The sequence below is a fragment of the Podarcis melisellensis genome (assembly GCF_964234715.1).
Source record: "Podarcis melisellensis genome assembly, chromosome: 8".
Taxonomy (NCBI): Eukaryota; Metazoa; Chordata; class Lepidosauria; order Squamata; family Lacertidae; genus Podarcis; species Podarcis melisellensis.
In genome coordinates this window covers 12,860,784-12,931,489 of record NC_138540.1, presented here as the reverse complement: position 1 = coordinate 12,931,489, position 70,706 = coordinate 12,860,784, and the positions used below count along the sequence as shown (strand labels likewise).

Here is a 70,706-nt window from a genome sequence, read left to right as displayed (position 1 = left end):
GGAGAATCATTCCTGGTTCTGAATCCTCAGATCCCTGCATATCATCAACCTAGTCTAGTCTTGCAGCCAGAAATCAAGGGCTTTAAAAATTGGTTGGGGTGGCAGCGTTTAGGGGAGCAAGGAAATCAGGGATCAGTGGGAGATCAGGTTAGGACAAAGCAGGAAGGTTTTCAGATGGTCTTTTTCTGAGTCAGCACTCCACCCAGCTCAGTGTTGTTGGCCCTGACCGGCAGTTTCAAGCAAGACACTTGCTCTCCTCTCTATTTAAATCTCCCTTTGTGTAGAGATTTTCAAAAGGGATACATGACAAATCTGAAGAATCATGAATTGTGCAGGCTGTTTATGTTAGCCAGATTTAATATGTTGATAGTGAGAGGAAGATATTTAGCTCTCCCCGAATCAGAGCGTCTTTGCAAATGTAGCAAACAGGAACCTGATAATTTGGAGCATATTTTCTTTTCTTGTGATTTTGGCATTATGCCAGAAGACAATTATTAGAGGCCTTACAACTCAATGGGCTCATTTCTATGCTACCAATGGTTCAGGATCTGCTCTCGGACAGGAATGATCAAATTACTTTTAATAGTGGCTGAATTTTTGAGTGTTGTCCATGTAGAAAGACTGGGCCATTATAAAGAGATTTAGTGGTTCTTAATTGATCAGTGATGTGGTAGTGTTGTATTGTATTATTTATGCAAATTGATTTTCTCTGGAGTTAAAGATCTGATTGGGACAAACCTTGTTATGCTGAGCTTGTATTTTGCACAATTTGTATATGGTGTCTGTTTGATAATGTGTGGTTTGCTGTGCCTAATAAAGGATATTTGGTTAAAACAAAACAAAACAAGGCAAGGATTTTGTACGATTCACAGCCACTGCTGGTTCTATGATGGCTTTTGGTGGCTGGTGGCTGCTAGCTGTGCCTGCCCGCTTGGGCTAGATAAGGCAAGGGAAAGCTGGAGACAGTAAAACGCAGGCAGAGGGAAAGCTTTATGAGCGTTTAAAAACAGAAAGGTGAGAGAGAAGGTGGACTCTGGTGAACTTTGGTAGCTGCCAGTGTCCTCAGACTGTGTGTAAAATAGATCAGGGTATCCTGTCTGAGAAGACAATAATTTAGATCAGGGTTTGGGAACCTTTGGTCTTCTGGGTGATGTGGTACTGCAATTCCCAACCAACCCCGCAAACATGACCAATGAATGATGTGAGTTGTAGCTCTGCAATATCCACAGGGCTGAAGGTTCCCCACGTCTCACTTAGATCATCTTGGGAAAAATTTACCAATGTTCCCTCACCCTATTATCCCAGACACTGGGATTTTCTGTTGTTGTTCCTCTAATGGAACACCCTCCCCTCTTCCAGACACGAAGTGCTATTGATCTGTGACATCTGATATCTTGCAAAGGCTTGTCTTTTTGCCCAGGGTTTCCCTGACCCCTAAGATTGGACCATGTTATCATTGAATTCTTATATATAAAGAATATATTGAATGCTTTTGATGACATCAATCTAATTATACCGTTATATAGTTTTTCTTGTGAAAGCGAAGATCTCCCTTTCTATGGCAGAACTGCTATCTCATAATCACCAACCCCAATAAGTGGACTTCTGTTTAGACGTATAGGCTGCCTGTATTAATGAATGCATATAAGTGTGTTAGGGCTGAGGGAATGGTTTTATTGTTTAATGTCAGCTGATGATGCTTTGCCAATTAAAAAAAGTAAATTTCTGAAAAGGAGAAAGGATCGGACACCCACCCTCCTTTTTGTTCTGAACAGAGGAGAGGGGGAATGAGCTTCTCTCTGTGAACAAATGTAGCAGTGACTGACGAAGGGACCTTTGCCTCACTAGTAGAAAGGATCCCCCCGTCATTTTGTGGTCATTTTATTTTCCACCTCATGGCAGCCATTTTGTGTTAGGCTACACCACTGCCTTGGCAGCCATTTTGTGACTGGCGTCCGCGACTTGTCCTCAGAATTCTGAATGTGCTCCTTAGCCCAAAAGAAGTATGGTGATCCTTACTTTAACACAAGTTTTACCTCATACTTTATTTATCTATTTTTTTTTGGTCGGGAAATGTTTTGCAAGTCTCAGAGGCATGTGTATTTCAAAGCTTGTGGTCACATGCATATGGGTTCAGGGTGTGCAAATTATGTAGGCTCATGAATGCAAATTGTGAAATTTCTCCGCTATCGCTACACCACAATGAAAACACTCAATTTCTATAAAACGTTTATTCAGATTTTGCAGCACCAAAGCCCCCGTTCCAGTAGGCTGAAAGACGGTCTCAGTGGCACACCACTAAGCTTCAAATGTAGCAGGAGCCCATACAATATGAATACACAGGGTTTTATATTGTATAGGAAGGGGTATGATTCTTGAGAGGGACTGTGTGCAGAGAGCTCTCAAACAGATTTAACAGTCTATATAAACTTTATGGCCTTTGTTTTCCAAACTTTTGGGGCAGCCGACAAAGAGGTCCTCTTCTGATTTCAACTTCTGGATTTCCTCCAAGAACCTAAAAACAAAAAGTGAAAGACCTTTTGAGTTAAGGGTTCCCTTTCTGCTTAAAAGGAGCAGTATTACTCATGAGGACTAGCTGCTTTCCAAGCTCATTCCTCTCTATCGGGGTTCGTTCTGACAAAGGAGCGTGATATAAGGACAGCTCTGCTGGATCATATGAAATGCTCAGGGATGGGGAACCTTGTGGCCCTCCAGGATTCTTGGTCTGGCCCTTGGGAGGTTACACAGGCCACACCCCTTCTCCACAGGCCACACCCCCTAACCAACCCTACCTTGCACCCTCCTTGAGTGGTTTTGCCTGCCTGAAAAGGCATCCTTAAACTCTGAAAATTGCCTATTGCTTGCCTGGACAGAACACAGAGTAGATTGTTTTGGTTTGACCCAGAAGGTTGCCTGCACTGTTTTCAGCTGCTAATTCTAATATTTCTCGCAAGCGAGTTTTGTTAAATAAATATATTCCACATGCCCACCCAACCCAGCAACGAGATTCCTTTGAAAGAGACCTACGGGCTCTGTAGACATTGCACCCAAGGCCTGTCTGGGTCCCGATCCGCTCAAGCCTGGTCCCGAAACATCCGGAGAAATATCTCCTCCGCTTTGGGGAAGCCAGGAATTTCACCCAGTGGTCCTCCATTTCTGCAGGGTGAAGAGAAGTCTGAAGTCTGAGCTGGCTGGAAGAGAGGGTTTCTGCGTCTACAAGGTCCATCATGTCAGAGCCGTCCTCTGCCTCGTCAGACCTCGAGATGGGAGCTTCCAATTCCCCTTCTGGAAATTTTTCCTTCAGGCGCTCCAGGAGGTCCTAAAATCAGAGGGGATGGAAACAGAATATCTGTTTAGAATATTGATTGGAAAAGTGGCATTATACCGACAAAAATAGTGTGGCTTGCCAAATTACTGGAGTACTACAATATATCCAAAACAATGGGAGAAATTGGAAGGATCTCAAAAGAGAAAATAGACAGGGACTGGAAGGTGTTTAAAGGATACTTGCAAAACCATATCGAAAAATCAGAACTCCTATTAGAATAAACAAGTTCCGTTTTAAATACTGAAATACTTAATAAGATGGATAACAATGTGTAATAGAAAAAGAAGCATGAAATTAGGTTAAAGGTGTGTGAAAGAAAATTACAGAAGTGGAAAGAAATTGCAGTTGAGTCGATTGGAAGTCTAACACAAAGGTGGGGTGAGGGGGGGTGGTGGGAAAAAGAATTATCTGTGGGATTGAGAGTACGTATGTTTGAACATTTTTAAGGATTGAATGAAATGTATGCTTGTATGCTTGTATATTTGCAATATGTGTGTATTAATGCTGAATTATTTCAACAATAAGAACTTTAAAAAAAAGAATATCAAGAAACAAACTCAGTTCAGAACGCGAGGACCTAGTAACCTTTCTCCTACTGAGTCAGACAATTGAGTCCGGATAGCTGTGTATTACCAGCACTGGCTGGCAGCAGCACGGTTTCAGGCAGGGGACACCCCCAGTCCTCCCTGGAGATCCCATTGGGGTTTGAACCTGGGACCTTCTGCATGCCAAGCAGTTGCTCTGCCACTGAGAATCATAGCAATCAATATTATATCAAAGCAGTTGCTGCTTTCTTTCTTACACACTCACACAGAAAATTTACAATCTGGTCCAGTTTTAGCACATGGCTTTGACTTTTCTTTGAATTGCCACCTTTTAAAATTTGAATGTGAGGTCTTTTTTTTAAAGATCTTAATTATTTTTAATGGATTCTCAGGGCACGGTGTTAAATATTAGTGTGCTAAATGCCGTCTTTTTACACCTGCATTTTCCTCTCTCCAAAACATCAACTGAACAGTGTCTTCTGCTGGGGAAACTGGTGGGAAGAAAGAGATTTTGAACCAGAAGGATCTAGATTTTGAATTTGCGGAAGAATATCTGGAGCTGGGAATCTTGGCTTGAGAGTCCTCACTCCACCTCAGCCTTCAAACAGAAGTTTCCTCTTGACTCCTTTAGGATATACAGTGGTAGCTTGGTTCTCAAACGCCTTGGTTCTCAAACGCCGAAAACCTGGAAGTAAGTGTTCCGGTTTTTGGACATTTTTCAGAAGCCGAATGTCCAATGCGACTGTCAGCTATTGTTTCCTGCACCAATCAGAAGCTGTGCCTTGGTTTTCGATCATTTTGGAAATCAAACGGACTTCCAGAGTGAATTAAGTTTGGCGCTTTTATTTTTGCTATTTATTTTGTGTTTTTCTTTTTGAGGCTTTTTCAGTTAATTTGTTTCTCTGACTGTGTGGAACCAAGTTCAGCTACTGATTGATTGTGTGACTGCAAAAATGGATAAAAGCCCTTCATCCAAACAATGACTATCATCAGTGCAGGTAAGAAAAATATATATATATATATATTATAATCTACAATACTGTCTTATTTATTTTATAGTACAGTACTTTGATTATTGCTTTCATTTTATGGATCAATGGTCTCGTTAGATAGTAAAATTCATGTTAAATGGCTGTTTTAGGGGTTGTTTTTAAAATTCTGAAATGGATTAATCCGTTCTGCATTACTTTCTATGGGAAACCGTGCCTTGGTTTTGGAACGCTTTGGTTTTGGAACGGACTTCCGGAACAGATTAAGTTTGAGAACCAAGGTACCAATGTAAAAAAAAATGTAAAAATAAAAATTGGGGGTGCCAGTTCCCTTCTCTTCTCTCCAAAATTTTAAACCCCCACTATATGTAATGTTTTGATTCCTGCAATGCACATTGATTGAGCTGCAAAGACCTTTTTCTGCTCACAAGCAGCTAACAAGTTCAAATTATCATTCTCTTTGGTTGCATCCAATGCTAGTCCTACTCAGAGCAGACCCATTGAAGGCAATGGAGAAGACTGACATAGGTCCATTAATTCCAGTGGGTTTCCTCTGAGTAGGAATCTTAGAATTGTGCTGTTGCAAGGGACCATAGGGATGCGGGTGGCGCTGTGGGTTAAACCACAGAACCTAGGACTTGCTGATCAGAAGGTTGGCGGTTCAAATCCCCGCGACGGGGTGAGCTCCCATAGCTCAGTACCTGCTCCTGCCAACCTAGCAGTTCGAAAGCAAATCAAAGTGCAAGTAGATAAATAGGTACCACTCTGGCGGGAAGGTAAACGGCATTTCCGTGCGCTGCTCTGGTTCGCCAGAAGCGGCTTAGTCATGCTGGCCACATGACCCGGAAGCTGTACACCGGCTCCCTCGGCCAATAAAGCGAGATGAGAGCCACAACCCCAGAGTCGGCCACGACTGGACCTAATGGTCAGGGGTCCCTTTACCCTTTAACTTTACTAAGGAACCATAAGGGTCATTTAGCTCAGCCCCTTACAATGCAGGAAACGCAGCTAAAGGGACTGAGTTCGATAGAATCCATCAATCACCATTCTTTGCTAGCACTCCCCCCCCCATGTAAAACATTTCATTTCATTTATTTATTACATTTATAATCCATCTTTATTCTCCAATGATCTCAAAGTGGTGTACGTGGTTCTCCTCCCTGCCCCCATTTTACCTTCACAACAACCCTGTGAAGTAGGTCAGACTAAAAGATGATGACTGGCCCAAGGTCATGGAGCAGTGGGGATTCGAACTCGGCGCTTACATTATTTTCACCATGATGAGCATTTTGGAGCTCGTTTGAGAAGCTTGTTGCAAAATTCGGAAGAGTACAAAAAAACAACTTTTGGGAGGGGCTGGAAGGTTAATGGTTTGTCTTGTTTTCATTATGCTTTCTGCGTTTTTAACCTTGCATTTGAATGCTGCTCTGAGATCTACAAATATAACCAAATAACGATTACATTTTGAAGGATAGTTGCATTTCAATTTGCCTTTGGGTGAGTTCTAAGTTTGATCAATTGGATAAATTTCTGCAAGTGTGAATTAGGTACTTCCTAATCAAACTTAACCAACATGATTTTTACCAAACTGCGGGAGGCAGTGGAAGACAGGAGTGCCTGGCGTGCTCTGGTCCATGGCGTCACGAAGAGTCGGACACGACTAAACAACTAAACAACAACAAGCACCAAACTGCACCGAGTTAGAAACAATAGAGGAATGTAAATGGGTAAAATTGATGGTAATTGCAGCCAGACAGGTTATAGCGAGTAATTGGAAAAATGCAGAAGAGCTAGGGGTGAACCAATGGAGGGAAAAATGGAAAAATATTATAATCTTAGAATATCTAACTGTGAAGATACATAAAATGAAAGGGTTTAACGTCAGTGAGAAGGAGGAGGATTGGTCTGAGAAGATATTGAATGATTTGGGTAGGTTTGAACAATTTGAACAATGTTAAAAGTTAAACAAACCTTGTGGAGGGAGGAGTGTTAAGGTATATAGAATTGTACATATAGTTGATTTGAATATGTTATTATTGATTATGTAAACCCAATGTATCAGCCGCCTGGGGGTTTTCACTGTTTGTTTTCACTGTGTTTTGGTTGTTGGTAAAATTAAAAACAACAACAACCAAACTGACTTCCCAACACACACACACACACCACCTCTGACCTGCCCCCTCCTTCCTCACCTGAAAGGACCGCAGTTCTTCGCTGGAAGGACTCCAGGCCACAGGATGACTCGAACCCAGGCCTGCTTGGGCAAACAGCAAGAGCACAGAGGACCAGCCACACCAGGCCACAGCATCCATGATCCCTGCTTCTCTTCGGGCCTCTGAGGTCTCGTAGCTTTGCCTGGGGATGCGAAACACTTCTTTGCAGACCCAGGGAGCCTTTCTTTATAAGCCCCTTAGGAGGATGGCTCCTTGCTGCTTCCAGCCGGCCTGGACCCCAGCGAGCTGAGCCACTTGGCTCTGATAAGGGAACTGGTTCCAGCCAGCGGTGCTGAGTCTTTCGGAAATGACACATTCTGCCCCCACCCTGCTTTTAACAGAGCAATTATAGACGCTTTCTTGAGCCGCCAAACCGTTCACGGCCGCGAACCTGCAGAAATGTCTTTTCTTCTTTATTAGAGGCAAATGCAGGGCCACGACTTATGCTACGGGCGAGTCCCCAAATTAGGCAATTCCGTGACGATAGGGAAACGGGGGTTAATAGCTGGCTGTACTTTGCCCACAAATCATCCGATTTTACAACTTGGATATCTTAAAGGAACTGGGGCAGGGGATGAACGTAACAGCTCTATAACTGCTACCAGAATTATTATTTGTCCAAATTGGAGGGTGCAATGAGATAACACCCTCCATGAGATGAATAAAGTCTAGGACATGGTATGCATGGCTAAGCTTATATATAAATATGGTTTGAAGCTCAATATCAAAAAAATGAAGATCATGGCCCCTGGTCCCATCACCTCCTGGCAAATAGAAGGGGAAGAAATGGAGGCAGTGAGAGATTTTACTTTCTTGGGCTCCATGATCTCTGCAGATGGTGACAGCAGCCATGAAATTAAAAGACGCCTGCTTCTTGGGAGAAAAGCAATGACAAACCTAGACAGCATCTTAAAAAGCAGAGACATCACCTTGCCAACAAAGGTCCGTATAGTTAAAGCCATGGTTTTTCCAGTAGTGATGTATGGAAGTGAGAGCTGGACCATAAAGAAGGCTGATTGCCAAAGAATTGATGCTTTTGAATTGCTCTTGAGAGTCCCATAGACTGCAAGAAGATCAAACCTCTCCATTCTGAAGGAAATCAGCCCTGAGTGCTCACTGGAAGGACAGATCGTGAAGCTGAAGCTCCAAGACTTTGGCCACCTCATGAGAAGCGAAGACTCCCTGGAAAAGACCCTGATGTTGGGAAAGATGGAGGGCACAAGGAGAAGGGGACGACAGAGGACGAGATGGTTGGACAGTGTTCTCGAAGCTTCCAGCATGAGTTTGACCAAACTGCGGGAGACAGTGGAAGACAGGAGTGCCTGGCGTGCTCTGATCCAGGGGGTCACGAAGAGTCGGACACGACTAAACGACTAAACAACAACATGGTAAGAACCAGGGAAGGCATACAACAAGATAAGGCCTTTATTGAGAAATGGAGCAATAAGTTGGAGGGTAATGTAAACCAGTACGTTTCCTAGCACAATTCAAAGTGTTGGTGCTGACCTTTAAAGCCCTAAATTGCCTCGGTCCTGTATACCTGAAGGAGTGTCTCCACCCCCATCATTCAGCCTGGACACTGAGATCCAGAGTCAAGGGCCTTCTGGCGGTTCCCTCATTGCGAGAAGTGAGGTTACAGGGAACCAGACAGAGGGCCTTCTCGGTAGTGGCACCCGCCCTGTGGCAATCCCTCCCATCAGATGTCAAGGAAATAAACAACTGGAGGGGGGGGGCTTGGATAGAGAGATCTTGTATCATTGCAATAAATAAAATTATTTATTAAGAGGGCTGGGAATATCACCTGACCTTGGAGAGAACTGCCCCAGCAGTGTCGGATTTACGTATAAGCTAAACAAGTTATAGCTTAGGGCCCCACTCTCTTGCCCCCCCCAAAAAAAAATTAAAGGAAAAAAAACCTGGATGTACGCTTCCAAAATATAGGATAAAAAATGAATAAAATAAAACTTACATACAGCAACAGTGTTTTGTGTTGTGTAGGCTCCTGTGATGTAAATAATGGGCCCCTCCTGCTAGCCTGCTCCCTAAAATATCACTGGTTTGCTCATTTCTATATATAGGGTGTCTACATTCTGGTTGCATGGCAACATGTACAAATGGCTTTAGATACCCATTAGGTCCATAAATTACCATAAAGCATATATTCAACACAAAAACAGTGACAATTTGTTGTTGACAAAGGACAGCTGGACATATCAAGGGCCCCATTACCTTCAGTAGCTTAGGGCCTCACCAAACCTAAATCTGGCCCTGGCTGCCAACCAGTGTTGGCAGTGCTGAACTAGATGGACCCAATGCACATTGCCTCGAGTTGTAGACATGAGATAAATACATAAATAGAGTGGTTTAGCTATTTTAGAATGCTTTGATTAAGGCCTGGGTACCTGCTGGGATCAGAACCCTCTCCTGCAACGTTATCTCTGTGCACTTTTAATTTTGCATATTTTGCAAAAGCCTGGCCTGGCCATGCTGTGAAAATGCCTTTTGCAAATCTGCTTGGCGCCGGTTGGGAAACTAGGGTTTACAGCTCAGCTCATAGACCAGTGCACCTCTGCTTTCCTCCAGCTGCTCCCATCTGGGGGGGAAACAGCCCCCCACCCCTCTTGGTGATGGAAGACCCTTCATCTCCCACGCTGGGCTCACTTCAAAGGGCGGCTGTTATCATTTATATGCTAATCGGAACAAACATGTTTGCCAGCGAAGGGAATGGGCAGGCTTGATTAATTAGCTGTGGCCTTTTATGCGAGAAAAAAATAGGTTCCCTCGCTGTCCCCCCCATTTAGAATCCCCCCTCTATAATTTTTATTAAATTTTACTGTTTTACATTTTAGAATATGACCGGTATATCATTTCCCAACTCCACAATTCTATGATCTAGTATCTATGATGTGGGCAAGGTCAAGGAAGCTGCAGCTCTCCACAAGATGTTGGGTTCCTCTCCCAGCCGACGGTCAGGGATGATGGGACTAGGAGTGCAGCAAGATCCGAAGGACCACAAGTTCTCCGCCCCCTTAGAAACAACAATTTCTAAAAACCATATGGCATGTTGCTAGTCCTCAGCCTCTACTTACCACCTGTAAAATGGGCATAATTTAGGGTTAAAGGTAAAGGGACCCCTGACCATTAGGTCCAGTCGTGGCCGGCTCTGGGGTTGCGGCGCTCATCTCGCTTTATTGGAGCTGGTGTACAGCTTCCTGATCATGTGGCCAGCATGACTAAGCTGCTTCTGCCGAACCAGAGAAGTGCACAGAAACACCGTTTACCTTCCCGCCGGAGCAGTACCTATTTATCTACTTGCACTTTGACGTGCTTTCGAACTGCTAGGTTGGCAGGAGCAGGGACCAAGCAACGGGAGCTCACCCCATTGCGGGGATTTGAACCGCCAACCTTCTGATTGGCAAGTCCTAGGCTCTGTGGTTTAACCCACAGCACCACCCATGCTCCTAATTTAGGGTTGCCATATTTCAAAAAGTAAAAACCAGGACACCCCAAAAGTTGAGTTTTACAAAAACACCAAAAAAGTCCCAAAAAACAACCCTGCAATTTTTCTATTGACTTGCCTAAGATCCAGGACAAAGCGCCACATTTCAGAAATCACCCCCCCCCCAATCATTTCTGCCTTTGAAATCCCAATAACGTCTGGGGAAATCCAGACATATGGCAACCCTAACATAATTGTATCTGTCTGTTCATTCTTTCTACCCCTTCTTTTGTATCCTTCCCTTTCTCTCGCTGGGGTTTCTAGAACCCTTAGGCAAACTGCTAGACCTCAGCCTCTACTTGCCACTTGTAAAATGGGCATAATTTTCTCTGTCTGTTCACTCTTTCTCCTGGTTTGCATCCTGCCCTTTCTCTTGCAAAGAGTCCAAGGCCGGCTTGAGAAAACTTTGGGATTCTTGTGAGCTTGGAGACAAATCCTGGCTGCTCATGAAAAAATATCTCATTTTATGCTTGCGCTGACACAGAGACCCAATGCTGCAGGACTCGCCCCTGGCTATATTCCCTTCCTCGTCATTTCTTTGGCAGCAGGAACACTCTGCTCTTTTCCCTTGCCTGCCCAAATCATTAAGCATTCTGCATTAATGCGAGTGTCAAAATCTTCTTGTGCCTCTGTGTGTTGTTGAAAGCCCATACCGGCAGTTTTCATTTTAGCTGAGCTGAGGGCCTCTACACGACAGTTCCTTCGCTGTGCAAACACCCCCGTGCGTTGATTTGAGCACCAGGAGACAACATCCACACCTACGCAGGAGATCTGCCCCTGTCATATTTCTTTTTGCAAAACCAAAGGCCCCCTTGCAAACATTGACATTCTCCTGCCTTCTCATAACTCTGGACCCTGTGTGGTTAAGGTCAAGTTTAATTGCCCAGCGATTGGATTCACCAGTTTACCTGCTTGTGGGGCTTCCCATTGAAGTATCCGGTGAGAGGAGGATGCTGGCCTGATCCAGATTTAGCTAAGTTTGTTTGTATGATTGGTTGATATCCCACCTTTTTCTCCCCCCTCCCATTCAGTCCTCACAACAACCCTGGGAGGTAGGTTAAGCTGAAAGACAGTGTCTGGCCCAAGGTGTCCCTGTAAGCTTCATGCCTGAGTGGGGATTTGAACTCTGGTCTCCCAAGCCCTAGTCGGACAATCTTAACCACTCCAACATCCTGGCTTTCTCAAGATGAGGAAGACTAGTGCAGGATCCAACCCTCCCCCTAATTTCCCCCCAAACAGGGGCACTCTGCAGTCTATTTTCAGAGTCTTTTCCAAGTCTGAGAGCCATATTCTAAACGAGAATTGGAAGAAATAAATTGTGTTCTTTTTTACACACACACACACACACACACACACACACACACACACACAGCATATTGGAAATGAATCGGACCAATTATGAAAACCAGTTTATTTCGACAACTGTCCGCATGCAGAATTTTGCACATGAACGAAACACGGAACGAAAGCTAGATAGGATTTATTGTAGATACACACCTTTGCCACGAACGAGAGAGCGCTGACTGGATGTGTGGGTGTGAGGACTGTGATCTGATTTCTCTGGTTCCCTCAGTGCCCGAAGGCTCTGGATGGATGAACTAATGTTTAATGGGAGAAAGCTGAGCCTCAGATGTTCTGCGAGTTTTTTCTGGGTTGACTCCCTCACACCTGCCCGCCACTGAGAAGAACTGCCTATGCTGGGCCGGCCCAAAGTACCAGCTAGCCAGGCCTCCTGTTTTCCACCTGTGGGAATGCTAAACTCCTTTTTTTAAGGGAAGGCCACACTCAAGGAAAGACGATGGTCAACCCACTTAGGTGGCTTTCAGAGAGGATTAGGCAAATTGGAAGATGGAGCAAGCTTGTTTTCTGCTGCTCTGGAGGGTAGGACTCGAACCCATGTCTTCGAGTTACAAGAAAGGAGATTCTGACCAAACGTCAGGAATAACTTTCTGGCAGTAAGAGCTGTTTTGACAGCGGAGCGGACTCCCTCAGGAGGTAATGGACTCTCCTTCCTTGGAGGTTTTTAAGCAGAGGCTGAATGGCCATCTGTCAGGGATTCTTGGGCCGTGATTCCTGCATTGCAGGAGGTTGGACTAGATGTCCTTTAGGCCCCCCTCCAACTATGAAATTCATGGAGGAGAAGGGTAAAGGTAAAGGTAAAGGGACCCCTGACCATAGCTGTAAACTTTTCCCTTTTCTTGCAAGAACTCCTATTTGGAATAAGGGAATTTCCCTTAAAAAAGGGAAACGTTGACAGCTATGCCCCTGACCATTAGGTCCAGTCACGGATGACTCTGGGGTTGCGGCGCTCATCTCGCTTTACTGGCCGAGGGAGCCAGCGTACAGCTTCTGGGTCATGTGGCCAGCATGACTAAGCTATTTCTGGCAAACCAGAGCAGCGCACAGAAACGCCGTTTACCTTCCCGCCGGAGTGGTACCTATTTATCTACTTGCACTGGCATGCTTTCGAACTGCTAGGTTGGCAGGAGCAGGGACTGAGCAACGGGAGCTCACCCCGTCACGGGGATTCGAACCGCCGACCTTCCAATCAGGAAGCCCTAGGCTCTGTGGTTTAACCCACAGTGCCACCCGCGTCCCAGGAGAAGGGTATCAATGGCTAATGGTTAGATGTTCTACCTCCCCTGTCAGAATCACAAGTGGGAATCCCAAACTGCGTCCATGTCCTGCTCCCGTAAGCATCTGATTGGCCACTGAGAAAATAGGATGCTGAACTAGATTGGCCTGCTAGCAGGATGCTTCTCATGTAGCCTCCCTTCAGCTGTTGTTGCCCCTCTAGGGTTTGGTATTCAGGGTACACTGCTGCTGTCCATGGAGTCTCTGTTTTGCTATCGTAGTTAACGGGCGCTGCCCCCATCTTCCCTGAATCTGGCTAACTCTTAAAGAAGAAAGTTAACTGCTTCTGGTCACGAAGGCAGCAGTTTAAACATGACTGTATGCGGGGGAAGAAAGCAGCTTTGAGTGCGTGGGGGAATGAGTCCGGACAGATCGAATCACACTAGGGAGGTAGGCAGAGGCAGGAGGTGTGAAGGTTTTTGCTTGAAGGTGGGGATGCCTTGGCGATGAATGAGGGTGTTGGTTGTCTCTCTGGGAGGCGATGGGTCCTGCCGGCGATGGGTCCTGCCGAGGGAGAAGAAAGGGAAACGAAAACACATCATGTTCTGAAACAGACTCTCTGGAACAGCCTTGCGAGAGAGGACGCTCAACGCGTCTGTCATGCTTAGCTGCCTTCCTTGGCAAGGTTAATTGGCTGAAAACCTTTTCCTGCAAGTGGAAGAGAAGGCGCCCCGATTTAATTTGACTGGTCGATTCCCTCCCCCAAGGAATATTATTTTTAATGTAAGAAATGCAGATCGCAAACTCTGCCTAAAGAGCTGGGTGTGTATTAGGGCAGAGGTTGCCCATGAGGTCCCTGCGGGGAAGCGTCAAAGCTCAGTGGCAGAACACCTGCTTTGCATGCAGAAGGTCTTGGGTTCGATTCTCAATGGCATCTCCAGGTAAAGCTGGAGACATCCCTTGCCTGAAACCCAGGAGTTCCGCTGCCAGTCAGGGTTGGCAATACTGAGTTGGATGGACCAAAGCTCAGTAGAAGGCAGCTTCCTACGTTTCCATTTAAATCACACAGAACCATGAGGACTAGCATCTTTTATAGCATCCTCTGTTCTTTGATGCTTTTGAATTATGGTGCTGGAGGAGACTCTTGAGAGTCCCATGGACTGCAAGAAGAACAAACCGGTCCATTCTTAAGGAAATCAGCCCTGAGTGCTCACTGGAAGGACAGATCCTGAAGCTGAGACTCCAATACTTTGGCCTCCTCATGAGAAGAGAAGACTCCCTGGAAAAGACCCTGATGTTGGGAAAGATGGAGGGCACAAGGAGAAGGGGACGACAGAGGTCGAGATGGTTGGACCGTGTTCTCGAAGCTACCAGCATGAGTTTGACCAAACTGCGGGAGGCAGTGGAAGACAGGAGTGCCTGGTGTGTTCTGGTCCATGGGGTCACGAAGAGTCGGACACGACTAAACGACTAAACAACAATAACTGTTCTTTTAGGAGCCTTCCTTGGTGCTCACAGAATCCCCCTTCCTGAGTCCCGGATTCAGGGGAGGGACATTATGCTGTAGCCAAAAAAGTTGGTTGCGTTCTGGTGCCCAGAACCATTTCTCAGTATTGGAACCAGGCTACAAGTAAGGTTGGCAGACCTTGTGTAAGGGAGAATGTCTAAGGCTCTGATGGTCTACCATCCCTGAGAGATGGCTGCCCAGCCTCTATGAACCCCATGAAACTCTTGCCTGAAATATATATATATATATATTTCATAAAACCTATACACCACTTGATTGTAAAACAAAAACCTCAAAGAGGTTTACAAAAAAAGGTAATAAGATTATCAGTAAGAAAGATCAACCACTTTCGAAAAGCTAAAAAAGAAGAAGATTAGAAACAGATCAAAACTCACACCGACTTTTTAAAAATCCGGCCGGGCTTATCGGTTTTTGGCAGACACCAAAAAGAGTTCAGTGAAGGCAGCTGTCAATAGGCAGGGAGTTCCAAAGGTGCTGCTGCCACAGTGAAGGATGGACTTCTTATAAATGCAGAACAGGGATTCTGTGACACCTTTGGTAGTGCCAGTTCCGCCGATCAAAGCAATCGAGTGGGCATATTTGGGGGGGGGGGTGAGGTGTTCTCACAGGTAAACTGGTCAAGCTGTTAAGGGCTTTATATACTAATAGTAACACCTTGAACTTGGCCCGGTAGCAGATCCCTGAGCACAGCTATTGTATGCAATTGTGCTGCAGAATTCTGCACGGACTGCGGCTTCCGGTTCACGTGCAAAGGAAGCCCCACGTGGAGCGCATTGCAACCATCCGGTCTTGACGCAACCAGGCCAGAATCTTCCAGTTGTGGACACTTACCTGCCGGTCTGCCTTTCAGCACCCCAGCCCACTCAGAGCCCCGATCCGGTCCAGCTTGACCCCGAAGCATCCTCTCGAAAGGCCCTTTTTGCTCCTTCCCCGATACCTCCGGGAAGAGCCCAGGAGGTCATTGAAGAGCCTCTGGAAATTGCTTTCTGAGAGGGGTACCCCTTCCTGGGATCTCCTGGCCCATGGCAGCACAGCACCCTGTTGTTCCAAGGCTCCTCCGGTTAGGAGGGTCTCATCTTGGTCCTGCTCTGTTTCCTCAGACCCTGCTGGCTGTTCGAGGTCCTCCTCTAACCACTTAGACAGGGTCTGAAAAATACAGGAGGGTGTGGGGAGAAGGAAGAGAAACAAAATAGGTAAAGGTAATGGGACCCCTGACCATTAGGTCCAGTTGTGACCGACTCTGGGGTTGTGGCACTCATCTCGCTTTACTGGCCGAGGGAGCCGGCGTACAGCTTCCGGGTCATGTGGCCAGCATGACTAAGCCTCTTCTGGCAAACCAGAGCGGAGCACAAACGCTGTTTACCTTCCCACCGGAGCGGTACCTATTTATCTACTTGCACTTCGACGTGCCTTTGAACTGCTAGGTTGGCAGGAGCTGGGAGCAGGAGCAACGGGGTGAAACAAAATAAGCACCAGCAAAGCCAAGACCCCCCCTCCTCTCACCCTCTCTGCTTCTCCCCTTCCCTGCAAGCTGATGCCTATAAAATTTGACTTGCTTCTAACTATTGGGGTGGCTCCCTCCCTTTTTGCATCACCTCCAACTTTGGTCCAGGTGAGTCTTTATACCCCCAAAGAACCTCTTCCCTTCATTCCACTGGAAAACCCCACCTGGCTTTTTTCTGGGGGCTGTTCCTTCTCTTACCTAAAGATGGGACAGATCTGTCGCTTTCAATTTCTTATTCCTCCCATCTAAAGTTCGGCTCTCAACATTAGTTTGCAATGAATAAAACAACAACTAAAACTAAAAAGGAATTACACTTGAAAACTTAGCACAAAGGTCTCCTAATAATTTTTAATTATTTGCTGCATTTTTATCCCACCATTCTTCTGAGGGGTGGCATCCATGGGTCCCATAGCTGTCAACTTTTCCCTTTTCTTGTGAGGAATCCTATTCGGAATAAGGGAATTTCCCTTAAAAAAAGAGAAACGTTGGCAGCTCTGGTGGGTCCCCTCCTCCCCATTTTATCCTCACAGCATCCCTGTGAGGTAGGGCAGGCTGAGATGCAGCAACCCGCCCAGATCACACCCAGTGAACTTCGTGGCTGAGTGGGGGGATTCGAACCCTGGTCTCCCAGGGTCAAAGTCCGACACTCTAACCACTGCTCCCAAACCAGCCCCTAACCATAATCTCCTCTGCAATGAAATATTTGCCATAAAATAAAACCTTTGCAATTTTGCCTAATGTGCACATTTTTTTTTTTTTTTTGCAATCTCTCTCTCTCTCTAAAAAGAAATCTATGCATTTCTGTGTGCGTGCTTTACCCTAGCACGAACATTTATTGATGCCCATTACCCAGCTGGAGAACTTGCATTGCAAAATTCAGAGCAGTCGGTGCAAGTTTCAAAGGCTGCTTTTCGGTTCACGAATTGCTTTGGGAAGTGTGGCTCTGGTTTGGATCGCTTTGAAATGCAGCCAGATCCTTCGGACCCCATCCATCACCCCCTCCACTTACCTGGACGTTGGTCACTGGTTTGGCTCTTCCTTGTTGGTGAGCAAAAAGCAGCAGCAGCAAGACCCAGCGGGAGTACATAACTTTGGGGTTCATCCTCTGCGTGGCTGCCTTGCCTCCACTCCTAGCTGGATCCCCTGAGCCTTTCCCCTGCGGCAAGGTGAGCCAGCTGGTTCTCTGCCTGGCTTTTATATCTCCCTTGACCCCTCCCCAGGTCCACCGCTGAGCTCCTGGAAGATGCCCAAGGATTGGCTTGAGTGCATCTCATCCCTTGTCAGGGAGGAGGGGAGTTTGCAAAGCATCTTTGCTAAAGCACTCTCTTTCTCTCTTTCCCTCGGCAGGTATCAGCCGGTAACAAAAAGAGGAATTTTGCTTGCGATCTTGAGCTAGAAATCTTCTCTGCTTTTTCGCCTCCGGACACCTCCACCTGTCAGTTTTGTTCAATTCTCTGCCGGTTGGCAGCAGCAAAATTACTACCGCTGTTAGGATACTCCGGTAGAACATGTAATATATAGAAAGCCTGCGGAGAAATAGCCCCAAAGGAAAACAGGAAGTTGACTTATGCTGACTTATACACTGGTCCATCTTAGCTCAGTATTGTCTACACAAACTGGCAGCAGCCGTCCTTCAGGGTTTCAGGCAGAGGACATTCCCCTACCCTCCAACATTTCTCTGATTTCTCTGATCAGGAAGCTTCTCCTGTTCTTGATCTCGCCGCACACATGAACCTCATATACACATCTAGTTCGGTTACCGTGAGCAATTACATCCTCTCCACCTAGCCTACCTCACAGGGTTGTTGTAAAGAAAAAAAACGTGTAAGGGAAAGGATTGTGTGCAACACCTTCCACAGATAAATGGAGTTAAATAATTTTTTAGCTGCAAACTGCTTGGAGTCCCTGTTAGGGGACTCTAGGTGGGATATACAGTGGTACCTTGGGTTAAGTACTTAATTCGTTCTGGAGGTCCGTTCTTAACCTGAAACTGTTCATAGGGTTATAAAGGCCAGGCCTAGCCACCTGAAAAACAGTTTCTACGCTAATGCAATTCTGGTTCTAAACGCAGCATAAGGGGTCTCTGTAGTATAGTGTATTTTAAAATGGGGTTTTAGAGTTTTTAGGGGGTTTTGAATGTTTTATGTAGTTTTTATGTAGTTTTATGTAGTTTTTATGTAGTTTTATGTAGTTTCGTGGTAGTTTTATGTAGTTTTTATGTAGTTTTATGTAGTTTTTCAATTTCATTGTTCCGCAAGGGACAATGACAATAAAGATATCGTATTGTATCGTATCGTATCGTTCTTAACCTGAAGCACCACTTTAGCTTATGGGGCCTCCCGCTGCCGCCGTGCCACCAGAGCACGATTTCTATTGTCATCCTGAAACAAAGTTCTTAACCTGAGGTACTATTTCTGGGTTAGCGGAGTCTGTAACCTGAAGCGTATGTAACCTGAAGCGTATGTAACCTGAGGTACCACTGTAATAACAACAACAATAATAATAATGGAACTGTGAGAAGGATCAGGAACCTACCAGAAAGTAAATCCTATTAAACTTTCTGAGTAAAAATGCTTAGGATTGCAGTCCAGTCTTTACGCAGTCACCTGGGAGTAAGCTCCATTGAAGACAGTGGGGCTTACTTCTGAGTAGGCAGTGCAAGGCTCCATGTACAATAATAAAGGAACAAACATTCTCCCACATTCCCTAAGAAATATCTGGCTGCTAAAGCATTGCAAGGAAAGAACCCGAAGTCGCTTGCTGACCTTTTCCTTCGGAATTATAGGAAGGGCTTTGTACGCCAGCTTCACTGTTTCTTTCATTCGGTGCGGGGATTTTGTTTTCAGGATAAACAGGACTCTTGCAATTCACCTACACACACAACTTTTAATTGTTCTCTCAGACATGGAGGAGAGGGAGAAGGGAAAACGGGACATTCCGGGATCAAATCAGAAATTGGGACGGCTTCTGTAATTCCGGGACTGTCCCTGGAAGATTGGGACACTTGGAGAAGATGCATTCAGCTGTACCTGGAGATTGGGGACTGAATTTGGGACCTTCTGCACGCCAAGCAGGTATACCTCCACTGAGCAGCAGGTGCTCTGCCTGTCCTTGTGCAGAATGCTGAGCTGGAAGGGCCTGACTCTGTGTCAGGCTTCCTGGCTTCCGAAGGGAGATCTGAAACACCTTTCGATAAGGGAAGCTCAGAGCCCGTTATTATAACTTCTAAAGAAAGGAGGGAAGGAAGTCAACAGGGTTCTCAGCTGAACGATTCCTGTCTGTTCACAAAGAGAAATAACGACCGCTGCTTTATTTATTGTTCCTATCAGCCAGTTTGGGTTCTTTACAGAGTAACGTCATCTTCAAACGGGAGGTCTCTGCCCCCAAGAAGCTTACAGTCAAGGAAAAGGAACCCTGCAAGATCTCCCCAGGCAGGGCTGGGCAAGTCCCTTCCCAGAAACTGCCGAGAGCAGCTGCCAATCAGTGTAGGCAATACTGAGCTGGAGAGAACGACGTTCTTACTTGGTACGAGGAAACTGCATCTTAAGGAATGGACCTTCGTTCAGTGGCAGAGCATCTGGTAGGCATGCAGAAGGTCCTGGGTTCAATTTCTGACAGGATCTCCAGGTAGAGCGCCAGGTAGAGGCCCCAGGGGTGATGGGAGCTGTCGTTCAGCAACACCCAAAGACAAGAGGTTCTCCATGCCTGCTTCCAGCCATCCTCAGTCAAGCCAGTCTTCTCTCAGTCTAACCTCAACCTTCAAGGTACCATTGCTGGCATTATAAATCCCTAAGGGGCTTGGGCCCCAAATATCTCCATGCTCTTCTCCCCCATTAACAACCATCTTGAGACCTATGATCCGCGGTGAGGTCACTGAGTGATACCTGTTTGGCGCTGGCCCACGACGGGGCCTTCTTGATGGTGGCTCCCTCTTTGTAGATTGCGCTCCCTGGCAGAAGTGCACCTGCCCTCCCTCATTGCTGACTCCCTGGAGGAATTTAAAGACATTCTTATCCAGCTCAGCATTGAAGGCTGGATGATCCTGTCCCTGGCAACCTTGAAATTATTAGCTGTGACCATATGCGGCTATTTCACATGTCTTATTATTATTTTTTTACCGTTTGTATTTTCCAGCCGTGTCTTTGCAGCCGAAGGACTAGCAGCTTGACTTTGTGTGTTTAAAGGAAAGCTGAGGTCCTTGGGGCTTTCTGCCATCCCGTATGAAAGTCTGCCCCCCCCCCCCACTCAGCTCCTGCAGAAGAACGGTGACATTATTCCACACAGCCCCGATCATCATTCGGCGCACTCCAGGACACCGGTGGGCCTAGCAGGAAACGGACAGCGCGCTGCTTAATTGAGCCTCAAATTAGCATCAGAAGCCTTAGATTAATTTTTCACAACTGCTTACTGCAGGGGGAAACAAATCCATGATTTAGAGCTCCAACATTGCCTTCCAGCCTGCCAGCAGCCAGCTTGTATGCAAATCCTGAAACCTGGAAAATCCCTGTTCTTCTTCATGCAGAGCCTAGTCGAACTGTAGAACTAGCCACAAAGGCTATGCTTTGCCTCTACAGTTGTTTCCGAATTTCACTTGCTGGAAGCAGCGAGAAGGGAGAGAGCAGTTGTCCTCAGTTCTGCTCACTGGTTTCCCCCAGTCTACTCTTATGTTCCTGTGTTCTGCACACATGCATGCATGGATGCCGGTGGCGCTGTGATCGAAACCACTGAGCCTGTTGGGCTTGCTGAGCAGATCGAATTCCTGCGACAGGGTGAGCTCCTGTTGCTCTGTCCCAGCTCCTGCCAACCCAGCAGTTTGAAAGCACACCAGTGCAAGTAGATAAATAGGTACTGCTGTGGCAGGAAGGTAAATGGTGTTTCTGTGCGCTCTGGTTTCCGTCACAGTGTCCCGTTGCACCAGAAGTGGTTTAATCCTGCTGGCCACATGACCCGAAAAGCTGTCTGTGGACAAACGCCGGCTCCCTCGGCCTGAAAGCGAGATGGGCGCCGCAACCTTATAGTTGCCTTTAACTGGACTTAACCGTCCAGGGGTCCTTTACCTTTACCCTCTGTCTGGGCCTGGCCATGATGGCATTTTCTCCTGCTCCAGACTGGCGTTAACATAGGTGCTGGAGTTTGGCCCTTTTCTGATCAGAGCTGGCACACCATCCACAGACCCCCCCGTCTGGCAAGGCCTCGCCATCGCGTAATGAATCACAAAGGCGTCCAAGTGATGGAGGACCCCGCGGGTGATTTTAGCCGGGTAATTACCAGCCTGCGTGACGCTGAGCATTGAACCTTGGCACTGGGTGAAGGCCGGGGCCCCTCAGCGAGAAACGTTAATGTGCCATAATAAGGAATTGGAGAGTTTTGCGCTGACGAAGACCCCGGAGTGACGTCACCTTCGCCTTTGAAGTGGAACAGGTCATGCAAGACCAGAGCAGTGTCAGGAAATGGGGAGGCTTGGAGGGGTCTTGTGGAATTAACGGGGGTGGGAGGAAGATGGAGGGGGCTTCTGCAGAAGTCGAGGCAGGGAAGCGGGGAACGATTGCCCCAGGGTGCTCGGACGAGGCACCTGGGTAGAGAAAGGAGGTGAGACAGGAACAATCTGACTCATATGGTTGCAGGCAGGTGAGGCCCACAGGCTTCTCCTAATCAGTTGTTAAGGAGATGGCTGGTGCCCTCGTAGGGCAGAAGCCAGGGAGCCCAACAGCAGGTGGCGCTAGAGCGCATCTCTTTAGCACTGACTAATCCAACACTCTAGGTAAAAGGTAAAGGACCCCTGGATGGTTAAGTCCAGTCAAAGGTGACATTGGGTTGAGGCGTTCATCTCGCTTTCAGGCCGAGGGAGCCGGCGTTTGTCCACAGACAGCTTTCTGGGTGGCCAGCAGAACTGGATTTGAACCGCTGACCATCTGATTGGCAAGCCCAAGAGCATGGGTAGGCAAATTAAGGCCCGGGGGCCGGATGCAGCCCACTCGCCTTCTAAATCCAGCCCGCAGATGGTCCGGGAATCAGCATGTTTTTACATGAGTAGAATGTGTCCTTTTATTTAAAATGCATCTCTGGGTTATTTGTGGGGCATAGGAATTTGTTCATTTCCCCCCAAAAAAATTTAGTCCGGCCCCCCACAAGGTCTGAGGGACAGTGGAGACCGGCCCCCTGCCCAAGAGGCTTGGTGGTTTAGATCATAGTGCCACCCTCGTCCTATCCAACACTCTAACCACTACATGACACTGGCAAACAGCACATGCTTCAGTTTCAGTCAGGAAAGGTGTGTTTTTGTGTCTTCTGCTTCATTTGGAAAACTGTTTCTCCGGCAAGCTGCGGATTGGCAGGTGAGTGTGATTGGTGGGGAGGAAATGGCAGGTGAGTGTGATTGGTGGGGAGCCATCTTCAAATATATAAAAGGATGTCACATAGAGGAGGGGGAAAGGTTGTTTTCTGCTGCTCCAGAGAAGCGGACACGGAGCAATGGATCCAAACTACAAGAAAGAAGATTCCACCTAAACATTAGGAAGAACTTCCTGACAGTAAGAGCTGTTCGACAGTGGAATTTGCTGCCAAGGAGTGTGGTGGAGTCTCCTTCTTTGGAGGTCTTTAAGCAGAGGCTTGACAACCATATGTCAGGAGTGCTCTGATGGTGTTGGACTCGATGGCCCTTGTGGTCTCTTCCAACTCTATGATTCTATGATTCCAAATGTCATCAAGAGCTACATTGGACCCCCAACTTCTTGGTAGGCTGAGAGGCTCCCGACCCCTGATTTAATGAAAAGGAAAACACACACTAGCAAGGACCACCACCTTGCAACAATAAAGCAAGCTAAACCATGCACCAGAGGATTGCACCAAAATGGAAAGAAGCAGAAGTCCAAACAAAGAAAGAATGCATACAGAAACTTATGGAATATGCAGAAATGGTGATATTTACCGAAAGAATAAGAAATCAAGACAACAAACTTATTTTTTACAGATAAATTATAAACAGATCATTGGCAGGATCATTGTAATAACCTGCAGTTTCATAAGGGTATGTATTTAAAGAAGATAAATAAATGAGTAAGTTGAGTTAATTTGGATATGCAGAATATATTAAAAACAAATTTAAGGAACTGCAGAAGGAGGGGGAAGGAAGTCAAGTTTTGAAATGTTAAAATGATTGTAAAATTAGTGAAATGTATAAACTCGAAAAGTACAAAATAAAAACACATAAGCTTGGGGGGGGGGACCCTGCACCTGAGGAAAGCTTTTGGAGAAGAAGAGGCAGGAAAAAATGGAATTAGCTGGATTCCTGTCAGATGGACTGGATAGCTCTTGGAGTGCTTCCAGTTCTGTGATTCTCAGGGGAAGCAAAATGTTTGAGAAAACGTTTGAGTCGAAGGTTCCACCTTTCTTTCCATATTTTTTTTTATTCTCTCCAGGTTTAAGAACATAAGAAGAGCTGGCTGGATCAGGCCAATGGCCCATTTAGTCCAGCCTCCTGTTCTCACAGTGGTGAAACAATTGCCTGTGGGAAGCCAGCATACAGGATCTTAGCACAAGAGCGCTCTCGCCCAACTGCAGTTTCCAGCAAAATTTGGCGAGTCCCCAAGTTAAAAAGCCACCTTAAAGCTCACTGCTAACCTCCCTCGCCTGCTCTTTCCAGCTAGACTGCCACTGTCCATGGAGGCTCCATGGCCCAGTCATCTCCACCTGCCATTCCTGGCGCCTGTGCCTCCCTCCGTCTCTTTCTTGGCGCTGGAGTCTGCCTTGGCTCGAAGCGGCGTGGATGGCGGCCCTTTGGAGCTTAAAAGCAGGTCGGAGGTTGTTCTGGAGTGCTGGGTTTGGACGGCCGAGAGCTCCGGATTAGTTCTGTCAGGCCCATTTGTCACCATTTTGCTGACGCTAATGAAGCCCAGCAGGGTGGCGGATTGAGTTTGGGTCAGGAAGATGTGAGAGAGCTGCTGTTACGGCGGCGGAACCGCTCCAAGGCTCTGCCAGCACAACTCTCATCTAGGCAGAGACGTCCCTGGTAGTTTTTAGGGGGCGACAGAATTGCCGATAAAATTGATTTGGAAAGGTATGGCCCGGTCAGCAATGAAGCCAGCAGAAATACAGTGGTACCTCAGGTTAAGAACTTAATTCATTCTGGAAGTCCGTTCTTAACCTGAAACTGTTCTTAACCTGAGGTACCACTTTAGCTAATGGGGCCTCCCGCTGCCGCCACACCACTGCTGGGTGATTTCTGTTCTCATCCTGAAGCAAAGTTCTTAACCCGAGGTAATATTTCTGGGTTAGTGGATTCTGTAACCTGAAGTGTCTGTAACCTGAGGTACAGTGTTACCTCAGGTTACATACGCTTCAGGTTACATATGCTTCAGGTTACAGACTCCGCTAACCCAGAAATAGTTCTTCAGATTAAGAACTTTGCTTCAGGATGAGAACAGAAATTGTGTGGCGGCAGCACAGTGGCAGCAGGAGGCCCCATTAGCTAAAGTGGTGCTTCAGGTTAAGAACAGACCTCCGGAACGAATTAAGTACTTAACCCGAGGTACCACTGTACCACTGTATTTGCATCCAATGGGGAACCTGGGTCATAACAAAGTTGGGACTAGTTTTGTAAGGGGAGTAGAAGAGCCAGTGAGCCATCTAATCATAGGATCTAGAGCTGGAAGGGACCTCAAGAGTAATCTAGTCCAACCCTTTGCAATGCAGGAATCTCAGCTATAGCATCCCTGACAGATGGCCAACCAACCTCTGCTTATAAACCTCTGAGGAAAGAGAACCCACCACCTTCTGTGGGAGTCCATTTCACTGTTGCGCAGTTCTTACCGACAGAAAGTTATTCCTGGAGTTCAGTCGGAATCTCTTTCCTGTGGAATGTGATCCATGAGAAGCAGTCAAGTACAACATTGCTTGCAATGCTAGAGACGACATGTGAGGGAATGTTTGGTCCAGCCAGTCGAAACTTCCTGTTCCTCCTGGCTGGAGCATCCTTCCTTTTGCATGTGATTGAAGGTAGGCATGACCTTACCTGTCCAGGTAATAAAAGGACGAGTCATGCAGCACACCTTCCCTCTTTTTGACTTCCTTCGTTGTTTGACCAACTTTTAGCTAGGACTGCTCTGCTAGCAGAAGCACTGGGATAATTCCCCCATATGGGGTAGATCCACATGTACATATTTGTAACTAGGTCTGCCTTCAGGGATCCAACTGTGAACTGATGTGAGTAAACTTCTTTAATTGACTTTGAATATGATTGTTGTGTCTATTTACTTTGTAAGAGGGATTCAAGGGAATTTAGCAGGAACGTACAATTCAATCTGAGACAGATTGAGTTGTATGATAGCGAGAAGCTCGCACGAGCCTGCAACCAGTTATCTGATGTGCGTAAAAAGGGGAATGTAAACTCTGCTATTGCTAGTACAAGTTAGAAAGGATATTAATAAACAATAAATCCTCTCCTGCCACCCTGAACATTCCCACAATTCCTTGTCAAATGAACCCCTGTGGTTTGGGTCCTGTCCTCTCCATCAGCTGAAGAGAACAACACATGTCACCTTGCGCTCCAAGATGGAAAGGTGAGATATAAATAGGATTGTTCAATCATTCCATTGGTCAATGTGCAGCAAACAAGGGCATTCCAAGATGGCTTCCCATTGACATCTGCTCTGTTTACAAGGAATTGCCCCTTTCCTCTCTAAACGGTGGCTGTACCTGCTTTTGTGTTTCTGGCATCTATTATCTGGGGGGTTAACTGTCTGTGCTTCGTGGACAGGCTTCTGTTTTGACCCTGTTGGAGGAGAAATGTCTGGCGAAGGTTTCATTAGCCTTACGAGCAGTGAAAACTGTCCTTTCGTGTTCAAAGCAGGGTCCTCCGGGGTTCTTGCAAGTGAGTCAGCCGGCACCTTCTGTCCTGTTGATCTTTTGAATTCCACCTCAAAGCATCTATAGCTCCAGACAGTCCGGTGTGTAATGGGGCATGTACAGAGATCGCTGCTGGCGAATGGAGTTCGTGCCCTGTAATGGGTTCTTGGTAAATGTTACAGGCAGGGAGCTTAAGGGGCTGGTCAGCAATTGCAACTAGAGAAAAGTTTATTCTTTCTCTCTCGTAGTGCTAGAACTCATGGGAATGCAAGTGTGATGGCCTGGGACTCGGGCTCGGACTCGGAACCAGAGGAGTCTCAGTCTGCACCGGATCCTTTGCCTCAGGCATCATCTGAACCAAGTCTGGGGCTTGATCCTGAAGAGTCCCAGTCTGCACAGGTTCCCCTGCAACAAACACCAGCTGGGTTGAGTCATGGGCCTGAGCCTGCCCTGGCTCCAGATGCGGGGATTACCTCGTTGCCTTGAGCTGGGCCATCACTTACAGCTGCTCCACTACCAGTTGGGTCAGAGGAGGCTGAGGTGGCCTCTGGGTCTAATAACCCACCGACGTCTCCCAAACTGCAGAGACTAAGGTCTGAGAGAAGGAGAGACCTGAGTACTCGCAGGAGGAGTGATCGCCTTCGGAACGACAATTAGGTCCAGTCATGACTAACTCTGGGGTTGTGGCGCCCATCTCATTTACTGGCTGAGGGAGCCGGTGTACAGCTTCCGGGTCATGTGGCCAGCATTACTAAGCCGCTTTTGGTGAACCAGAGCAGCGCACGGAAACGCCATTTACCATCCTGCTGAAGCGGTACCTATTTATCTACTTGCACTTTGACATGCTTTTGAACTGCTAGGTTGGCAGGAGATGCAGAATGTAGGCACCCTATATATAGAAATGAGCAAACCTGTGATATTTTAGGGAGCAGGCTAGCAAGCGGGGCCCATTACTTACATCATAGGAGCCTACACAACACAAAAGGCTGTTCCTGTATGTAGGTTTATTTTATTGGTTTTTTAAATCTTATTTTTGGAAATGTACTTCCAGGTTTTTTCCCCGTTAATTTTTTTGGGGGCCCCCAAGAGAGTTTTGGCTGATCGCTGAAGAATTGATGCTTTTGAATTATGGTGCTGAAGGAGACTCTTGAGAGTCCCATGGACTGCAAGAAGATCAAACCTCTCCATTCTGAAGGAAATCAGCCCTGAGTGCTCACTGGAAGGACAGATCGTGAAGCTGAGACTCCAATACTTTGGCCACCTCATGAGTAGAGAAGACTCCCTGGTGTTGGGAAAGATTGAGGGCACAAGGAGAAGGGGACGACAGAGGACAAGATGGTTGGACAGTGTTCTCAAAGGTACCAGCATGAGTTTGACCAAACTGCGAGAGACAGTGGAGGACAGGAGTGCCTGGTGTGCTCTGGTCCATGGGGTCACGAAGAGTCGGACACGACTAAATGACTGAACAACAACAACAACAAGAGAGTGGGGCCCTAAGCTATAGTTTGTTTAGCTTATACGTAAATCCGCCACTGGGGTCTCGCGCTGCTTGGAGACTGGGGTGGGGTGCCACACCGCGTTCCTAGGGGGCCTGGGAGAGTGGGTGGGCAGGATATTTTAACTGTTGCTTGTCAACGCCAGCCGATTAGGAGGCAAAGCTTCGAAACCTCACACTTTGGAAGCCCTGATAAGGGGCTCTGCAGGCTGGAGGGTCTGGAGTCTGGGCGAGGGCAGGAGATAACTCAAGCTGTCAGCTCTGTGTTCACACCTCGGGCCCCGCATCTTTATGCGCCAAAGGCCTTCAGCGCCTGAACATTGGCCGAGAGAGGCAACCATCTTGGCAGATTTGTAGGGGGGGGGGGGAAGATGGGTGTCAACTGCAAAACGTATGGGGCGATTTCAGCCTCATGGGGGCTTTTTAATTTAATGTTTAATTTAATTTAGAGCCGAGGCAGAGGCGAATAAAATCGCACATGGCACTGAGAGAGTGGGCATCAGTTAAAAGAATAAGAAGAACATACGTTCAGAGAATATTGGAAAACGCTTATTGAATATACGGGAAATAACTGTGTACAGTGTTAAGATAAATTCAACGGTGCAAATGTTTTGATGGACGTAATAATGGCATACTGAATGGCATTGTTTTTGTAAAGTATGCAGGGATTTATGATATGCAAAATGAACCATGGAAAGAGAAGAAGAGAAGTCACTGATATCTTCAGGATGTAAAAATGAGTACAGTGGTACCTCAGGTTAAGAACTTAATTCATTCTGGAGGTCCGTTCTTAACCTGAACTGTTCATAACCTGAGGTACCACTTTAGCTAATGGGGCCTCCTGCTGCCGCCACTCAATTTCTGTTCTCATCCTGAAGCAAAGTTCTTAACCCGAGGTACTATTTCTGGGTTAGCGGAGTCTGTAACCTGAAGCGTATGTAACCCGAGGTACCACTGTATTTTAAATTGTAAAACAGAAAATTTAATAAAAAAAAATTTTTAAAAAGAGAAAGTTTTTCTCCCTCTCTAAATGACTAAACAACAACAACAAGTCTTAAGTCAGATGTTCATCTTGACAGTAAGTCCCTCTAAGGCAAGAATGGGGAGAAGCAGCCCTGAATATGTTGTTTTTGTTTAGTCGTTTAGTCGTGTCCGACTCTTTGTGACCCCATGGACCAGAGCCCGTCAGGCACTCCAATAAAGGCATTATCTTGTTGTATGCCTTCCCTGGTTCTCACCATGTTGTTGTTTAGTCGTTTAGTCGTATCCGACTCTTCGTGACCCCCTGGACCAGAGCATGCCAGGCACTCCTGTCTTCCACTGTCTCCCGCAGTTTGGTCAAACTCATGCTGGTAGCTTCGAGAACACTGTCCAACCATCTCGTCCTCTGTTGTCCCCTTCTCCTTGTGCCCTCAGTCTTTTCCAACATGAGGGTCTTTTCCAGGGAGTCTTCGGTTCTCATGAGGTGGTCAAAGTATTGGAGCCTCAGCTTCAGGATCTGTCCTTCCAGTGAGCACTCAGGGCTGATTTCCTTCAGAATGGAGAGGTTTGATCTTCTTGCAGTCCATGGGACTCTCAAGAGTCTCCTCCAGCACCAGAATTCAAAAGCATCAATTCTGTGGCTATCAGTCTACTTTATGGTCCAGCTCTCACTTCCATACATCACTACTGGGAAAACCATGACTTTAACTATACGGATCCTTGTCAGCAAGGTGATGTCTCTGCTTTTTGAGATGCTGTCTGGGTTTGTTATTGCTTTTCTCCCAAGAAGCAGGCGTCTTTTAATTTCGTGACTGCTGTCATCTGCCGTTATCATGGAGCCCAAGAAGGTAAAATCTGTCACTGCTTTCGTTTATTCCCTTACTGTTTTCCAGGAGGTGATGGGACCAGTGGCCATGGTTTTAGACCACAATTCCCAACCTACAACACCATCAGTGAGACGGCAACTCATTCATCCAGGTATGTATTTTAGGGCACTGTTTTGTGAAGTATTCTCTGCATTTCCCCCATGCTTTTTGAAACTCTTGTCTAGTGTGATCTCTAATTGCCTCTGTTAACCTAGCCAGTTCAATATACTCTAACAGTTTGTCTTGCCATTCCTTTTTCGTTGGCACAGTTTCTTTTTTCCAGTTTTTAGCAATTAGGATCCTTCCCGCTCCTGGGGCATAGAGGAATATTTTCTGATCTTCTCTTGCTATACCTGCATCCGTTATCCCTAGTAGAAAAGCTTCTGTATTTTCATAAAGTTATACTTAAACATTTTTTTAAGCTTGTCATATACTATGTTCCAGAAGCCTTTGGCCAGTCCTATGGTTTGGAGCCAGCAAGGCAAACTACCCAGTTTAAACGTAACACTCTCATATTGAGAGGTCGACATGACCCAGCATTTTAGCTCCTCTGGTCAATTTTATCTTTTAAAATAAGTACAATTGGAACACTTTAAATAAAAGATGTTTCTTAGCAACAGGATCAAGCCTGGTCACCCTGGGTTAGGTGGCATATGAACCTCAATCATGACACCTCTTACTTGCATTTACATTCTGAACTGAAAAGTCCCAAACACTGCAATATTTCCTCATGACAGCTGCGAGGGTGGCGGGTCAGAGGGAGGGAGGAAATCGGCCTGATTACAAAAGTCAATTCAAATTCCATGCTAGGGATTATTAGGAAGGGATCTGAATCTCTAATGTGGAATTTCATCCAGCTGGACCATAAAGAAGGCTGATCGCTGAAGAATTGATGCTTTTGAATTCTGGTGCTGGAGGAGACTCTTGAGAGTCCCATGGACTGCAAGATCAAACCTCTCCATTCTGAAGGAAATCAGCCCTGAGGGTTCACTGGAAGGACAGATCCTGAAGCTGAGGCTCCAATACTTTGGCCACCTCATGAGTAGAGAAGACTCCCTGGAAAAGACCCTGATGTTGGGAAAGATGGAGGGCACAAGGAGAAGGGGACGACAGAGGATGAGATGGTTGGACAGTGTCGAAGCTACGAACATGAGTCTGACCAAACTGTGGGAGGCAGTGGAAGACAGGAGTGCCTGGCGTGCTCTGGTCCATGGGGTCATGAAGAGTCGGACACGACTAAACGACTAAACAACAACATGGAGCAACCATGCATGGAATACTGCGGGCAGTCCTGGTCACTGCTCCCCACCCCCCGCTCCCCAAAAAGAGGAAAACTGAAAAAATAGTAGACAAGTTAAACTAAAAGGTTCAAGGGCTTCAGCAAATTGCCAAGGAGGAAAGGTTGCAACATTTGGAGCTTTTTAGGTAAGAAAAAGTTGAGTGAAAGAATCATAGGACCATAGAATTGTAGAGTTGGAAGGGACCCTGTGGGTCATCTAGTCCAACCCCCTGAATGTAAGAATCTTTTGGGCAAAATCATGCACAGTGGATAGAGAAAAGTTTTTCCTCCCTCTCTAAAACCCCCAGAATTTTGCAGGCATCTAGTGAAGCTGAGGGACGTGGGTGGCACTGTGGGCTTGCCGATCAGAAGGTTGGCGGTTCGAATCCCTGCAACGGGGTGAGCTCCCGTTGCTGGGTCCCTGCTCCTGCCCACCTAGCAGTTCGAAAGCACGCCAGTGCAAGTAGATAAATAGGTACCACTCCGGTGGAAAGGTAAACGGCGTTTCCGTGCGCTGCTCTGGTTCGCCAGAAGCGGCTTAGTCATGCTGGCCACATGACCCGGAAGCTGTATGCAGGATCCCTCGGCCAGTAAAGCGAGCTGAGCGCCGCAACCCCAGAGTCGGCCACGACTGGACCTAACGGTCAGGGGTCCCTTTACCCTTTACCTTAGTGAAGCTGAAAGTTGGATGATTTGGGATAGGATAAAAGAAAGTTTACACAGAGCAAAGTTGAACTATGGAACTCACTGCTGAAGGAGCACCACCAATTTGGGTGACTTTAAAAGAAGACTGGACAAATTCCATGAAGGAGGAGAGGGCTATCGGCAGCTATAAGTCAGGGTGGCTTCGCTGTGCCTTTGCTGTTGCTGGAAACTGCAGGAGGGGAGGAAGCACTCCGAGTTCAAATCCTACTTACGGGTTTCCTACTGGCATCTGGTTAGATACAAAATTGCTGGGCTGGATGGGCCAAAGGCCTGATCCAGCGGGCTCTTCTTACGATAATGAACATGCTCACAGAATCTTACCCTTTTCTCCTTTAGGTAAAGGGAACAGAAGTCGGTGCAGCCCCAAAGCGTAAGGCATCCCCCAAATTCTCTGATCGCCCTTCAGGAATTCCTGGCATAGAAGCCGTCCTATTGGCTCAAGAGGGCATTCTTCGCGATGGCATGTGCCTGGGGATAATGGCTTTTTTCTGCTGGCGTGTTGACGTGTGGGGGCAATGCAAACACCATGACATCACCCCACCCCTTCTGAAACAAGCGCTATCAGCGATCCCAAGAGCAGAGCTGAGTTTGGATAAGGATCGTGGTTTGACCACCTCCTCCCTTCCCCCAGAAAGGGTGCCGATATTTTACTTCTAAGGTTTCTCGCCTGACCTTTCGCCATAGACTCCCAGGGAAAGTGACCACAATTTGCAGTGGGGGTGGGAGGTAGCTCAGTTAGTAGAGCATGAGACTCTTAATCCCAGGGTCGTAGGTTTGAGCCCCACGTTGGGTGAAAGATGCCTGCATTGCAGGGGGTGGGACTAGATGATCCCCTGGTGTCCCCTTCCAACTTGACAATTCTAAGTCATTGATGCTTTTTAAAGCCCTAAATGTAAAGGTAAAGGGACCCCTGACCATTAGGTCCAGTCGCGGATGACTCTGGGGTTGCGGCGCTCATCTCGTTTTATTGGCCGAGGGAGCCGCCGTACAGCTTCCGGGTCATGTGGCCAGCATGACTAAGCCGCTTCTGGTGAACCAGAGCAGCGCACGGAAATGCCGTTTACCTTCCCGCCGGAGCGGTACCAATTTATCTACGTGTACTTTGACGTGCATTCGAACTGCTAGGTTGGCAGGAGTAGGGACCGAGCAACAGGAGCTCACCCCGTCGTGGGGATTCGAACCGCCGACCTTCTGATCGGCAAGTCCTAGGCTCTGTGGTTTAACCCACAGCGCCAGCTGTGTCCCTGCCCTAAATGTAAGCACCTTGAATTGGGCCCTAAAACAATCTGACAACTGGTGTTTATCTTGGGGATACTGTTGTGTCCTGTTCTGTTGTTGTTTGGGGTGTTTTTGCTAGGGTTGGGAAGGGGGACAGAGAGCTCATCTCTCCGGTCTTTTGTAATGGGCTTCAGAACTCCTTCCCCCTGCTTTCGGAAAACATCTTTTAAAATTGAACCCAGGACCTTCTGAATTGAAGTCCAGTGCTCTACCATGAACCAATAATAATAATAATAATAATAATAATAATAATAATAATAATAATAATAATATTATAGTGGTACCTCGGGTTAAGTACTTAATTCGTTCTAGAGGTCCATTCTTAACCTGAAACTGTTCTTAACCTGAAGCACCACTTTAGCTGATGGGGGTTCCCGCTGCTGCTGTGCCGCCGGAGCACGATTTCTGTTCTCAGCCTTAAGCAAAGTTCTTAACCCGAGGTACTATTTCTGGGTTAGCAGAGTCTGTAACCTGAAGCGTATGTAACCTGAAGCGTATGTAACCTGAGGTACATTCCAACAAAATACAGTGGTACCTCAGGTTACGGACGAACCAGGGACCCTTCTGCATGCCAAGCAGATGCTCCAGCACTGAGCTACATCTCGTCCCAGTGATTCATATCGCATTCCCTAAGAAGAAGTCAAGTTTGCAGTCCTCATGGTCTGAATCAAGTGAACAGGAGGGTGCCACTTCACAGCCCGCAGGTATTGGTGGGGGTTGAAGCGGAGACCTTCTGCATGCCAAGCAGGTGTTCTGCCGCTGAGCCACAGCCCTTCCCTGCTGGCCAACTACCCTGGTCGAAAGGCGTCCTTCATTATCTCGGCGCTGTTCCGTTATCGGACTGAACTAAGAGGTCAGGCTGCTGACATATCAACCTCACACCCGACGCCTCGTGCGCCGCCTGCCCCAACACAGTGGCTTGATCAGAATCCAGCACTCCTGGCTTCCACCTCCCCCCCCCCACGACCTCTCCTCTTCTCATCAAACAGCCCTCATTGGCTAGATAGGGTAGGTGACATCACCGGCGCTGGCCATGCAAGCCCTTCCAGGGACACATTCCCGAGTCGAGGGTCTCTTTCCAAAACATTGGGGTAGGGGGGTTGTCTCCAAAGTCAGCCTCTAATTTTAGACTCCCTTCTGCAGAAAACAAACCGACACCCTCTCGAAATAGCGTGTGATCTGCCCCTATCTCCCCAACCAATAGGAGCCAGAGATGGGCCTGCTCCCGGGGTCACGGGGAGCAAGTTGCTAAAAACGGAGGTGACTTATTGGTGCGCTCGTGGTTTATTTATATTCCAGCTCAGCAAAGGCAATCCAGGGTGTGTGTGCTGGGGAGAATTCCAAGGGCCAGATAGAAAGGCCCGAGGGCCACATCTAACTCCCAGGTCTGAGGTTCCCCGTACCTGCTTCAGCCTGTGACTCTAAACTGGACCATCACTTGCCTTTACTGCCCCTCAATACCTCCATCACAATTCTTTTAATGCTCAGATGGGGGACCCTCTGGATATTGGTGGACTCCAGCTCCCATCATCCCGCTCACCACTGGCCATGTAAGCTGCAGTTGATGGGAACTGGAGTCCAACCGTCTCTGGAGGGCCAAAGTCTGCCCATCCTGGAACTGGCCCATCACTTGCCTTTACTGCCACCAGCTCCCTCCATTGCCACTCTGGCTATCGCTTGCCTTTACTGCTCCTAGTGATCTCCATCACCACTCTGGCCACCACTTGCCTTTACTGCCACCAGCTCCCTCCATCACCACTCTGGCCATCACTTGCCATTACTGCCCCATGTGATCTCCATCGCCACTCTGGCCATCGCTTGCCTTTACTGCCCCAGTAATCTCCATCGCCACTCTAGCCATCACTTGCCTTTACTGCCACCAGCTCCCTCCATCGCCACTCTGGCTATCGCTTGCCTTTACTGCTCCTAGTGATCTCCATCACCACTCTGGCCATCACTTGCCTTTACTGCCACCAGCTCCCTCCATCGCCACTCTGGCTATTGCTTGCCTTTACTGCTCCTAGTGATCTCCATCACCACTCTAGCCATCACTTGCCTTCACTGCACCAGCTCCCTCCACCACCACTCTGGCCATCACTTGCCATTACTGCCCCTAGTGATCTTCATCGCCACTCTGGCCATCGCTTGCCTTTACTGCCCCAGAAATCTCCATCACCACTCTAGCCATCACTCTAGCCTTTACTGCCACCAGCTCCCTCCATCGCCACTCTGGCTATCGCTTGCCTTTACTGCTCCTAGTGATCTCCATCACCACTCTGGCCATCACTTGCCTTTACTGCCACCAGCTCCCTCCATCGCCACTCTGGCTATCGCTTGCCTTTACTGCTCCTAGTGATCTCCATCACCACTCTAGCCATCACTCTAGCCTTTACTGCCCCTAGTGACCTCCATCACAACTTTTAATGTAGGAATGGGGGGAACCTGTGACCTGCCGGATGTTGCTAGACTTCAGCTCCCCCCATCCCTGACCATTGGGTTGTGCTGGCTGGGGTTGATGGGAATCTGGCAGCAACCGGAGGGGGCCCCTGTTTACCCACCCCAGCTAACAGAACCTGGGAGAAGATCACGGTGGGTCTGACTTGAATTTCTCCAGATTAGAATTTGTGCCCCTTCCTTCCTTCCTTCCTTCCTTCCTTCCTTCCTTCCTTCCTTCCTTCCTTCCTTTTCCCACCCACTCCACATCCTGCTGAAACTCTCAAAAAGGTGCTTTTAATTAGCCAGCTTTTGTGGGCACTTGGTTTTGAAAAGCGTGACCCCCCCCTTCCGTTTTGCTCACCTCATTAAAACACAGCACAAATATCCCCTCGGGACACGGTGTTGTCTGGAGACCCTTTCGATCCAGAAAGCACCACCGCCCCGCTGCCTTCGCTTCCCCCAGCTTCGAGCCCCTTTCCCCAAATACTGGGGTAATTAGCCCAGCCTTTAGTTTCTGGAGTTCGGCTGAATCAGCTAATGGGCTGCCTGCTGCTCCAGCGCACCGGAGTTTGGAGCACAAATAGAAGCAGGCAAATAGGACCTCCAAGACCCAGCTGGGCCACAGACGTCAGATGTTGTTTGAGGCTCCTTTGCAAAGATGGGCTTAATGGCGTCTGCGGAACAGAGATGGGCGACGTGGTACCGCCAGACTCAAAGCAGCCAAGATTGCCAGTGCTTGAGAGTTGTGGTCCAGTAAACGTCTGCATTGGAAAAGTTGTGAAGGAGGTAGTGAGGGTCAGTAAAGGCAAGTGACGGTCTGGTTTGGGGAGGGGGAAATCGGTGCTCACCAGAAGTTAGATTCCAATTTCTAGCAGCCCCAGATGGCACAGTCAGTGGCCCCTGTTCTGACACTGAAGGTAGGCTGGGACAGTAATGGCAAGTGATGGCAGCAATGGGAAACCCGTGATATTCTTCTTCTTTATTTGACATTTATTTATTTATTTATTTATTTATTTATTTATTTATTTATTTATTTATACATACGTACCCTGCCCATCTGGCTGGGTTTCCCCAGCCACTCTGGGCAGCTTCCAACAAAGACCAAAAATACACTAAAATGTCACACATTAAAAACTTCCCTGAAGGCCCTCTGCCTGGTTCCCTGTAGCTTTGCTTCTTGCAATGAGGGAACCGCCAGAAGGCCCTCGGCGCTGGACCTCAGTGTCCGGGCAGAACGATGGGGGTGGAGACGCTCCTTCAGGTATACTGGGCCGAGGCCGTTTAGGGCTTTAAAGGTCAACACCAACACTTAATAATCATACATACATAAGATACATAAATTAACCGTACATAAATTATTACAAAGTAATCATACATAAATAAGAATAAAAATGTGTGCCCCACCCACGAGACCATTCCACTGTAACTATCCAACCTCCCAAAATGTCAACGCCTCTTGCGATGGTTTGACCCCTTTCCATTTTAACAGCACAAATTCGACAAACACCTTCCACATCTCCTCAAAATCATTACTCCTGCCTGTTCGCCGCCTTACCTTAATGGCACATGTCAATTTATCATTCATAGCTATATTCCACACACCTCTTTATACCATTTTATATTCCGCTTGCCCCTTCCACTTCCTGGCTATCATAATTCTTGCAGCTGTCAATAAATTTGCGAGCAAGTCTTTCATAGCCTGCCTGTGATATTCTAGGCATAAGGTAAAGGGACCCCTGACCATTAGGTCCAGTCGTGACTGACTCTGGGGTTGCGGCACTCATCTCGCTTTATTGGCCGAAGGAGGCGGCGTGCAGCTTCCGGGTCATGTGGCCAGCAAGACTAAGCCGCTTCTGGCGAACCAGAGCAGCACACGGAAACGCCGTTTACCTTCCCGCCGGAGCGGTACCAATTTATCTACTTGCACTGGTGTGCTTTCGAACTCCAAGGTTGGCAGGAGCAGGGACCGAGCAACGGGAGCTCACCCCGTCACGGGGATTCAAACCGCCGACCTTCTGATCGGCAAGTCCTAGGCTCTGTGGTTTAACCCACAGCGCCACCCGCGTCCCATTTTAGGCATAGTTGGACTCCAACTCCCATAAGCCTCAGCAGCCTGCGGGGCCAATGGTCAACAGTGATGGTGATGGGAGTTATAGTTCAGCAACCTTTGGAGGACCATGTGTTTTTTACCCTTGCTTTAGAACAGTGTGGTTCAATGTGTGGCCTGAGAGCTTCATGTGGCCCTTGAGGCCTTTTTTTTGGCCCTGGGCAACACTGGACACTCCCCACCCCCCTGCTCCAATACAGCCCTTGCTCTGCCTTTGCAGAGCTCCATAAGTGAGACACTGGGCTTTGGGGAGCAGGTGTGAGGACAGGGTCCTTCCTAAAAGCCTAGTGCAGGGGTCAGCAAACCTTTTCAGCAGGGGGCCGGTCCACTGTCCCTCAGACCTTGTGGGGGGCCAGACTATATATTTTTTTTTGGGGGGGGAAATGAATTCCTATGCAGCACAAATAACCCAGAGATGTGTTTTAAATAAAAGCACGCATTCTACTCATGTAAAAACACCAGGCAGGCTCCACAAATAACCCAGAGATGCATTTAGATAAAAGGATACATTCTACTTGTTATGTACTGAGTTGAATAGGATCCAAAATGCAGCAGTCTGATTGGTCCTAGAACAATAGCATCCAGAATGCAACAGCCTGATTGGTCCTAGAACAATAGGACCCAGAATGCAGCAGTCTGATTGGTCCAGGTGGAAGTGAATCCGCAACCTGATTGGCCTACAGGAGAATCCCGGAATTAGCCCGTTGTGTAAATAATGTATATAAAGCAGACATTCTGGAGGAACTTCCATTCCTCCTCACCACTATGAGCTGAATAAAGAGCATGAAATCCACTCTCGACTCCGAGTATATTTCACTACTCATGTAAAAACGTGCTGATTCCTGGACCATCCGCGGCCAGATTGAGAAGGCAACTGGCCCGCATCTGGCCCCTGGGCCTTGATTTGCCTACCCCTGGCCTAGTGCCTCCATTGGGCAGCTTTGGGAAGACAGTGCAAGGGCGGGGGGGGGGCGTAAATCAAAATTTGGGCTCACTTCCCAACAGAGTGTTCTGTGTTGAAGTACTCTTGCAGCCCGCTTGGTATGAAAAATTGGACCGCGCTGCTTAGAAGAAGATAGAGTCATGATTGAGATAACTAAGAGCAGTGAAGGCAAGTGATGGTCTCCTTCAGGGAGGGAAAACCTCTGGTCCTCTTGGTGTTGCCGGACTCCAACTTGCATTGTCGCCAGCCAGCAGGGTCAGGGGTGAAGGCAGATGGGGTCTAGCAACATCAAGGGGGCGCTGCGAGAGCAGGATTTTAGCGTGGTTCTCTTTGTGTGCGTGTGTGTGTGTGTGTTTAAATTTTGTGTTTTACAATTTAAAATACTCATTTAAACACCCTTAAAATATCAATACTTCCCTTCTTCTCTTTCCATGGTTCATTTTGCATAACATAAATCCCTGCATATTTCACACAAACTAATCCATTCAGTATCCCATTATTACATCCGTCAAAACTTATTTACATTGTTGAATTTATTTTAATGCTGCCCACGTTTTCAAGGGTACACAATCTCCACCCATATATATTCAATAAACGTTTTGCAGTCTTCTCTAAATGTATGTTCTTCTTGTTCTCTTATTCTGTATTATTATTATAATCAATATTATTCTCCACCCCCATCGTCCAGCCCAGACACTGAGATCCAGCACTGAGGGCCTTCTGGCGGTTCCCTCATTGCGAGAAGTGAGGTTACAGGGAACCAGACAGAGGGCCTTCTCGGTAGTGGCACCCGCCCTGTGGAACACCCTCCCTTCAGATGTGAAGGAAATAAGCAGCTATCCTATCTTTAAAAGACATCTGAAGGCAGCCCTGTTCAGGGAAGTTTTTAATATTTAATGCTGTACTGTTTTTAACACTTGATTGGGACCCCCCCCCCCCAGAGTGGCTGGGAAACTCAGCCAGATGGGCGGGGTATAAATAATAAATTATTATTATTATTATTATATATTACAGTGGTACCTCTAGATATGAACGGGATCCGTTCTGGAGCCCCGTTCACATCTAGAGGTAAACGTAACTAGCGATGGCGCGTCTGCGCGCACCGCTTTTCGCCGCTTCTGCGCATGACGTCATTTTGAGCGTATGCGCATGTGCAAGCAGCGAAACCTGGAAGTAACGCACTCCGTTACTTCCGGGTTGCAGAGGAGCACAACTCGAACGCGCTCAACTCGAAGCATATTTAACCCGAGGTATGACTGTATATGTGAGATCTGCAAGCTGTGCATATTCCGTCAGCTTAAGTTGCCACTCTGCTTTAGTTGGGACCTCGCTTGTTTTCCATTTTGAGGCTAACGAAATACGGGCCACAGTAGTGGAATACATAAATAACCTTTTTTGACACCTGGGAATTTCCGTCTGAATTATCCCGGACGAAAGGGACTCTGGTTTTGTGTTGTTGGCTTTTTTGAAAAGTACTTTAAAACGTTTTTTTCAATTCATTATGGATTATTTCCCCAAACTCTTTTACCCTTTTACAGGTCCAACTAGCGTGGTTCTCCATTTGGGCTGGAGCCTCTAAGGGCACATTCCATTCCTCGACTGTCTTTTTAACCTCCCTGTCCTCCGCTCCATCTGGGTGTGGAGCAAGTTTTCCCTTGGCATCATCTGACATGAAGAAGTGGTGACACGTCCCCCCTCTGTGCTCAACTCCCCCCCCCCCCGCCTTCGCTGCTTTCGGCCCTTTATTGGGCCTGATAAAGGGAGGTGTTTGTGCGGAAAAAAAGGATGCCTGGGAGTTTAGCTAATGAGCAGGAGGGAAAGGAAGCCACAGACCAGAATCTCTCTGCTGCGGGCAAAGCAGGGAAACAGCTATGGAAAGCAAACTTCCGATGAACCTTGCATTGCATAAAATACAAGTTTGTAGGGAAGTTAACAGAAACTATATAAGAAATATGTAATTGTGCGGTATAAGATAATCAAGAGATAAAGTACAGCAAGACTAATTGGAAGTCGTTTTAAATTTCTTGTTTTACAATTGTTCACATCATTGGGAGGACAAAGGATGTTAGTTATAAGAATTGTGTTGTTTCATATTGCTTCTGTCTGTTTGTCCATTGATAGTTTGTTTATTTGATTGTATGTTTGTCTGTTGGTTTGTTTGCTTTCCTGGCATAAATGTACAGTCATACCTCGGGTTGAATGTGCTTCAGGTTGAGCACTTTTGGGTTGCGATCTGCGGCAACCCGGAAGTAACGGAGCGTGTTGCTTCCGGGTTTTGCCACTCACGCATGCGCGGACACTCAAAATGACGTTCTGCGCATGCGCAGAAGCGGCCAAACACGACCCGCGCACGCGCAGACATGCCGTCGCGTCTTACGTTCTGTTCAGGATGCAAACGGTGCTCCGGAATGGATCCCGTTTGCATCCCGAGGTACCACTATATCTATTTTAAAACAATAAAGATATACATGTTGGAAAGCAAACTTCCAAAATGAAACTGGGCATCCGGTTGAGTTTGGTTCTGATTTGAGGGGGCAAAATTACACTCCATATCTCCTCCCCCCACCCATGACTCCCCTGTGAGGAACGGAGTCAGCTTTTCAGTTTAGAGGGGATTTTTGGTTTAGAAAAAAGGCAAGATTGACATGTTAGAAGTTTCAGTATACCTGAAGGAGCGTCTCCACACCCATCATTCTGCCCGGACACTGAGGTCCAGCGCCGAGGGCCTTCTGGCGGTTCCCTCATTGCGAGAAGCAAAGCTACAGGGAACCAGGCAGAGGGCCTTCTCGGTAGTGGCACCCACCCTGTGGAACGCCCTCCCATCAGATGTCAAAGAGATAAACAACTACCTGACATTTAGAAGACATCTGAAGGAAACACTGTTCAGGGAAGTTTTTAATGTGTGACATTTTAGTGTATTTTTGGTCTCTGTGGAAGCCACCCAGAGTGACTGGGGAAACCCAGCCAGATGGGCGGGGTACAAATAAATAATAATAATAATAATAATAATAATAATAATAATAATAATAGCGTGCCGTGGGGCATCCCATAAAGCTGAACGTTAGAAGATTCAGGACAAATGAAACTGCTCCTTCATGCGGCACAAAGTTAAACTGTGGAACTCCCTGCCACAGGAGACGGGGATGGCCACCGATCTGGGTGGCTTTGAAAGAGGATCAGGCAAATGCATAGAGGATAAAACTCTTGATGGCTACTAGCCAGGATGACTATGCCGTGCCCATCACAGATGGAGGCAGCAATGTTCTGAATGCCAGTTTCTGGAAACCAAAGGAGGGGAGAAGGCTCTTGTGTTCAAATCCTGCTTGCGGGTTTCCCTTTGGGGCACCTGGTGGCTGCTGTGAGAACAGGAGGCTGGGTTAAAAGGGCCAAAAGGTTCTTCTTATCGTCTTATCCTAGGATGGGTTTTGGCAATTTAAAAAATACTACAGTATATGAAAGGGACGCGGGTGGCGCTGTGGGTTAAACCACTGAGCCTAGGACTTGCTGATCAGAAGGTTGGCGGTTTGAATCCCCGTGACGGGGTGAGCTCCTGTTGCTCGGTCCCTGCTCCTGCCAACCTAGTAGTTTGAAAGCACGTCAGAGTGCAAGGAGATAAATAGGTACCGCTCCGGCAGTAAGGTAAACGGCGTTTCCGTGCGCTGCTTTGGTTCGCCAGAAGCAGCTTAGTCATGCTGGCCACATGGCTCGGAAGCTGTACGCCAGCTGGATTATGGCAAAACGGCAAAAATGACGGGAAGAATCAGAAATCAGGAAGACTAAAATGTCAATAAGGAATGGGGAAATTTTTAAAATTTATCTTAAAAACCATTGTAAACAGTTAAAATTGTTAGTAGGATTAGAATAACACTTGCAGTTTAATGGTGAATTTTGGATATAATGGAGATATCAAAGATGTGAATTAACATAAAAGATGCAGGAGGAAATGACTAACAATAGGACCCACAGAGGGGAGGGGAGAATTCCAGAAGAGTCCTTAGAATCCTTGTTTTTATGTCATATGTTGGATATGTGTAAAACTGTAATTTGAAAAACTATATATGTCTATCTCTCACAATTTGGAATCAGAAGGCCAAGATGGGGTATCAGGTGTCAAAGGTCAGTGTAAAGGAACACACTTTTAATGTCATAATATATCTTCAAAACATGAATAAAGCCGCACAACAAAGGTGCAAGACACTCTTCTGGAGAAATCTGCATTTGCTAAAATATCCCTTGTGGATAGGCCTTGGTTGCCACCTAGTGGTCATTGTATGTAAGCTCAGCCTTTGCTCACTGTAACTGATTTAATTCTCTTGCAGGAAAAAAAGACAACACAGAGTTTTGTGGCACAATGAAGACTGACAAATTTATTGTTTTTTAGACAGAAATGGCTGAATCGGGACACAGATTAATTAGACGCACGGCACTGCTTGATCCTAACTGTTTGGGTCTAACCATAGCCTGGGGTAGCTTGGTCGGTAGAGCACAAGACTTTATCTTGCGGTTCTGGGTTCGAGTCTCATGTTGGGTGAAAGATTCCTGCATTACATGGCACTGGACTAAATGGGCCTGGTCTTCTATGTTCTTATATACTGTCCATAAATATCCACATCGACAGTGACTTAGGAATCTGCCTAGTGCTAACTGGAAGCGAAAATGAATGCTGGACACTAAAGCATAGCAGTTTGAGAAAAGCGTCTCGATGTTTTGGGTGCCATAGGAAAATCTGGTTTCCCAGTGTGTTATGTACTGAGTTGAATAGGATCCAAAATGCAGCAGTCTGATTGGTCCTAGAACAATAGGATCCAGAATGCAGCAGTCTGATTGGTCCTAGAACAATAGGATCCAGAATGCAGCAGTCTGATTGGTTCTAGAACAATAGGATTCAGAATGAAGCAGTCTGATTGGTCCTAGAATATGATCCAAAATGCAGCAGTCTGATTGGTCCTAGAACAGTAGGATTCAGAATGCAGCAGTCTTATTGGTCCACAGGAGCCACTCAATCCAGCTCCAGGTGGAAGTGGATCTGCAACCTGATTGGCCTACAAGTGAATCCTGGAATTAGCCAATCACATGGGGCCCATTGTGTAAATAATGTATATAAAGCAGACATTCTGGGGGAACTTCCATTCCTCCTCACCACTCTCGACTCTGAATATATTTCCCAGTGCACCATCCCTTTCACAAAATCCCGGGGAGAGGGCCTTCTCAGGCACCATGGGGAAGTCTATTTTCCCAGTGCACCCTTCCACTCAAACTCCATCCCCAAACTCCCAAAATAAATAAAAATTTATAATAAAAAAAAACCAGGCAAGAGCTCCAATGGGGTGCAATGGGAAAGCTGATTTTCCCAGGGCCCCCACCCCTTCACACAGCACCCACAAACCCTGGCAGCAGCTCTGTCTTTTGCAGCGGCATCCCCTCGCAGTCTGGGCGGTGCCACGGGTGGTTCAGCAAGTCTGGGCCTCTCTCCTCCTCTCTTGAATTCGGGGGTCCAGAAAGGTGGAGGCGACTTGCCCCCGGGCTCTCTTGCAAAGCAGGACAGGTGTGCCCTTGGCTTCCGTTGCCGATGGTCACGTCAAGCGGCTTCATCCCGTGGGGGCCAAGGGAGCCCCTCTGATCATAGGGTGCTGCCGTGATTCTCTCGTCCGCCAGGATCTCGGCTGTACATGTGCTTGACTGTTGAGAGAGGAAAACAGCTAGAATGGTGACAGGGAGCGGCTGCCAAGACCACATAACACAGGTCCTGAAAGACATACAGTGGTACCTCGGGTTAAGTACTTAATTCATTCTTGAGGTCCGTACTTAAGCTGGAACTGTACTTAACCTGAAGCACCACTTTAGCTAATGGGGCCTCCTGCTGCCGCCACGCCGCTGGAGCACGATTTCTGTTCTCATCCTGAAGCAAAGTTCTTAACCTGAAGCACCATTTCTGGGTTAGCGGAGTCTGTAACCTGAAGCATATGTAACCCGAGGTACCACTGTACATTGGCTCACAGTACGTTTCTGAACACAATTCAAAGTGTTGGTGCTGACCTTTAAAACCCTAAACGGCCTCAGTCCAGTATCCCTGAAGGAGCGTCTCCATCCCCATTGCTCAGCCTGGACACTCCAGCTCCGAGGGCCTTCTAGCGGTTCCCTCCCTGTGAGAAGTGAGGTTACAGGGAAACAGGCAGAGGGTCTTCTCGGTGGTGGCACCCGCCCTGTGGAACGCCCACCAGATGTCAAGGAAATAAACAACTACAGTGGTACCTCAGGTTACATACGCTTCAGGTTACAGACTCCGCTAACCCAGAAATAGTACCTCGGGTTAAGAACTTTGCTTCAGGATGAGAACAGAAATTGCGCAGTGGCAGTGGGAGGCCCCATTAGCTAAAGTGATACCTCAGGTTAAGAACAGTTTCAGGTTAAGAACGGACCTCCGGAACGAATTAAGTTCTTAACCCGAGGTACCACTGTATCTGACTTTTAGAAGACATCTGAAGGCAGCCCTGTTTAGGGAAGCTTTTAATATTTGATGAATTATTGTATTTTAATATTTTGCTGGAAGCCGCCCAGAGTGGCTGAGGAAACCCAGACAGATGGGTGGGATATAAATAATCTATTATTATTATTATTATTATTATTATTATTATTATTATTATTATTATTATTTTCAAATAGCTTCTCTCCCTCTCTGCATGTAAGCAGTGACATTGGGAAATCTGTACTAGAGGAATTCAGTTCCTTCCCTGCCCCCCTTCATTTTTACAATGCTGTATAAATGGATCAGGGCAATGGCCCATCTAGGCCAACATCTTCTTCCCCTGGTGGGGGAATCCTACAAGCAGGATCCATGCACTAGAGTACCCTCCCGTCCTGTGTCTTCCAGCAACTGAGATTCAGAAGCGTTTCTGCCTGCGACTGGCAGAACACAGACATCATGGCTAGCTGCCTCCTCCATAAATTTGCCCAGTCCTCTTTTAAAGCCATCCGAGTTGGTGGCTGCCTGTGGGAGAGAGTTCCACAGGCTAACACTGAAGGGCTTTCTTTTATCGGCCTTGAATCTTCCAACGCTCCACTTCATTGGATGTCTGTGAGTTCTAGCGTTATGAGAGAGAAGGTGGGGAGAGAAACCTTCCTCTACCTATTTTCTCCACCCCATGCTTAATTTTGCAAACTTCTATCATGTCGCCTTTTCTCTTATAACAAAATCCCAAACGCTGTAGCTCAATGGGGGTCCAATTGCTTTGCATGCAGGTGATTCTGGGATCGATTCCCGACATCTCCAGGTAGACCTGGAAGAGGCTCCCTCAAAATCCTGGAGAGCTTCTGCTGGTCCACTGTGGCAAGCTGGCAAGCATGTTTACTGTTGCCACAGCCATTATTATGGGGATTAAGGTAAAGGGACCCCTGACCATTAGGTCCAGTTGTGGCCGACTCTGGGGTTGTGGTGCTCATCTCGCTTTATTGGCCAAGGGAGCCGGCGTACAGCTTCCGGGTCATGTGGCCAGCATGACTAAGCCGCTTCTGGCGAACCAAAGCAGTGCACGGAAACGCCGTTTACCTTCCCGCCGGAGCGGTACCTATTTATCTACTTGTACTTTGATGTGCTTTCAAACTGCTAGGTTGGCAGGAGCAGGGACCGAGCAACGGGAGCTCACCCCGTCGCGGGGATTCGAACCGCCGACCTTCTGATCAGCAAGCCCTAGGCTCTGTGGTTTAACCCACAGCGGCACCCGCATCCTTCATGGGGATTAAATCAGGTCTCAATCAATGGATGAAATTATGTCAGCCTACTATTTCAGAGCGATCAACGCCATACTTTCTGGATGGAGGCGAGGCTGAGTTCCATCTTCTTCTTCTGCGATAACGCCGGATTCCAGTGACACACGAGGCTATCGTTCTGGATGCTGTAATTCTTATTCCCAAGCAGCCAGTAAGTCTTCATTTTCCCTTTTCCCTGCCCAGGATGAGAAAGAAAAGGGGAGATTTCTAAACCCTCAGCTTAGCCAAGGTGATGTAACCATGTTTTTGTCTGGGTAGGGGTATTTGGGAATTCTCAGAAGCCAAAGAAATTGGCACAGCCGTGAAATCAGGGGTTCAAAATCAGTGCCGCTTCAAATGGTTTGGTCCGCCATCTTGATTCAAAATGGCACCCGGTTGCATCCAGACACAGGCGAAAACCAGCTCCTTGATCTGAGGAACCACAAACCAAAATGTGGTCCAAACCTGTGCAGTTTTGAAAGGGTCCGTCTGCCATCTTGATTCAAAATGGCACCCGGTTGCATCCAGACACAGGCAAAAACTAGCTCCTTGATCTGAGTAACCATAAACCTAAATTTGGTCCAAACCTGTGCAGTTTTGAGAGGGTCCATCTGCCATCTTGATTCAAAATGGCACCCAACTGTTTCCAAACATAGATGCAAACATGCTTCTTGGTTTTGTGCAACATTTGGCCAGGATATCTCAAGAGGTGTGCAAACGCACAGCGAATGGAAAAACAATTTTCCAAAACATAAAGTCAATTATTAGGTATTTGGTGTATTTGGTAAATGTAATCAATTTTTTTTAAAATAATAATAACAGGAAGTTATTTCCATCCTCTTTTTCTTCGTATATAAATCCAGAATGGATTGCAGCCAGTGCTGGTTGTAGACCCACTGAAGTTAGTGGATGTGAGTGACTCTATTAATTTCAACAGGTTTGCTCTGTGTTGAACTTAGTCAGAAACAACCCAGAGTGTGATATCTGGCTCAAACTGGTGCACCCTAGAAATCTCACTTCATTTTTTAAAAATACAAAATAAAGTTACTAGTCCTCAAGACTAACTTAGGTCCCACTAATTTCAAATTAATACAACTTAGTTGGATATAACCTATAGTTAGTCCTGCTCAGAGAAGACCCATTAATCTCAAGGGATCTCCTCTGATTAAAACTGAGTTGGGCACAACCCCACTGTAAGCTCCTTGGGGCAGAGAACTCGCCTTCCTTTCTCCTTTCTCCTGCAAATGCCCCAGGCTGCGCTAAATGAGTGGAGATAATAGTAGCAGTCACCTTCACTTCAATCTCCCCTCTTAGCTCAATGTCATAGGCATCGTCCTCCAGCAGCGCAAGGTATGTGGCTGAACTGATGTGGATCTTCTGAGCTGGGAAATGAGTTATCAGAAGACACATAGTTAAACGAGGAGCTGTCCTTGCGCCACCTCCTGGTCAAAAGAGGAAACTGTAGGTCAAACCCCCACAACCCATAATCCTCCTGGTTTGTTTGTTTGTTTGTTTACTGATTGATTGATTGATTGATTTACTACAGTGGTACCTTGGTTCTCAAACTTAATCCGTTCCCGAAGTCCGTTCCAAAACCAAAGCGTTCCAAAACCAAGGTGTGCTTTCCCATAGAAAGTAATGCAGAATGGATTCATCCATTCCAGACTTTTAAAAGCAACCTTTAAAACAGGCATTTAACATGAAATTCAAAATTGTAAAAAAGAAAACTTAATAAAAAATTATACACCCACACCCACATATATATGATGTCAAGAAATAACTATACACCCTTTAAAATACATCTGAAAGCAGCCCTGTATAGGGAAGTTTTTAATGTTTAATTACGTTTTTGTATATGCTGGAATATTTATGTATGCGATCACGGCTGCGGCGATGTTATTGGCCCAGAGATGGAAAGAAGATAAAGTCCCGACCAGAGAAGTACGGCAGATCAAGTTGATGGATTATGCCGAAATTGCTAAAATGACTGGATGGATCAGAAATCAGGAAGACCAAATTTTTAATAAGGAAGGGGGGAAATTTATAACCTCCCGGCATCCTTAACAAACTACAATTCCTAGAATTTCTTTGAGAGAAGTCGTGTGCTTTAAATGCATGGTGTGTAAACAGTCTGAGCGTTCTACTCTACGGGCCCAGTAAAATTAATAAGGCTTGGTTAACATCAGTGGGTCTACTCTGAGTAGGAGGAGTAGCAAGGGCTACAACCCAAGTACAGTGGTACCTCGGGTTACAAACGCTTCAGGTTACAGACTCCACTAATCCAGAAATAGTACCTTGGGTTAAGAACTGTGCTTCAGGATGAGAACAGAAATCATGCAGCGGCGGCACAGCAGCCCCATTAGCTAAAGTCGTGCTTCAGATTAAGAACAGTTTCAGGTTAAGAACAGACCTCCAGAACAAATTAAGTTCTTAACCCGAGGTACCACTGTAAAACAATTTGGAATCACAGTTGGAAAGAAGATAAAGTCTCAAAAAGGAACGGGGGAAATTGATAATTTATCTTAAAAACCATTGTAAACAGTTAAAATTGTTAGTAGGATTGAAATATCGCTTGTAGTTTAATGGTGAATTGGGATACAATGGAGAGGTAAAAGACTTGGAATATTCTAAAAGATTCAGGAGGAAATGATTAAAAATAGGACCCACAAAGGGGGGAGGGAAGTACAGGAGATTCTTTGGCATCTTGTTTCTATGTTGTATGTTTGATATGTGACTGTAAGATTTTAATCTGAAAAACGAAATAAAAAAACAAAAAACCCTGAACAGAATAATGCAAACTGGCTGCAATGGCAAGCTCTCTGGGATCTCGTGGGGCAGAGGGACATGGAGGGAGGTTGTGGGGGGCACAGCCACTCACGCAAACTGGTGGACTCCATACGAGAGGCCGTGTTCACCGTGTCACCAAAGAGGCAATATCGAGGCATTTTGTGTCCAACGACGCCAGCCACACACGGACCTAGGTGGGAGAAACAGGGAGAGAAGGGTAAATGTCAGGGCAGGCAGAGATGATTTGTTGTTCAATAACATAAGAAGAACCCGCTGGATTAGGCCAGATCCACTCCAGCATCCTTTTCTTATAGTAGCCAATGACAGTGGCGTAGCGTGGGTTGTCAGCACCCGGGGCAAGGCAAGTAATTTGCACCCCCTAACCCGTGGATTTGTGCCCCCTAACCCGTGGATTTGCACCCCCTAACCCTAACCCCCAGATGTTGCGCCCGGTGCGTCCGGCCCCCCCTGCACCCCCCACGCTACGCCACTGGACAGTGGTACCTTGGTTCTCAAACTTAATCCGTTCTGGAAGTCCATTCCAAAACCAAGACGTGCTTTCCCATAGAAAGCAGCACAAAATGGATCCATCCATTCCAGACTTTTAAAAACAACCCCTAAAACAGGCATTTATAGTGGTACCTCGGGTTAAGAACTTAATTCGTTCTGGAGGTCCGTTCTTAACCTGAAATTGTTCTTAACCTGAGGTACCACTTTAGCTAATGGGGCCTCCTGCTGCTGCACCATTTCTGTTCTCATCCTAAGGTAAAGTTCTTACCCCAAGGTACTAACTCTGGGTTAGTGGAGTCTGTAACCTGAAGCGTATGTGACTCGAGGTATCACTGTACCATGAAATTTACTATCTAACGGGACCATTGCTCCATAAAATGAAAGCAATAAACAATGTACTGCAGTCACAGAATCAACCAATACAGTACTGGAACTGGGTTCCACACAGTCACAAAAACAAAACAGGTGAAAAAACAAAACGGAAGTGTGGCACTCAAATTGGAAGCGTAACACTCTAAACGGAGCACGTTCGGCTTCCGAAAAAAGTTCGCAAACCGGAACACTTACTTCCGGGTTTGCAGTGTTTGGGTTCCAAGTTGTTTGAGTACCAAGGCATTTGAGAACCAAGGTACCACTGTATATGGGAAACCAGAGCACAAGAGCTTTCTCCTTGCCAGTGTGGTGTAGTGGTTAAGAGCGGTGGACTCGTAATCTGGTGAACCGGGTTTGCTTCCCCACTCCTCCACATGCAGCTGCTGGGTGACCTTGGGCTAGTCACACTTCTCTGAAGTCTCTCAGCCCCACTCACCTCACAGAGTGTTTGTTGTTGGGGAGGAAGGGAAAGGAGAATGTTAGCTGCTTTGAGACTCCTTAGGGTAGTGATAAAGCGGGATATCAAATCCAAACTCCTCTTCCTTCTCCTCTTCTGTGGAGGCAGAGCATAGCCATTGTGGCAAGTAGCCATCAATAGCACTCTCCTCCTCCACGAATTTGTCTAATCCTCTCTTAAAGCCACCCACATTGATGGCCATCCCTGCCTCTTGTGGCAAGGAGTTCCATAGTTTAACTTTGTGCTGCGAGGACTGAAATTCAGGAGATTTCTGTCGCGAATCTACCAGCATTCAGCTTCATTGGATGTCCTCAGATTCCAGAGGGAGAAAAAAATTGTTCCCTGCCGTGCTAAACTTCTACACGTCACCTCTTACTTGCTTTTTCTCTCAACGGGAAAGTCCCAAATGATGCAAACTTTCCCTATAGGCGGAGTCGCTCCATTCCCTTTATCATTGCAGTCACTGATTTAGTTAAATAATGTGCACTGCTTGATTGTAGAACGACAACAACAACCCGACACAAATCAGTTTACAAAAAGAATAAAAATGAAACTATTGGGTTTTTAAAAATCAGTTAAATGCCTTTAAAAAATGATTAAAATTGACAGAAAGGTGAATACCAAGTCAAAGAGTTGGACACCGCTGCCCCCATGTGGCTGCCTCTTCTCCATCTCTGCAAACCTGTCTCACCTGTGTGAATCCCGGCCCGTAGCTGCAGTTTGCCGCTGGGCATGTGGGGTATCACGACTTGCCGGACGGCGGCCACCAAGTCCAGAGCCATCTTGGCGATCTCATCGGCATGCTTTGTGCCGTTCCTCTCTGGCAAGCCGCTCACGACCATGTAGGCGTCCCCGATGGTCTCCACCTGGTGCGGAAGAGGGACCCAAAAATTGTGGAATTGGAAGAGACCTTGAGGACCATTTAATCAAGATCTGAGTGAAAATATAAAACATGCTTTCGGTGGCTTGGTCACCAGGCAAATTATTATTATTATTATTACTACTACTACTATAAATTTATTTCTGCCTGCCTTTTACCCTAAGGGTAATTAAGACACAGTATTAAAAGCAGTTTGAAATGGTAAAGGTAAAGGTAAAGGGACCCATGACCATTAGGTCCAGTCGTGGCCGACTCTGGGGTTGTGGTGCTCATCTCGCTTTACTGGCCGAGGGAGCCGGCGTACAGCTTCCGGGTCATGTGGCCAGCAGGACAAAGCTGCTTCTGGCAAACCAGAGCAGCGCACAGAAACACCGTTTACCTTCCCATCGGAGCAGTACCTATTTATCTACTTGCACTTTGACGTGCTTTCGAACTGCTAGGCTGGCAGGAGCAGGGACTGAGCAACAAGAGCTCACCCCGTCATGGGGATTCGAACCGCCAACCTTCTGATCAGCAAGCCCTAGGCTCTGTGGTTTAACCCACAGCGCCACCTGCGTCCCTTTGAAATGACTTACAATCTCAAAAATAGGCATTCCAAGTATCAAAAAAGGTGCATCTCCAGCAAATCTTTATATATATATACATATGGTTGTCAGATTAAAGTTTTACAATCACATATCCAACATACAACAAGATTCCAAAGAACCTCCTGGACTTCCCTCTTCCCCTTTGTGGGTCTTATTGTTAATCATTTCCTCCTGCATCTTTTCCCATAATCCAAACCTTTTGGATTATGTCCAAAATTCACCCTTAAACTACAAGTGTTATTCCAATCCTACTAACTTTTTTTGCTGTTTACAATGGTTTTTAAGATAAATTATAAATTTCCCCCATTCCTTATTAAAATTTTGATCTTCTTGATTTCTGATTCTTCTTTTAGCCATTTCAGCATGATCCATCAACTTGATCCATCAAGTTGATCTCCAGAAAACCTTATGTTGCTTGTTGTTATTCACAATGGCCCTGCCAGGTAGGGCCCTGGAGGGAAAGCGCTCTGGCCACTCCATCGTTTTCGGGTTGCCCTCCTCTTTTCCTGCCTCATAAGTCTTCCCTGACCACGGCGCTGCTTTAACAAAGCCAGAAGCCACTGACCTTGTAAACGTCGTAGGATTCGATCCGGGTATCGAAGCAGACGTAGAGGTTGTTGAGCATCTCAACCACCTGTAACGGGGTGCAGGAGGCAGCGATGCTGGTGAAACCCACAACATCCGAGAAGAAGATGGTTACCTGTTGTGGTGAAATGGATTGGGCTGTATTATCATACCTCATCATCATAAGGAGAAAATCCAAAACTATGGCTATGAAGCAGTGGGAGTTCTTAAATGATTCTTTACAAAGCAAGGGCTCGACTATAAAAATCTGGTTGTGTTTAGAATAATCTTGAGCGTAATATAAAAAAATCTTTTATGTTCTTAAATGATTCTTTACAAAACCAGGGCTCGACTATAAAAATCTGGTTGTGTTTAGAATAATCTTGAGCGTAATATAAAAAAATACAAAGTGAGACATTAAGGAAATCCAAATGGAAAATATGAAGAGCAGAGGATCTGACGAACGGATTAAAAATGCATGAGGCAAACGGTGGAAGTCTTTTTTTTTTTTTAAACACTTTTTAAGGTAGTTAAGGACAAGATGAAATTATACAATTGAATATAAATATAGATGGGAAACGGCTATATATAGTGAATACTTATCTACCAGTACTTTAAAAAAAATTCACCTATGATCCTTTTCTTTTACTTCTTTATTTTTTCTTTGTTCTTTTTTTCTTTTTTCTGATATCTTATCTTTCATTTCACTCCTTTATTGTGAATAGCATTTTATAGAGGTATAAATAACTGTAAATATGAAAAAAGACGAAGTATTCTCTAATTTTTTTCCTTGGTTATATATATTTCTTTTTATTTTGTATTTTCTTTTGTTGTAAATATGTACGTTTACTAATTTGTACTTAATAAAAATTTAATTAAAATAAATAAATATATATACCATACCTCTCCAACAAAGGGGGCTGGTTCCTGGGTTACAGGTAGAGCTGGCTCAAGGTTGGGGGGGGGGCTCCATAAGGTGAGCACTTTCCTACTGTAGGGGTGCCCCAGGCCTACTTGGAAGTAGAGGGGAGGCAGTGGTAATAGTGCAGACCCACCAAGTTGTGGGATGCAATCCACTGGGAGCAGTCAAGTACAACATTCCTTGTTTTCCTAGAGTGGACATGCAAGGGGATGTTGGTTCAGCCAGTCAAAACTTCCTGTACCTCCTGGGTTGGAGCATCCTTCCTTGCATGTGACTAGTGGTGGGCGTGACCTTACCTGTTCAGGTAATAAAAGGACGAGTCACGCAGCACCCCTTCCCTCTTTTTGACTTCCTTCATCGTTTGACCAGCTTTTAGCTAGGACTGCTCTGCTTGCACTGGGATTATCCCCCCATATGGGGTAGATCCACATGTACATATTTGTAGCTAAGTCTGCCTTCATGGATTCAACTGTGAACTGATGTGAGTAAACTTCTTTTATTGACTTTGAATAAGATTGTTGAGTCTTTATTCTTTTAAGAGGAATTAAAGGGAATTTGAGGGATGTGGGTGGTGCCGTGGGTTAAAACCACAGAGCCTAGGACTTGCCAATCAGAACGTCAGCGGTTCGAATCCCTGCGACGGGGTGAGCTCCCGTTGCTCGGTCCCTGCTCCTGCCAACCTAGCAGTTCAAAAACACGTCAAAGTGCAAGTAGATCAATAGGTACCGCTCCGGCGGGAAGGTAAACGGCGTTTCCGTGCGCTGCTCTGGTTCGCCAGAAGCGGCTTAGTCATGCTGGCCTCATGACCCGGAAGCTGTATGCCGGCTCCCTCGGCCAATAAAGCGAGATGAGCGCTGCAACCCCAGATTTGGTCATGACTGGACCTAATAGTCAGGGGTCCCTTTACCCTTTACCTAAAGGGAATTTACCAGGAATATACAATTCAATCTGAAGACAGACTGAATTGTATAATAGTGAGAGGCTTACACAAGCCTGCAACCAGCTATCTGCTGTGCATGTGGGGAATGTAACTCTGCTACATAAAGAAACTCACTAGCGCAAGTTAGGAAGGATATTAATAAACAATATATCCTCTCCTGCCACGCTGAACATTCCCACACAAGTGTCCCTATTTTCCAGGGACAGTCCCGGATTTACAGAAGCCGTCCCAGGTTCTGATTTGATCCTGGAATGTCCCGCTTTTCTTCAGGACATCTGTATGTTCAATGGAGAAAAGTTGAAGGGTATGGTCAGACGTCCTTATTTTCATCGGAGAAATGTTGGAGGGTATAGAGTTATCTGACCCCCGAGCCACCTGAAGGCAGTTGTTTAAATGTTTAATGTTTTATTGCATTTTTATATATGTTGGAAGTCACCCAAGAGTCAGATGAGCAGTGTATAATAAATAAATAGAATAGAATAGGACATCCCTATTTTCATCAGAGAAATGTTGGAAAGTATGTGCTCCCCCTGGAGCTGCCGTTTTAATTTCCCATTTTAGCATCTTGGGAAATCAAAATGGCTGCTCCCAGACCTTCACTTGCAGGACTGCTCTTTAAATTTCCCCACAATCCATCGAAGCATGGCCACCACCATGAGCATTGTGGGAAATAAAAATGGCTGCTCCAGACGTTGTGGTGGCTCTTAGCAGGCTGCTCTTCTTCCGGGCCAAACCATCACAGGACAAGTGTTTAAGCAGCTATCACATCTACACAATAGATAGCCGTGTGCTTACGTGTTTATTACATTTTTGTCCCACCTTTTTCTCCGCAGGAGCTCCAGGTGGCTCACTCATTTAACCCCCACAACAGCCCTGTGAGGTGGGTCAGGCTGAGAGGCAATGACTGGCCCAGTGAGTTTCACAGACTAGTGGAGATTCGAACCCAGGTCTCCCAGGTCCCAGTCCAGAACTCTAACCACTACACTACTCCAGGTTTGGGAAAACAGCTCCACAGCAGGATTTGAGGAAAGGTGTCTTTCCTGTGATTATAAAAAGCCCTCTTTGATATTCTGTCCTAAAGGCTTCCCGGATCCTCGCTTAATTCTTCGTTTCCCCCCTCTGAATTCCCTATAGCTGCCGCAATTATCTCCAGATGTCTTTCTGCAATTCTCTCCTCCAAGGCTTCGTCTTTGATGCCGAGGGTTCTGATCCGGCTGTTCGTAATTGCTCAATTACGGAATTGTTTAGGAAATTACACCTCTCGTTGAAATGCAAATGTAATTCTTTGTCAGGGTGGGGTGCGGTCAAGAGGGTCCCCCTGCATGACGATCCCCGAGCACCCAGAGACGAGGGAGGAGATGGTGAAAATGAGGTCGTTTATTTCCCTGCGAGGTACCATTTCCTGGCAAACCTTTGGGGAGCAGAAGGCGTTTCAAAATGGTTGCCAACATGTGACCACCCAAGAGGTGCGAGGGAACTATGAGGAGCAGTAGCTCTTCATAGAATTGCAGAGTTCAACTAGTCCAACAGCCTGCAACGCCACTGGACCCCACTTACTCTCCTTTCGATTCTTATCCCTAAGGCATAAAGACAACAGCCGATAAAATCTTTTGTTATTGAGAATTTTAGACTGTCTTGCCAGAGTGGTGCCTGCTCTAGTTATCTCTCGCTCAGACTACTGCAATGTGTTCTATGTGGGTCTACCTTTGAAGGTGACCCGGAAACTACAACAAATCCAGAATGCAGCAGCTAGACTGGTGTCTGGGAGCGGCCACCGTGACCACATAACACCGGTCCTGAAAGACCTACATTGGCTCCCAGTACGTTTCCGAGCACAATTCTAAGTGTTGGTGCTGACCTTTAAAGCCCCAAACAGCTTCAGCCCAGTATACCTGAAGGAGCGTCTCCACCCCCATTGTTCTACCCGGACACTGAGGTCCAGTGCCGAGGGCCGTCTGGCGGTTCCCTCCCTGTGAGAAGCAAGGCTACAGGGAACCAGGCAGAGGGCTTCTCGGTAGAGGCACCCGCCCTGTGGAACGCCCTCCCACCAGATGTCAAAGCGAAAAACAACTACCAGACTTTTAGAAGACATCTGAAGGCAGCCCTGTTTAGGGAAGCTTTTAATGTTTAACAGACTACTGTAATTTAATATTTTTTTGGAAGCTGCTCAGGGTGGCTGGGGAACCCCAGCCAGATGGGCAGGGTATAAATAATATTTTTTATTATTATATTATTATTATCTGAATGAAAAACTGTTCATTTGGCATTTGGGGAAAGGGGTCTGTTGGGAAGCTGAAAGCCTCAAGCCTCTTGGCGTGTTATCTGTTTTCATTTATTCAATTTATTTGCAAAATTTCCTACCCTGTCAACATATACAGTACCACCACTCTCCTCTGGGCCACGCTTTCAGAATAAAAATCTGCTCACGCTCAGAAATACATCGGAAAACACAACTAGGATTGTCCTCTGTATCACTTGATGTCCTTGCTCTCATTTTGAAAAGGTATCTATCCATTAAAAAATATTTTGATACTACACTGCGCTACACTACACTGAAATGTTGAAATGTTTCTTTGATTGTCCTAGAATCTTCCTGCTACGCTTGCCATCCTCTTGTGCTACATTGCTAGGACCTTGGAGAGACCAGCGTTCAAATCCCTCCACTTGGAGCTCACTGGATGGCCTTGGGGCCAGTCATTGCATCTTGGTCTAACCTACCTCACAGGGTTGTTTTGAAGATTGACTGAGGAGGGAGATCCCTGGGTACAACGCCTTGAGTTCCTTGGAGAAAAAAGTGGGATTTAAAGGTTAATAATAATAATTTTTAAAATGTAACACAGTGGGGAACATTTGAAGGCTGAAAGATGCTGTTTCTAGCAACCCTGAACTCACTGGCAGAGAAAATGTGGCTGGTTTCTCACTGTTTTGTAGGATGTTTTCGATGGAGGTGGTTTGCTGCACTGGGACCCTTTGGGAGGAAAGGTGGGATACAAATTTTATTATTTGTTTATTCTCTGCACTGACTGCCCTTGAGCGACATCCCTGAATCGAAGAGACCAGGCTAGCGGTGTGCAAGGTGTGCAAGTCACCTGTGACGGCATTTTTACCTGGTCGTAATTTTCCGCCTCCACATGCTTGCGTTTCCTTAGCTGCTTGGCGACGGATTTGGGCAACATCTGGTGCAGGAGGTCCTCAGCCAAGCTCCGCTCACGCTTCAAATCCTCTGTCCGTTCCTTGAGGCTCCTGGCGTAATTCCAGATCCAATCTGTCATCTCCTTGAACGACACCAGGACGATGGGGTAGATGAGGCTGGCGACCGCCAGCAGGCAGATCTTGAGGCTCACCAGGGAGAGGATATCTCTGGATTTCTTGCTGAGCCTCTGACGGCTCTTCTCCCACAAGCAGGCCTGCAAGGAATCCAAGTCCTTCGCCAAATGCTCGTCCAGTGGCAATGGCGAGGGTGGTGGGGAGAAAACTGGGATGCCCCCATATTGGGTGGAAGAGATGGAGAGGTTTGGGTTCTCCGCCCAACACCCTCGAATGCTTTCAGATGCGATGACGGCATAGGTCAGAACGGCAGACATTTGGTACCACAGGCCTTGGGCCTCCACAGAAGATGATGGAGGCATCTCTTGGGGCTTCAGGAAGCCTCCTTTGGTTCTGAGGATGGCTCTGAGGGACGCCACGTCAACCCAATCTGGGTTCGACTTTATCGCTTCAAGGTCTTCCTCAGGACTCCCAAAAACCTCGAGGATTTCGGAAACAATCCTGGACCACGCGAGACCCATCACCGCCGCTTGGGTGCCATTCAGCTTCTCCCTGATCTCACTGGCGAAAGTTTGGCACCCAAAGTCTTCCTTGCATGGCACCTGCATCACATGGTCCTTCCCTCCGGATCCCTCGCAGGAAACTGCAAATTTCCCCAACGCGCGATCCAGGAAGAACGTGTTCAGTGCTTTGCCCTCGCCATCTTCCGGGCTACGAATCTCATCTCTGAAGAGGCTGGCGAGATGGAGGACCCAGACGGTCTGGCAGGAGGGGATGCTGGTGAGGGCCGCCTTGGCGTTCCTCCACGATTCCAGAGTTTTGCTTAAATCCAGAGAGATGCTCCCCATCAGGGTGGCCACGGAGACCAGGCAGGCGACCAGGATTCGCCTCACTGTCTTGCTGGTGCTACAGGGACAGAAGCTGAGGAAAGGAAAGGAGAAACTGGTTAATTTTGTCCCCTTCACAAGCGGAAAGATATACAGACTCATAGAATTGCAGAGTTGGAAAGCAACCGAAGGATCATCTGGTCCAACCCTTGGAATGCAGGAATCACAGCTGAGTCAATATCAATCTCAGTTTTCCTCCCTTTCTCGTTTTCCCATTCATAAGTTCATTTCTCCACATTTTCACGTCACGTCAGGTTTTCCCAGCTGGATAAACGGGACATAAAGTAATTAAAAACAGTTTAAAGCAAGAAGACAACAAATAAATTTAAAGCAAGGCTAAAACCCTAAAAACTGGTGGCAGTTTTAGTCTTCCTTTAGGTGCTTTTGTTGTCTCAAGTGTTATTAATGGTTTTAAATTACCTTATGTGTAAATCGCCTTGAGAAGGCAGTTAATAAATCAATGGTGTGTATCTGTATCTAATCTATATCTGTATCTGGGGTATTTTTTTTAAAAAAAAGACCTGATGAAAAATCAGCAGCCTTTTTGATGGGTTATTCTTATCTTTTTGGATGATGAATTATTCTTAATGCCAATAGGAATTGGTGGTGTTTGTTTTTTCCTCTTCCTTATCCCTTTTCTCCTCTGCTATATTTGTAATAAAACACACACATAAGAGCACCTCTGTGCAAATAAATAAAAAGAGGGAAAATAGAACACCACTTTTTTCCAGAGCAAGTATAGTGAAAATGATGCAACTGGACAACACAGCATTTGATGGTGAGTTAATAGGAGAAAAAAATATTCTGAAAGATTGCTTCATGAATTTGCTGTGGAGCTTAGGATTTTTTTGATGAACCCATAGGGCAAGATGGGGCTGTGGTGATGATCTAGAAATGTGATGATTTAACATCCTCCTCTGCAATAATAAGTATCAGCATAAAATTTATTGGTTTCCTACTAAGCCTTCCCATTTGAAACGAGTCTAGCAAACTAGAAAAGTCTAGCAAACATTTATCTCACACAAATTGGTTTAGATATCAGCTGTTTTATTGATGCAAACTGGGGGGGGGGGAATCCAAAATGGATCGCAAGACGTTTTAGAGAAAAATATGAACATTTGAGGGAATAAATGGTTTGCATTTGTGAATAATTTCATTCCTTTCTTAGCTCTGCTTCTGAGCTATTCAATTTTCTGTTTCTAACAATGCAAGTTTTTACATTTCAAGTTAACCGTGCAATTTTTAAAACAAAAACACCTAGCAATCTCAATGTTTTTTAAAAACAGTTTCTAGCCCTTTCATTTTCTCCTACTGCACCTTTTATATTTGAATCTATGATTCAGTAAAATAATTATACATTGTGGATAGCACAGAACAAATTCGTGGAAATGAAAAACTTAATTGTAATCAATTTCTTTTTTTCCATCTTTGATAATTCTTATCCCCAATCAGTTTGCTTGGCTTGAATTATCCAGCTTTTCACTCAAGAGATGAAATTTAATTTTCTCAATGGGTTTAACAGTTTGGGGGATTGTGCAGAGAGGATCAGCTGAATAAGGTTTGCATTCTGGTGGTAAATTTCGGTTCCTTGGTTAGTTTATGGTTCATCTGAATAATATTTTTTAAAGCTTTTTATATTCAGAATCTGGTCCATCAATTTGACCAAATCTCAGTCTGTTTCCTTAGCCAGTTTCAAAGTTGTTTGATTGCTGTTTTATGCTGTTTAGATCAATTTCTACTGCCTTGTTTTTCCTGTATATGAAAAGGCGTATTAAATACACAAACACACACAACCATTCTTTTCTGATAGCTCCCGGCTTCCTAGGTCTCCTGGATCTCTCCCCTCCCTGAAACTTCCCACTTTCCCCCCCTTTCCAGTAAAAATTCAGCACAACTTTTCTCCTGGTTTTTGTCTCCTTTACAGCACCTACCTGCAGGTTGCACAGCTGTTCCACGAGTTCCCTTGCCCCCAAACTTGCTCTTCCTTGCCGTTGTCTTGCTTGAGGTTGGATTTCCCCTTGAGTGAAGTTGAGGAGGTAAAAAACCGTTGGCTGCCCACTCCAGACATGGAACCCTTCCCAGACTTGGGGACTGGTAAACAGAGATTATGGGAATTGGCCAGAGATGATACCTTGTTCAAAAGCTCCTTTGAGTCCCAGTGCCTGGAAGCAGCAGTTATCCCCCTCTGGAGGCTTGGTAGGGTACCAGTGGCTCTCCCCTCTCTGTGTGTAAAGGGTGGTGCTGATGCTGGAAGAGGAACTGAGATGTCTGTTTGTGGCAAAAGATGGAGAGGACCCACAGAACCATTCCAGGTCCGCGAGCCGTGTTGGCTAACTCCCTACACTGATCATGCAAACGGTGGGGGCAGAATTATCTAGCAGCTGTAACTGGGGGAAAGGCAAGTGGTTAGACTTAAATATGTTTGGGATACAAACTCTCCCTAATGAAAATTCATTTGCAAAGTTTTTAAACGTGCGCTTGCATGGAAAATTTATTTGCTCATTTATTCAAGCTATTTCTTTCAAAACGTAACGCCAGCATAAAGTGAAAAACGCTCTCTTTATTCATTCTGTGTTGCCAGCTATAGTGCAGATGGGGGAAGCAGTTTGCTCCTGTGTGGTGCACCCTGGCTCTCAGAAGGTACAGATCCAGACCCCAGCTTAAAAAAGGCTCCCCGCCCCTGCTGGAACTGAAGGCGAGGACTGTGTTGCAAATAACATCAGTTTTCAAAAAAGAAAAGGCACTAGCTGGTTAATGCTCACTAGGATGAAGCCCCACTGCAGGCACTAGAACAGGCATAGGCAACCTCGGTCCTCCAGATGTTTTGGAACTACAATTCCCATCAACCCTGATCACTAGTCCTGTTAGCTAGGAATCATGGGAGTTGTAGTCCCAAAACATCTGGCGGGCCGAGGTTGCCTATGCCTGCACTAGAATTTAATTTTGGGTCAAAATGCCTATATAGGATTGGGGTTCACACACATGGTATAGAACTCCGGCACAAATGGCGTATATAGTGAAAGGGTTTAGTCCCAAATGCTGGCATTGTGGTCAGGAAAAAGGACTATATTCACACATGCGGTGGGAATGTAATCTGGTTAAGGAATTTTGGCAAAAGATTATAAAGGTAATTTCTGGACTATTTCAAATAAACATAGAAGTTAATAGGGATTTGTTATTTTCGGGAATACTGGGAGACAACAAAGTAAAAAGTAATAAGCAAGAGTTGTACAAGATTATGATTCTAGCTGGAATGGCAGTTATTGCTTTGGGATGGAAAAAAAAAGGCCAAATGGAATATGGAAAAGTGGAATGATCATGTTTTTGAATACGTACAATCAGAAATATTTGCACAGATAGTGGCAGAGGATAGATGGGAAAACAAATGCCAAAGAATCACAAATAAATGGGCTTTTTACAGGGACTGGATAGAATGAGAGGAAGCCAACCCTAACATACAAGCTCGAATGAACAGACTGTCTACATGGATAAAGATATGAAGAAGGAAGGCCTGACGGGGGGGGAGGTGGAGTGGGGAGGGAGGGGAAGGGGGGGGGAGTAAACCGGATGGTATTTTGAATTGATTTTGTTATGTAAGCCTTTTCCTCAGAAACCATATATATTAATGTTATGTAGTTAGGCACTGTAGTATGAATGATTTTTGTTCTGTATTCTTTGTTTTATAGTATATATATATAAAATAATGTTATGTTACTAAGCAAATTTAATAAAACGGGGGGGGGGGGGTGCGGATTTGTCACAGGAGACAGTGTGTTAAAAGCAATTGTGTTAGAAGCAATAGCTGGCTTTGCTAATTTAGCTTCAGTAAAAAACTGACAATCAGCTGGCACAACAGTCCTGAATGAACGAACTTTATTACGGTCTCAGACCAGGATTAAAAAAGCATATAGATAAAATAGCAGATAGGATTTTTTTTAACCGATAATTGTTAGAGCAAATGAGGACAAGGAAACAGGCATAGGATAAAACATCTGGATAAAATACAAGATTAAACACGGATAATGGATAGATAAAAAACTGATAATTAAAACAGATAAGAACTAAAAACAAAGACACGCAGTTAAAACAACTGTAAGAGCATAAAAACTAAAAGACACTCAGTTAAAATAACTGTAAGAGGCTGCAGTGTAGAAGCCTCTTAAATAGAGGACACTCACAACATTAGAAACGGCTATGCAAATACGGTTAAAACAGACAATTAAAACAATGTACAACACTAAATTTAGCAACAACGGACAACAGTAAACTGTCCCAGGGAGTTGACTCAGAATCACCCATGGAACCGTGTTTGGGGCTTTTCATGCCGGACTATTTTGAGTTGGGCGATGGTCTGCGCCTACAGATCTGTACACAGAATCTGGCGACCATCCAGGTCATCTTCTGATCTTTGCCTAACAGCAAAAGGTCAATTTTTTGCATTTGCGGGAAGTCGGCCAGCCTCACCGGTAGGGGATCCATGATCTTACTACGTGCCTCTTCATAAAAGGGACATCTAAAGAACAAGTGTTCTGGGCTTCCTATCTCTCCCAATGGACAGGTGCAAAGTCTCTGAGCATACGGAACCCTTCTAAAGGGTTCTATCCAGGACCGGCGAGGGAAGAGCCGAGCTTCTGGCAAGTGTAAAGGCCCTTCTTGCATCCCTAGAAACAAGAAAGAAGAGATATGCTGCTGGTGTGGCTATATCTCTCTTGATTTCTCCAATTCTATAGTCATAGAATCATAGAATCATAGAGTTGGAAGAGACCACAAGGGCCATCGAGTCCAACCCCCTGCCAAGCAGGAAACACCACCAGAGCACTCCTGACATATGGTTGTCAAGCCTCTGCTTAAAGGCCTCCAAAGAAGGAGACTCCACCACACTCCTTGGCAGCAAATTCCACTGTCGAACAGCTCTTACTGTCAGGAAGTTCTTCCTAATGTTTAGGTGGAATCTTCTTTCTTGTAGTTTGGATCCATTGCTCCATGTCCGCTTCTCTGGAGCAGCAGAAAACAACCTTTATCCCTCCTCTATGTGACATCCTTTTATATATTTGAACATGGCTATCATATCACCCCTTAACCTCCTCTTCTCCAGGCTAAACATCTTCTGGACACGTTCCAGTTTGTCAGTGTCCTTCTTGAACTGTGGTGCCCAGAACTGGACACAGTACTCCAGGTGAGGTCTGACCAGAGCAGAATACAGTGGCACTATTACTTCCCTTGATCTAGATGCTATACTCCTATTGATGCAGCCCAGAATTGCATTGGCTTTTTTAGCTGCCGCGTCACACTGTTGGCTCATGTCAAGTTTGTGGTCAACCAAGACTCCTAGATTCTTTTCACATGTACTGCTCTCAAGCCAGGTGTCACCCATCTTGTATTTGTGCCTCTCATTTTTTTTTGCTCAAGTGCAATACTTTACATTTCTCTCTATTAAAATTCATCTTGTTTGTTTTGCCCCAGTTCTCTAATCTGTCAAGGTCGTTTTGAAGTGTGATCCTGTCCTCTGGGGTGTTAGCCACCCCTCCCAGTTTGGTGTCATCTGCAAATTTGATCAGGATGCCCTTGAGTCCATCATCCAAGTCGTTGATAAAGATGTTGAATAAAACCGGGCCCAAGTCAGAACCCTGTGGCACCCCACTAGTCACTCTTCTCCAGGATGAAGAGGAGCCATTGATGAGCACCCTTTGGGTTCGGTCAGTCAGCCAGTTACAAATCCACTGAGTGGTAGCATAGTCAAGACAGCATTTCGCCAGCTTCTTTACAAGAATATCATGGGGCACCTTGTCAAATGCCTTGCTGAAATCAAGGTAGGCTACATCCACTGCGTTCCCTTCATCTACCAGGCTTGTAATTCTGTCAAAAAACGAGATCAGGTTAGTCTGACATGACTTATTTTTCAGATCACAACATTCCTTTCTAGGTGCTCACAGACTGTTTGCTTAATGATCTGCTCCAGAATCTTCCCTGGTATTGATGTCAGACTGACTGGGCGGTAATTATTTGGGTCCTCTCTTTCCCCCTTTTTGAAAATAGGGACAACATTTGCCCTCCTCCAGTCTGCCAGGACTTCGCCTGTTCTCCAGGAATTCACAAAGATGACTGCCAGTGGTTCTGAGATCACATCTGCCACCTTGCGCAGTCCTGTTGTCTATCGGTGTCTAATATTCTTTGCCTGACCGTAGCTTTTGCCTGGCCCAAGCCCAGACTTAGAAGGGCTTGAGGGGCAAAGCCCAGTTTCCGGAGGGTGTTCAGGACTGCAGTCTGTCAGCCCGACTGGAATTGGTCACAGAGGATCAAAGGGGCTATCCCTCGGGGGAGCAGATTCAATGTCAGCCATTTGTAGATTGATATTAGGCAGATGCTAGCCTCCACTCTCATCATCCCCGTTTCCAATCTAATCCATGTGTTTGAGACACATCAGGGGACTTGGAGGAGAGCTCTAAGAAGTCTAGATTGAACTCTCTCAAGGGGGAAGAAAGCAGAGGAAGGAGGGCCCAAAAAGGAACCATAGAGGAGTTGTGCCAAAGTTTTGGCCTTGTATAATTTTAGAGCTGCGGGTACGAAGAAGCCCCCTTGTGCTCTGAAGAATTTAAGGATACAATTTGCATTTTTTTCTGCTGAACTCCCGATGGAGTTTATGTGTAGTTTGTTGGTTTCTGAGGCCTGTACCTCCATTCCTAGATACTTGTAGTTTGTGACTTGTTCTAATTTATGGCCTTGGAGTTCCCAGCTTCTAAGCTTTGGTTTTTCCCCAACAGCGAGTATCTTGGTTTTTTGATAGTTGATTTTGAGACATTCAGATTCACAGTATGCTGCGAGCTTTCCTAGTGTTCTTTTGAGTCCAATGGGGGTTCTAGATAGAATTACTGCATCATCGGCATATAGCAGGACCGAAATATGCCGATTTGCAAGCTTTGGCGGGTGGAGTTCTGAGTCATTGAGTGCAGATACTAAGTTATTTAGATAGAAATTAAATAGTAGAGGGGCCAATAGGCACCCTTGCCTGACTCCTTTGAAGGTTTTAATAGGGTCCGTTAGGTGTCCTAGGCGGCTGCACCTGACTCTAAGAGCCGTGTTTGCATGCAGTGCCTGAATTAAGAGCAGGAGCCTTCTATCTATATTGGTACCCTGGAGTCCTTCCCAGAGTCTGGTTCTGGAGACTGTATCAAATGCTGCTTTTAGGTCGGCGAAGGCAGCGTATAATGCCTGCCATCCTGATTTGTATTTGTCAATGAGATGTTGTAATGTTAGACAGTGATCTATTGTGGACCTTCCGGGTCTGAAGCCTGCTTGTTCTATTGCCAGGATAGCTTCACTCTCTAGCCATTCTGTAAACTTATTAAGGCGGTGCTTTGAGTAGAGTTTACTAATCACACTTAATATGCTAATCGGCCTATAATTCGCTGGGTCCCCTCTGTTGTCCTTTTTATAGATTGGGACTATTATGACTGTTCCCCATTCCCTTGGGATGCGGCCAGTGCCATCTATGTAAGTGAAGAGGGTGGCCAAGAAAGGTGCCCACCAATCCGCCTGTGCTTTTATCATTTCTGGCGTGATGCCGTCTGAGCCTGGGACTTTGGCCGTTTTCAGTTGGTTTATATATGATTCCACTTTAGTTATTGAAACTGGCAGCCATTTAGCCAGTTGTTCGATTGAGGCATCTGGTCAAGGCCTGTATTTTAAAATGAGCTTATATATATATATTTGCAGATGCTTGTGTGTTTCTATGCCAGGCAGAAGACCAGCTGGTTTTGGCATATGTTTATCTTCCTGGACAAGGGCCCCCTGATTTATAGCAGGAGGCAAAATTCTCAAAGTTGTAAAAAGGGAATTACAGGCTGAGAGCAAAAGTTACTAGGTTACTGACCCTACAGAATACAATCAAGCTGCAAAAGCACTAATTACCATGTGTCTCCCATTAGAGACTTGAGCCACAGGTTAAAGGGCAAGAGCTAATGGGAAAAGCAGTTGGCCAGGAAAGGGGGGTTGCTTTTGGAAAGTGTTTTTTACTAAGTTCCCTTTTCGAAACAGAAGGCTTTTTATCACAGGACATAAAATCCTTAACCAGTAGAAAAAGATTTTTTTGAAAAAATCCCTAAGCCCCGGGCTCACAATTTCATCAAAAATCTGACTTTCGGCAGTTCACTCAAAAATGGTGCCAAACGGTTGCAAATGCTCCCCTGAGATGTTTGGCGATCGAAACAGAAGGCTTTTTATCACAGGAAAAGAAATCAGCTCTCGACAACTTAACCGGCAGAAAAAGATTTTTTTGAAAAAATCCCTAAGCCCCGGGGTCACAATTTCATCAAAATCTGACTTTCGGCAATAGACTCAAAAATGGTGCCAAACGGTTGCAAATGCTCCCCTGAGATGTTTGGCGATCGAAACAGAAGGCTTTTTATCACAGGAAAAGAAATCAGCTCTCGACAACTTAACCGGCAGAAAAAGATTTTTTTGAAAAAATCCCTAAGCCCCGGGGTCACAATTTCATCAAAAATCTGACTTTCGGCAATTGACTCAAAAATGGTGCCAAACGGTTGCAAATGCTCCCCTGAAATGTTTGGCGGTCGAAACAGAAGGCTTTTTATCACAGGACAGAAAATCCTTAACCGGCAGGAAAAGATTTTTTTGAAAAAATCCCTAAGCCCCAGGCTCACAATTTCATAAAAAATCTGACTTTTGGCAAATGACTCAAAAATGGTGCCAAACGGTTGCAAATGCTCCCCTGAGATGTGTGGCGGTCGAAACAGAAGGCTTTTTATCACAGGAAAAGAAATCAGCCCTCGACAACTTAACTGGCAGAAAAACATTTTTTTGAAAAAATCCCTAAGCCCCGTGCTCACAATTTCATCAAAAATCTGACTTTCGGCAATTGACTCAAAAATGGTGCCAAACGGTTGCAAATGCTCCCCTGAAAAGTTTGGCAGTCAAAACAGAAGGCTTTTTATCACAGGACAGAAAATCCTTAACCTTCAGGAAAAGAGTTTTTTGAAAAAATCCCTAAGCCCCGGGCTCACAATTTCATCAAAAATCTGACTTTCGGCAATTCACTCAAAAATGGTGCCAAATGGTTGCAAATGCTCCCCTGAAAGGTTTGGCGGTCGAAACAGAAGGCTTTTTATCACAGGAAAAGAAATCAACCCTCGACAACTTAACTGGCAGAAAAACATTTATTTGAAAAAATCCCTAAGCCCCGGTGTCACAATTTCATCAAAAATCTGACTTTCGGCAATTCACTCAAAAACGGTGCCAAACGGTTGCAAATGCTCCCCTGAGATCTTTGGCAGTCGAAACAGAAGGGTTAGGGTTAGGGTTAACTGTTAGGGTTAACTGTCAGAAAAACATTTTTTTGAAAAAATCCCTAAGCCCCGGGGTCACAATTTCATCAAAAATCTGACTTTCGGCCATTCACTCAAAAATGGTGCCTACTGAAGAAAGTAGGAAACACCACTGGGCCGGTAAGATATCATCTAAGTCAAATCCCTTACTTTGACTACTGGCTCCTCACACAGCTCCTGTCTCACGACAGTGTGTTGCCCATCACTCGGTTCTTACTAAAGGATTTTATGCAGCCACTGCTGGCGGGGACATTTTGGGACCCAAAATATCCAATGCCACTAAATTCTGGTGTACTTTTTAACATAATAGTGTAAACAGGGATCAACATACAAACACTGAGAAGCCATTCCCCCCGCCCCACTACTTTATATGGAAACAATTGGAAAAACCTCTGTGTACAACGAACACTTCCGAGGTCATTCCTACTACTACTTCACTACTACTTTACTACCATTTTACTACTGCCTTACTACTGCTTTACTACAATTTTACTACTACTTTGCTATCCTTTTACTACTACTTTAAAGCTATTTTACTACTATTCCACCGCTTTACTATAGGACCATTTTACTACTACTTTACTACTATCTTACTGCTGTTTCACTACTGCCTTACTACCATTTTACTACTATTTTAATACTGCATTACTACTACTACTTTACTACTGTTTTACTACTACTTTACTGCTATTTTACTACTATTCCACCACTTTACTATTGTTTTACCATTACTTAACTGCTACTTCACTACTGGTTTACTATTGCTTTACTACCACTTTACTTCCACTTTACTACTGCTACTTTATTACTTATCCTACTTTACTATTTATACCCCTATTTATACAGTAGACCTTCCTGAACAATGGCATGCCTGTCTACAGTAACAAATAGTATTGTTACTATTTTATTAATTGTATATACTGCCCTTCATCCATAGATTTAAGGGTGGTTTACAACTTTAAAATGCAAGGTAAAAAAACACCTTAACCGGCAGAATCTTTTTTTAAAAAAATCCCTAAGCCCCGGGGTCACAATTTCATCAAAAATCTGACTTTCTGCCATTCACTCAAAAATGGTGCCAAACGGTTGCAAATTCTCCCCTGAGATGTTTGGCGGTCGAAACAGAAGGCTTTTTATCTCAGGAAAAGAAATCAGCCCTCGACAATTTAACCGGCAGAAAAAGATTTTTTTCACACACAAAAAATGGTGACAAATGGTTGCAAATGCTCCCCTGAAAGGTTTGGCGGTCGAAACAGAAGGCTTTTTATCTCAGGAAAAGAAATCAGCCCTCGACAATTTAACCAGCAGAAAAAGATTTTTTTCAAAAAAAAAAAAATGGTGCCAAACATTTGCAAATGCTCCCCTGAGATCTTTGGTGGTCGACACAGAAGGCTTTTTATCACAGGATAAGAAATAAGCCCTCGACAACTTAACTGTCAGAAAAACATTTTTTTGAAAAAATCCCTATGCCCCAGGGTCACAATTTCAGCAAAAATCTGACTTTTGGTAATTGACTCAAAAATGGTGCCAAACGGTTGCAAATGCTTCCCAGAGATTTCTGGCTGTTGAAACAGAAGGCTTTTTATCACCGGGGAAAAAATCAGCCCTCGACAACCTAACCGGCAGAAATTTTTTTTTTTCAAAAAATCCCTAAGCCCCGGGGTCACAATTTCATAAAAAATCTGACTTTCGGCAATTGACTCAAAAATGGTGCCAAACGGTTGCAAATGCTCCCCTGAGATGTTTGGCGGTCGAGACAGAAGGCTTTTTATCACAGCACAGAATATCCTTAACCGGCAGGAAAAGTTTTTTTGAAAAAATCCCTAAGCCCCGGCGTTACAATTTCATCAAAAATCTGACTTTTGGCAATTCACCCAAAAATGGTGCCAAATGGTTGCAAATGCTCCCCTGAGATCTTTGGCAGTTGAAACAGAAGGCTTTTTATCTCAGGAAAAGAAATCAGCCCTCGACAATTTAACCGGCAGAGAAAGATTTTTTTTTCAAAAAAATCCCTAAGCCCCGGGGTCACAATTTCATCAAAAATCTGACTTTCCGCCATTCACTCAAAAATGGTGCCTACTGAAGAAAGTAGGAAACACCACTGGGCCGGTAAGATATAATCTAAGTCAAATCCCTTATTTTGACTACTGGCTCCTCACAGAGCTCATGACTCACGACAGTGTGTTGCCCATCGCTAAGTTCTGACTAAAGGATTTTATGCAGCCACTGCTGGCGGGGACATTTTGGGACCCAAAATATCCAACGCCACTAAATTCTGGTGTACTTTTTAACAGGGATCAACATACAAACACTGAGATGCCATTCCCCCCGCCCCACTACTTTATATGGAAACAACTGGAAAAACCTCTGTGATTGAGGCTACCAACATGGCGCCATTTTGTACAACGAACACTTCCGAGGTCCTTCTTACTACTACTTTACTACTACTTTACTACCACTTTACTACCACTTTACTACCACTTTACTACCACTTTACTACTACTTTACTACCACTGAACTACTACTTTACCACTACTTTACTACTGCTTTTCTACTGCTTCACTACTACTTTACTATTTTACTACTACTTTGCTATCCTTTTACTACTACTTTACAGCTATTTTACTACTATTCCACCACTTTACTATTGGACCATTTTACTACTACTTTACTACCATCTTACTGCTGTTTCACTACAGCCTTACTACCCTTTTACTACTGCATTACTACTACTACTTTACTACTGTTTTACTACTACTTTACTACTATTTTACTACTATTCCACCACTTTACTATTGTTTTACCATTACTTAATTGCTACTTCACTACTGGTTTACTATTGCTTTACTACCACTTTACTTCCACTTTACTACTGCTACTTTATTACTTATCCTACTTTATTATTTATACAGTAGACCTTCCTGAACAACGGCATGCCTGTCTATAGTAACAAATAGTATTGTTACTATTTTATTAATTGTATATACTGCCCCTCATCTGTAGATTTAAGGTTGGTTTACAACTTAAAAATGCAAGGTAAAAAAACACCTTAACCGGCAGATTTTTTTTTTTGGGGGGGAATCCCTAAGCCCCGGGGTCACAATTTTATCAAAAATCTGACTTTCGTCAATTGACTCAAAAATGGTGCCAAACGGTTGCAAATGCTACCCTGAAAAGTTTTGCGGTCGAAACAGGAGGCTTTTTATCACCGGAAAAGAAATCAGCCCTCAAAAACTTAACTGTCAGAAAAACATTTTTTTGAAAAAATCCCTAAGCCCCGAGGTCACAATTTCAACAAAAATCTGACTTTCGGCAATTCACTCAAAAATGGTG

The 70,706-nt window shown here is 45.8% G+C and overlaps 3 protein-coding genes across 5 annotated transcripts; all 3 read right to left on the bottom strand.

Moving 5' to 3' along the window:
* Window positions 1-2,216: 2,216 nt before the first annotated feature.
* Window positions 2,217-7,394, bottom strand: LOC309376968 (natriuretic peptides B-like). The gene is made up of 3 exons (XM_081923929.1): window positions 7,055-7,394; window positions 3,028-3,319; window positions 2,217-2,515 (listed from the first exon to the last, which is right to left on the bottom strand). Exons 1-3 carry the CDS (start codon window positions 7,172-7,174, stop codon window positions 2,490-2,492), a joined length of 438 nt encoding a protein of 145 aa, XP_081780055.1. The 5' UTR covers window positions 7,175-7,394; the 3' UTR covers window positions 2,217-2,489.
* Window positions 7,395-11,995: 4,601 nt separating this feature from the next.
* LOC309376973 (C-type natriuretic peptide 1-like) lies at window positions 11,996-17,523 on the bottom strand. Of its 2 annotated transcripts, none has more exons than XM_081923938.1 (3): window positions 17,190-17,523; window positions 15,504-15,822; window positions 11,996-13,712 (listed from the first exon to the last, which is right to left on the bottom strand). In XM_081923938.1, exons 1-2 carry the CDS (start codon window positions 17,280-17,282, stop codon window positions 15,523-15,525), a joined length of 393 nt encoding a protein of 130 aa, XP_081780064.1. In that variant the 5' UTR covers window positions 17,283-17,523; the 3' UTR covers window positions 11,996-13,712; window positions 15,504-15,522. The 2 variants fall into 2 exon arrangements, with proteins under 2 accessions (XP_081780064.1, XP_081780063.1); XM_081923937.1 differs by having other exon boundaries at window positions 15,508-15,822; window positions 17,190-17,521.
* A 25,894-nt stretch (window positions 17,524-43,417) lies between these two features.
* On the bottom strand, window positions 43,418-61,542 carry LOC309376782 (uncharacterized protein). 2 transcript variants are annotated; one of them, XM_081923589.1, is made up of 9 exons: window positions 59,964-61,542; window positions 56,986-58,066; window positions 56,597-56,659; window positions 52,018-52,152; window positions 50,677-50,851; window positions 48,738-48,836; window positions 47,150-47,241; window positions 45,918-46,055; window positions 43,418-43,792 (listed from the first exon to the last, which is right to left on the bottom strand). In XM_081923589.1, exons 1-9 carry the CDS (start codon window positions 60,098-60,100, stop codon window positions 43,481-43,483), a joined length of 2,232 nt encoding a protein of 743 aa, XP_081779715.1. In that variant the 5' UTR covers window positions 60,101-61,542; the 3' UTR covers window positions 43,418-43,480. The 2 variants fall into 2 exon arrangements, with proteins under 2 accessions (XP_081779715.1, XP_081779716.1); XM_081923590.1 differs by lacking the exon at window positions 56,597-56,659.
* Between the last annotated feature and the right edge of the window lie 9,164 nt (window positions 61,543-70,706).

Coding starts and splice junctions, on each gene's coding strand:
- LOC309376782 (XM_081923589.1), bottom strand. CDS start 60,100: ATGTCTGGAGTGGGCAGCCAACGGTTTTTTACCTCCTCAACTTCACTC. Junction 58,067..59,963: donor AACAGCTGTGCAACCTGCAG/GTAGGTGCTGTA, acceptor TCCTTTCCTCAG/CTTCTGTCCCTGTAGCACCA. Junction 56,660..56,985: donor AGGCGGAAAATTACGACCAG/GTAAAAATGCCG, acceptor TTTTTCTCCAAG/GAACTCAAGGCGTTGTACCC.
- LOC309376973 (XM_081923938.1), bottom strand. CDS start 17,282: ATGAACCCCAAAGTTATGTACTCCCGCTGGGTCTTGCTGCTGCTGCTT. Junction 15,823..17,189: donor AACCAGTGACCAACGTCCAG/GTAAGTGGAGGG, acceptor TGTATTTTTCAG/ACCCTGTCTAAGTGGTTAGA.
- LOC309376968 (XM_081923929.1), bottom strand. CDS start 7,174: ATGGATGCTGTGGCCTGGTGTGGCTGGTCCTCTGTGCTCTTGCTGTTT. Junction 3,320..7,054: donor AAGAACTGCGGTCCTTTCAG/GTGAGGAAGGAG, acceptor CTCTGATTTTAG/GACCTCCTGGAGCGCCTGAA. Junction 2,516..3,027: donor GTGCAATGTCTACAGAGCCC/GTAGGTCTCTTT, acceptor TTTTGTTTTTAG/GTTCTTGGAGGAAATCCAGA.